The sequence below is a fragment of the Mercenaria mercenaria genome, chromosome 18, assembly GCF_021730395.1.
Source record: "Mercenaria mercenaria strain notata chromosome 18, MADL_Memer_1, whole genome shotgun sequence".
In the NCBI taxonomy this organism is placed as follows: Eukaryota; Metazoa; Mollusca; class Bivalvia; order Venerida; family Veneridae; genus Mercenaria; species Mercenaria mercenaria.
In genome coordinates this window covers 45,275,972-45,348,060 of record NC_069378.1, presented here as the reverse complement: position 1 = coordinate 45,348,060, position 72,089 = coordinate 45,275,972, and the positions used below count along the sequence as shown (strand labels likewise).

General features: G+C 33.5%; 2 protein-coding genes across 2 annotated transcripts; one reads left to right on the top strand and one right to left on the bottom strand.

Moving 5' to 3' along the window:
* Nucleotides 1-31,528: 31,528 nt before the first annotated feature.
* LOC123538505 (protocadherin Fat 2-like) lies at nt 31,529-44,166 on the bottom strand. The gene is made up of 5 exons (XM_053529379.1): nt 43,937-44,166; nt 38,118-38,382; nt 36,623-36,753; nt 36,021-36,089; nt 31,529-33,265 (listed from the first exon to the last, which is right to left on the bottom strand). Exons 1-5 carry the CDS (start codon nt 43,992-43,994, stop codon nt 33,021-33,023), a joined length of 768 nt encoding a protein of 255 aa, XP_053385354.1. The 5' UTR covers nt 43,995-44,166; the 3' UTR covers nt 31,529-33,020.
* Nucleotides 44,167-68,206: 24,040 nt separating this feature from the next.
* Nucleotides 68,207-69,607, top strand: LOC128550564 (uncharacterized). Its single transcript, XM_053529812.1, has one exon. The coding sequence runs from the start codon at nt 68,207-68,209 to the stop codon at nt 69,605-69,607; it is 1,401 nt and encodes a 466-aa protein (XP_053385787.1).
* The last annotated feature ends 2,482 nt before the right edge of the window (nt 69,608-72,089 follow it).

The window sequence follows — 72,089 nt, the reverse complement described above, 5'->3', positions numbered from 1 at the left end:
AATTTATCATGCCATTACTATAACAACTGTCTGAAAAAGCCTGACTGAGAAATGCAGTCTTTCTCAGATCAGTGACCTGAGAACACTTTACGCTATGTAAAACTATGGTAAAGTCCAAGGAGATCAGATTGTAAAAGCCCCGCCTACTTTATTGTTATGTACATTCAAATCGATTACCTTATATTTTCATGCCTACTTTTGAGAAGAAAAACATGTCAGTACTGGTTTTAATGATAGAATTTTAATAGAAATCAATGATACTTAAGAATACGCTTAAGAAAAAAATCCTGTGAATGTCGCTTTGCAGTATGACTTTTAGCGACTACCTTTTATGATTATTCGCCAGCTAGTATGCCTCCCCCGATTATAATTGGTTGTCAATCTCATATGCAAGGTATTTGCATGGACTATGTGCATTGTGCATTGCCCATTCATAAGCGTGAAACAAACAGAAAGTATATCGTCTGATCGATCTGTCGATGTATAGAAACATTAATTATCTGTGAAAAATCTGTTTCATAAATAAACGAAAATTAAGTGTGTTTAAATTACTGGTAATTTAGGAGTCAAATATTTGTCATAGGTCACACTATACTATGAAAAGAAATGTTTTTATCAGCAATCGTTCCAGGAAGCTCATTGTATGCAAGCATACTGATCTACCATAGAACAATAAACACAACAGGCATTTAGATGCAAATACATTAAGTGACATTTAGATTATGTGTATTATAACTGTTTGCAAAAACGTTGTTGTATCATTTTTTGACACATTCCATGAGAACATAAGAAATGATGTCAGGACAATGGTGCGTTTGGCACAGGGGAATTATCAGTTTCTCTTAAAGAAGGGGTCATTTTTTTCCCAAAAGGAGATAAAGGTAAGCGTTTTATCAAAAATTGGAGACCAACATCTCTACTTAATGTATCATATAAAATTGCTTCTGCAAGTATTGCACATCGCCTGAAGTCAGAATTACATAAATTAATCAGTGAATACCAAACTTGGTCTCTACCAGGAAGGTATATATGTGATAACATTCGACTGATTTATGATGTTAATATGCATACCACAGAACAAAATCAAATAACGAGGAATGCTATTGTTAATTGATTTTGCAGCTTCCTATGATTCCCTATCACATTGAAGATTTTTAACTTTGGTGAAAACATTATACAATGGATAAGAGTGTTCTACTGTTATATACAATCTTGTATTACTATAAATGGTTACCTTTAAGACTGGTTCATCATCCAGCGTGTTTGTCGTCAAGTCGATCCCTTATCCCCTTACCTTTTATCCTCAGTGCAGTAATTCATGCAATTTTGATAAGACAAAACCACAATATTAGAGGCATAAAATTTAAGGTATCAGACCCGTAATAGAGTACCTCCTTTTGAAGAGTATTTAATTCCTACCATAAACCTACTTTGACTGAAAATGTTCATGGGGGGGGGGGGGGGGGGGGGGGGGGAGGAGGAGGTTGGGGCGTAGGTTCAAGTCCAAATGGGACCAAATATTGTTTTCGTAATTTTCCTTTTTTTAGTAAGGTTTTAATTTTTTCATGACTAAATGTATTGATTTGTGAGTTACGTGTGGTAAAAGTTCTCTATTTTGCATATATTCTTAAGATTATATGTTTTGAAAGAGATGTAGATAGGTTTAACTTCTGCCCCCATGTTATTTTTGAATGACGTGGGCAAAATTTAAAACAGTCCCACAGGACTCAATCTTAATTTTTCCATCTTGGAGCTCTGTCTCATTAAACTCGTTTACTTGAGGCACCCTAGAAAAATGATATTGACAGTTTTATTTTGTGTTTAATTATTGTTTACCAATAGTTTGGTGTTTCTTTTATCAAAATTAATGATAAAATAATTCTCAGCAAACGTTCTGGACAGTGACCATCGCTTTGAAATTTGTCTCTACTTGAGCTTGAAGAAATACCATAAACTATATTAAATTTATCAAAAATGGCACGGTAAAAATTGCAACACAGTGCGAAACACGGTCAGCTTTAAGAATATTCCAAGCACATTACTATTAGGGTTCCAATACCTTAATAACATACAGTTTCTACTGTCCCAATATGCAGATGATACAACACTTCTGTTAGATAGAACTGAAAAATCTCTTAGAAATATGAGCAAACACTGGATTTTTTTGCCAACATTTCTGGATTATAGGTAAATGTTGACTAAACAAAAGCTGGATTTGATCTATGAAACACTGTGACTTAAGGATTTGTCAACAATAAGGCCTTTATGGGAACAGAAATATATTCAAACTGTTGGGTATCAATTTCACGCTAAATCGAGTAATAACGCTCAAATTGAAGAAATGAAGAAACTTTTTATACAATGGTCAAAAAGAATAATAACTCCCATCGTCAAGGATATAGTTATTAAAACCTTAGCATTACCCAAAATTAATCACTTATAATGCGTCTACCAAGTCCTAATTTGGACGTAATCAAATCCGTACAGAAACTTCTTATTTTAATTTTCTATGGGATTCTTGTCCAGATAAAGAGAAATGTCATAACGCAGACAAATGCATACGGTGGTATTATACGTCGAATGTCAAGTGCCGCGACATTACAGATGAACGGTATAGAAATTATTCAGCAACATTCATGTTAGCTTTGAAAGTTACATGGATTAGAAGATTTGTCAACAACAATACAAAGTGCTTCAATTTTCTTGAAGCAGAATATCCATTCTTAACAACATTTACAAAATACGGAGGTGATTATATTAAGAAATAAACTGAATAGGGTCAGTAACAGTTTCTGGAAAGATGTTGTACATGGGTACATACTATTGAGCTCCCAGCGACCAAAGACATGGAGAGATTCTTGTGCCTTAAAATTGGTGGAAAAAGTTTATACTTCAACAGATCTTAAATAAAAATGGAGGGATCTTTGTTAATGAACTTTGGACAGGAACGGTGACTTACTGACTTTTAACAATTTCATGGAGAAACATAATATACACACTATTTTCCTGCATTACCAAAGCATTATTGAGTCAACTAGAGGGGTCTTAAATATTTTAAGATTTCCACACTATGCAATAAAGGAATAAACCCAACTTCAATCGTTTATAATGAAGGTCAATAATACCAGGAAAAAACTGTAGGTTTATATATGACTTTATGCTAAAAACAAGTAATATGCCTATCTCCAGCAGGAAATGGAGAAACAAACTTAATTTGAAAGTAGTTTTTTAAATTTTACATATACGTACATACAAATTTCCTTTTGATGTGAAAAAATACAAATTTCCTTTTGATGTGAAAAAAGACCCAAAACTACAATGGTTCCAGTTCAAAATAAACCATATATATAAACCTCCTGTTACAAAAAACGAGATTAAGAAAGATAGTATGTGCTCTTTTTGCCATATTGAGATAGAAACTATTGAACAATTATTTGCTGATTGTCAGGTATCAGAGGGCAATTAAAGATTGATTAAATCTGTTGGCCCAAATGACAATACAGACTGGTCAATGACAGACATCCTGTTGAGGAATAACAATTTAAGGGATGGCATATAATCAATTTAATATTAAAGTCAACAAATTTCCTTGAAAAATGGAGAATTTTGTTCCCAATTTGGAAATATTTTGAAATAGTTTTAGGCTTCAGTTAAGGACAGAGAGATATATTACCAAGACCAAATTTGAATCTAAATATTTTGAATTCATGTCAGTAGTAAGCAATGAAAATATTAGGTGTGTAGTGATCAATCTTAAAGTTTGTCTCCAAGCCCCATCCCATCAGCATCTGTTCAAACATCTGGAGTTTAACGTATAATTCCCTGTTTATCCTAAAGTTTGTTCTTTCTTTTTCCCCTGATTTTTTTGCCTGAATGAACCTCATATGAGCATTTTTCCTTCTGACTAATTTTGCCACCTTTTTTTGTTTGTTTATTTGTCTTTCTTTTGTTTGTTTTTGTTTTTTTTTTTTAACTCTGTGAAAGCATAGGAAACGTAAATTACAATGCAAGCTGTAAGAAGCCCGTATGAATTGTTTCCCTTATTAACTAATACCTATCACAAGAAACATACTTGCTGACAGTATCTGTCAATAAACTATCGAATTTGCTTCCCTTGAATATGAGTACCAAATACTAGTTTTATCCTTGCAACTCTCGTTGATTTTCGTTTCATTACTGCAAGATTGTTTTATGTTTCAATTCCTTTCCATTTAAAAATAGTTTCTTCTTATGAAGTTTAATACCTACTGTTTTGATTTCCTGGTTTTATCTATTTTTTATCGTTTTTCAAAATGGCAAGGAAATATTATTATAAAGAGTCATGTTCAGCGTAAAATAAAAATACAGTAATATTATAGCTTTTATTCAAGACTTAGTAAAAATGTGACCTAATAATTTGTAGGAATTTCAATGTTTGGAAAGAAATCATTATTTCCTTTAAAAATTTATAGGTCACCGATAAATCTCAGGTACTTTAAATGCAAAAATGTTTATTGATACATTACTAACTGAGGACAATTTAAATCTTACATACATTGACTTAAAGCGTTTTATTTTAGTCACAACATGACTCAACCTACTTCAGATCTTAAATTATGGTCATATCAGGTAGCCTGTTCTGATAATGCAATTTGAAATCCTTTGATTTTAGAGTATCTGAAGTTTGATGTTGAATGAGAAAGGCATTATTTGTATACCTATTTGGTTAAGGATATTGCGTTTAAATTCATATATGATAATGAAAACACAAAAATAAACAACTCAATGGACCACATGCTTACAATATCATTTTGTTTGCTACCTTGCTAGTTTTGCTCTTCGATTACACTCAGTCTGGTATAATGTAACAGAATAACGCAATTGTAGCTATCATTGTTCGAATGAACAATATTTCGTTACCGTTACGGTAAACTATTATTTGTCAGTCGAACCCTAGTTTATTAACACAGTTTACACATTTCAAAACACAGATATATTGAATCAATTGCACATTAAGGGGTCAATTAATAAAATAAATTGATCTTGTCTATAACAGCGTTGCATATAAGGGTGTACAAATGTCAAATCAAAAGTTCAAATGTCAAGACGTGCCTTTTAAGCCAAACCCTGTAGCAAATAGTTTAAGGCTTGACTAAGATTAGACTTAGTGTTGTTTTATTTTCTGGTCCGTTGGGATCATGAAGTACACTCATTTTACCGTGCTAGAATTCCACGTAAGCCGTTGCTTGGGGGCCTGAGGGTTATTGCACTTTTCATTGCTTCTTATAAACAGACTCAATCAAACCGAGTTTGTTATTTTGTTGCTTTGTTGCGTTCTATGCATTCAAAGTATCTTTTTACAGATTATATTTATCATTAAGTCAAAATGTCCTATTTTCAAAACACAACTTCTTCATCGACACGCACTAAAATGTCCTTGCAAAGCGGGATCTAAAAAGGTAACGAAATTTCTATGAAAAAATGGTATTTGATAATTAACAGTAGAAGGTTTTTAACTGAACTTCAAATTAGAGGCCATAACGGTTTTCAACGAGTGGTATGACGTTAATCATGTATTAGAAAAATACTTTATTAGTTTCAATTAGTAGAATGGAGTTAATTAGATTATTTTTTCTCTGCATGCGGCTGAAGTCAACGAATTTCATTTTCTCTTATCACAAAAAAATTTGTTACAACATTCAGAGAAATAAGTTTGTCTAATACCTGGCCAATTTGTTTTGTGTTGTTTCAGTTTTTATCGGCAGAAACGCATTACGTTCTTTGATAAAATAAACACACCAAATACATGTAATTTGTATGTGTTATTTAGGATCGTGGTCGAGAAGCATGGGAAAAAATCACACATTATGAAACAACACACTTTCTCTTGAATTATTTTGTATGCAGGCGTAGCATAGAAATCTAAAATTAAAAATTGTCTGATGTTTGTCACTTAATATTTGCATATTCATTCGAACGTATATAAAATGTGTCATAAACAAAAGGAAATACGAATCAGTTACCACAAGTTTAAATTCAACCAAAATATCTAAAGTCAGTCTGGGAACAAACATCCAAAAATTCTCCGAAACTGACGAAATGAATTCAATTTTCTCAAAATATACTTCACTGTCAAAGAAATGGGGCCCGATGATGTGTGACCAAGTATTCCAGAAATGACTTTTGTACTGCCTCTGTTATGAGACTGCACGGATATTTGGATAATTATTTCTAAAAAATGGACTTTTATGCAGCAAGCGGTGACAATTTAAAATATTCAGAAGAATCACTCTATTAACACATCACATACCCAAAACACCGATTACTTTTATTGATTTACCTTTTGTCACGTTTAAGGGCGGCCGACACAATGTAAAAATCTATAAGTTAAATTGTATAAACGATGTTACAGTATTAGTTTACTTGCGGTAAACGTTTGATTTCTATCATGTTTAAGGGTCGATTAAACAATGTAAAAAGCAATTGGCTATATTGTATATCAAGTGTATCTTGTCACGAAACATGGGTTAAGAAAAAGGAAAAGGATAATAATGGTGTGTCATCGAATTTAAACTTATGTTGTAAGAATGGTAAGCTCACCTGAGAAATAACGCCACATGATTAATGCGAAAATCATGTTTTATCTTAATATGATTAATATGCATAATGCATGTCACATTTGATAAGTCTTAGCGCAATTACAGTTACGCTTGAGTAGGAATCAATATAATTTACTATTCCAATGACCGACTTTGCCAAATGATTAACATGCCTTATCCTGCGAGTGATTGTTTACTTCTTTTCAGAGTTTGTTTTGTGCACAGCAAACAGCTTTAGTATCCAATGGTGTGTTTTCCGTAGACGTTCGAAGCAGGTGGCTCAGTGCTTTGAATTATTTGTATTTCCCTTGCTCTTTTTATGCTTGACTTTGCATGTGTACTTTGTGTTCATGTTAGTCATCCCACAGACATATTGGTTGGGAAAAGAATTCTTGAAGGGTAACTTAAAAAATTTACTATTTAAAATGTTTCCTGTTTTATTTTGTATTTTATTTAACGTTATTTTTCATTACTGCTTTTATAAGAGATATTTTAGTGAATTACATCTGTATCATGCTGTACGAAGGCCAGGTATATTAGATATGCGTAAAATATCTTTTACAATTTTAGAAGCTTGATTTGGTTTTCAGTACAATATTTCATCGTAAACACTTTATTAAAGAAATGCAAAACTAAAGAATACTAGATATTTAAATAAATATAATGTATGTTGTTTTTTTATTGCCATATAAATGTCAAAAGTATTGTGTCACAGCACTTGCTAAGTATTATTGTAAAGCAATGACAGCGCATATCTAGTCGTATTAAAGAAAAAAAAAAGAATAATGGATCGAGGCATTGAAAGGCAAAGAAAGCTACAAACAACAACTCATGCTACTCGCGATCTCAGACTGTAACGGTAACATGTAACTGATGGAGATTTTTACACGACAGCGTATACATTCTTCAAAATTATACAGTAAAACTGATTTGAAAGGTGTTAAATTAAAGAAAATATAATATAACATACAAAAGTTGACAAATGAGCACCACGTTCACTTTACCCCGTTGTGGCACAGTTGTGCCCAGTATGACGCCATTACCTGTTTGTCATAGAAAGCAAACGCAGCAGAAAGTGTGCATCATAAAGTGATAGAGGAGAATCCATTTTGAGGTTCCAATTGCTCAATTATTGGCCTTGGTTACATTTGTATTTGATAAAAAATGTATAGATCCAAAGCGTTATTATGATTACAGTTTAACCTGTGTTAAAGACCATCTCTGAACAGAGACCAACTTATCTAAAGACCACATGTTTTCTTTCCCATTTTAACATTTACAATGCATTTTTCTTGCATACCAGACGGGGATTTCCGGTATTTTTACCGGTGCTGGAAAAATCCATCTTACAACCCGGGGTGTAAGATGACTCTCGTGCTTTAAATGACGTATTACGAACTACATATATGTAGAAAATTTATGTAGTTATTTATATTTTATTTGGAAAAACGGAATAAAAATCCAACACCTTGACAGTTCCTCATTGTTCCTGATAGTATATTTCTCGATTCAAAACACGTTATTTTATCATAAATTCATAACGTTACGCTGGAACTGATAAAACAAAACCGGAACTAAACATTGTTATTTGTTTTTGAAACGTCATGACGTCTTTCCTGTTTACAGACGTTGATTTCCCGCGCTTTGTTTAAATACGCTGCTATAAGAAATAGTTCTAAAAAGAAAGCCGTTCGACTGATTTTATTTTTATTATTATATCTTTATATCAGTATGCAAGAAAAAGATTCTGTCACTGGTTATAGGTGCAGTTGGGAATATCCGGCTCTCGGGTAACTGTTTAGGCGGTAACTCGGTAAGAACCTCGTTACCGCCTAAACAGTTACCCTCGAGGCCGGAAATTCCCATCTGCACCTGTAACCAGTGAAAGAATCTTATAAACTTGTAAATAAGACCATCTCACAATTTAGACCACATCTGGCTCTCCAAAGGGTGGTTTTATTGACAGGTTTGACTGTTTATGCTTAAAGTGAAAAACAATATACGCAAAAGTGGCGACTTTCAAACACGAACATATTATATAGCACAATATCCGAAATGTGACAAGTATTTAGTCAAATCACCCTTTATTATTACAAGGTGCTAACGTACGATTAACTTACTAGTAGTGCAAATATTGCAAAAGCATGCAGGGTCTCGACCTTTTGGTCATGGTGTTTTATTATATAATGATTAGATTGAGAACCGAAATAATCGTCATTATTTAGATCAGTTCTCTTTGTTCATTTGTCTTACATAAATGATATAATGTGTAGAAAGAGACACCTGCGTTAACAAGATATTGTAGCAAAGATTACTTGTCTAAGAACTAATTTACATTTTTCAATACTTGTCTTCCAACTTAGATTGCGCAATCGGATCCATAGTATCACGCGCACAGAAAAGTGTCCTTTTCCTGACTTTGGGAAAGTAGCTCAATTAAGATAAGCATGTTAAGCTATAGATTCGCATACATTGTTCGAAAAGAAAACGAACAAATGCGGCCTGTGTGGAAGAGTATTTTCCGGCGCTGACTTATGAATTTTTGCCCCTCATTGTTAAAATGTTGCAGGATCAGTGACTCCAGATTATATTTCATTTCGAATATAAAGGACAAATTACCGGATCGAAAAATAGAAAATGAATTTTACGAGGTATTCCCTGTGTCATTAACTGTAGCACACGTTCATTGTATGATGATACTTATTTTTGTAAAAAAGGGGAGATGAACACAGAGCGGAAATTTAAAATGAACTTGACGAGTTGTCGTTTATGTCCTATTTCAAACAGTGGGTTTACATCGCAAAAGAAAACTTACACATTTTTGAATTCAGATCTCAGAGCATTTTAAAAGATTTTATCTGCTCACTGAGCTTGCAAATTTGGTATTTGTAGTATTATATTATGCATCAAGCTGAAGTCCAGGTGACACCAGAAAACAGACCCATATTCTTCTAGTTATACAATGTATTTTGCTCTGACTAGTAGATAAGGGAGACGAACCCCTTGTGCATTGTGTAAAGTGTAAACAGTTATCACCTTAGTTTTACCTAAAAGCAATTGTTATAAAAAAACGAGTGATCTTTATTAGACATTTTTGCTTGCATTTACATCAGATTAGCCACACAGGTCCTGCTTATGATGTTCATTATATACATCAAAGTAAACAAAAGCTGTTCTGCAATTCAATATTTTTTTCGTGGGAGCATGCCCCCTGAACACCCCTATTTATCCCGATCAACATATAATGTTGACTGGCTTTGTCTGTTAGGACTCATTTATCTTTGAGTAGACTAGCCACTAGATTTAAGATTTGTCCGATAACGAAACATCAAACAAAAAGGCGGAGGTATATAATAAAAGGGTCATTCCAATAGTAGCTAGATCTGGGATTTTCCAAGGACGATTCACACACGGCGATTTCTCTTGAGATTCGATCTTGCAAAATCCAATCGAGCCGAATACAGCATCCCAGATTGAGCTAGTATTATAATAACCCTATTAAATATAACTAAGGGTAATCTGTTGTCTTATGTTTGGTGTCATCAGACTAAAAGAAGTTCAGATATCAAGAAAACCTAAGTCTGATGTTAAACCACAACACCAAAACTTAAAGAAATAAAATAACAGGGACGAAAACTAAACAGACGAAAACCACATTCAGCCAACAGTACTCCGCATGCAAATCGAGATACGTGTAAAAACGTACACATCATTCGAGCATATGTTTGGTACGTTAACGCAAATGACACAGTCATAAACGACATGCAAAAGGGATATATCAGGGCACCGACTTTTAAACGGACAGTGTAAATAAAACATGAGGGTCATAATGACCCTGGATCGCTCACCTGAGTAATATGAGCTACATGTGTTAAATGACAAACTGGTGCTAACATATTAAGAAAGTAGGTCAGTAGGTCACATTCATGGTCACTGAAAGTCAGTTTTAAGATCAGTGTGCAAAACTGTACATGTCAACATAATTTCAAGGCTGTATCTTAAAAAATAAGAAAGTAGGTCGGGGCGGGGCCTGTTTTCATCCCAAGGGCACTATTCGAAAAATCTTGGTTGAAATCAACTAGGCAATGATACATACCAAATATCAAAGCTCTAGGCCTTGAACTATCAGACAAGAAGATTTTTTTCCTATATCACTCTATGTAAAACTTTGGACGACCTGGATGGGGCCTCTTTTCAACTAAGGGGCATAATTTGAATAATCATTTTAGAGGACAACTAGGCAATGCAACATACTAAATATCAAATGCCAAGGCTTTCCAGTTTCATACAAGAAGCTTTTTAAAGTTTCTCCTATATAAGTATATGTAAAACTTTCGAACCCAGCGAAGGGCCTCTTTTCACCCCAGGGTGATAATTTGAACAATCTTGTTAGAGGACCATAAGGCAATGCTACATAAAAAAACATCAAAGGCCTAGGTCTTGTGGTTTCAGACAAAAATATTTTTTAATTTTTTCCCTATACAAGTCTATATAAACTATGTGACCCGAGCCTGGGCGGGGCAATATTTGATCCTAGGGTGATAAATTGAACAAACTTGGTAAAGGACCAACAGATGATTCTACATACCAAATGTCAAAGCCCTGCGGTTTTGGACAAGAAGATTTTCATTTTTTTTGCCTACATTAGTTTATATTTACCAAGTGCCCCTGGGGAGGGGCCATATTTGACCCTAGGAGGATACTTTGAACAAACTTGGACTAGAGGTCAGTTTGGTGATGTTACACACCAAATATTAAAGCCCTAGGCCCTTTGGTTTTGGACAAGAAGATTTTCAAAGTTTTGTTTCCATATAATAGTCTATATAAACCATCTGACCCCCGGGATGGGACAATATTTGACCCTAGGGGGTTAATTTGAACAAAATATTTAGAGGACTACCAGATGATGTTACATACAAAATATCAAAGCCCTAAGCCCTGTGGTTTTGGACAAGAAGATTTTCTTTTTTTTCCTATATAAGTCTATGTAAACCATATGACACCCAGGGCGGGGCCATATTTGACTCTAAGGGGATAATTTGAATCAACTTGGTAAGAGGACCATTAGATGACACTACATACCAAATATTAAAACCCTAGCTACTGTGGTTTTGGAAAAGAACTTTTTCTTTTCGGTTGCCATGGCAACCAGAGTTCTGCATAGATTTCAATTCTTTAGGCAATTCTGATAGGGGGTGTGGGGGGGGGGGGGGGGGGGGTGCACCTAAGGATCATTTCTTTAACAAGTCCCGGCCCCTGGCGGTAATGTGTTTTACCGAAACAACATGGCTTAGGCAATTTTGGTAGAGGGTCCCCTAGAGATCATTTCTACAAAATATTTTTTGAAATTCGGCTGACAGTTTCTGACAAGAAGATTTTCAAAGTTTTCCATTTCGGTTGCCATGGCAACCAGCTTTCTGCATGGATTTCAATTCTTTGGGCAATTCTGATAGCGGGGTGATAGTGGGGGGGGGGGGGGGGGACGACACTAAGGATCATTTCTTTAACAAGTCCCGGCCCCTGGCGGTAATGTGTTTTACCGAAACAACATGGCTTAGGCAATTTTGGTAGAGGGTCCCCTAGAGATCATTTCTACAAAATATTTTTTGAAATTCGGCTGACAGTTTCTGACAAGAAGATTTTCAAAGTTTTCCATTTCGGTTGCCATGGCAACCAGATTTCTGCATGGAATTAAATTCTTTGGGAAATTTTAAAATTTTGAAAGGGGGCCACCCAATTATCATTCTTGTGAAGTTTGGAGTAAATCTGCCCAGTGGTTTTGAAGAAAAGGATTTTTTTTACAAATTGTTGACACACAACGCACGACGGACGGCGGACATTGAGCAGTCACAGGTGAGCTAATAAAAATAACAAGATCACTTTTTAAGATTACTGGAAACGTAAACCTTTGTACACAATTATTTTGCAGAAGCTGAATAGTAAAGAGAAACACCATAAACGGCATGTCGAAGCAGGAGAAGGTAAACTCATAACACAAATTCATCCGTTTTTTCTTTTTGGATTCAAGGGTTTATTCTCATGGAGTTTCGCACCATCAAAGAGGGAAATGTAGTGACCAACTTTAAAAAAGGATGAACACTATATACATATAAACTCCATTTTTCAGTTCGGCCTCTTCTATTTGGAACATCAATATGACGGGTACATCTAGATCAAGAAATTAACAATATCAAAATTAAAATCATCCTTTTCTCATATATATATATATATGTTTACATATAGTCCCATTATTAATGAGATTTATATCCAGAACGGAAGCAGTGGTTCCTGCTTTGTTGGCCTTATTTAGCTGAAACTCTCGTGAGACATTAGCCGCAGCCACAAGAGCTAAATTATATGAAATATCCATGTTTATTATATACACACAGCAAAAGTTCTAACTCCACACTTTTGAAATATAGATATTTTTCTTGCTATAACCGGTTATATACACATATGTCATCTGCTAAGGACCTACGTATTGTTCTACAGATAATCGATATTATTATGTTAAACAAATGCCCTCTCCTTCATTGATTTCCACCGTGCACGTTCATTACGTGCTTTTCATGTTTAAATAACTACCAGTCGCTCTAAACAGTCCAATATATGTGTATATGAAATCTGTGTAATCAGTTTACAGTGAAAAACATAAAAGTATTCGCCGGATGACGTTAGATGAGAAAGGGTGCGCCGTCGGAATGGTCCAGGGTGGCATATCAAAACGAGAGGTACACGCTTAAACAACATGTTTCATATGAAATAATATTCGAAAACTAATTGAAACGAAAATAACATTAATATTCGTGTGTTACCGTGGTGTTCAATGTCTCCTGACTTGAACCCCATTGAACACCTATGGGATGAACTTGGGAGAGTTTGAGACCTGTTCCTCGCAATCTCCATGAACTGCAAAATGCTGTTGTAAGAACATGGAATGCCATTCCACAGGGGCGTATTCGACCGTTCATTCTATTCATGCGTTCCAGGTCTGCACCCGTTATTAATGCTGTCAGAGGGCCCATGGGATACTAAGATCTCGGATTGTGTGACTTTTCATTTTGGGGTTGTACTGTTCAAATTGTTCAACTTTCAATAAATTTGCCATTTTACGCAATTGTTTCATGAATTACTTTTATTAAACATTTGATCTATATAGTATCCAAATTTTGTTGAAATATGTCCAAAGGTTAGCGAGATATATCCAAAATTGTACGTGTGGAGTTAGATCTTTTGCTGAGTTTATTTCAGATAGTTTGATGTAGTGGTAAAGGCAGCGTTGATAATTTTTCAGCAAATCTTGAGATAAACTTGACTTCAACCCATGACATTGAAATCAGTCTTCAACAAGTGGCGTGTAATTAGTTTCCAATTACCTGTAAGACAATATTTTTAAATCTGACATGCATATGAAGTGCATTTGTAACATTTATCATTTTGGTCTATAATAATATCTAACTAACTTACAAAACTTATTAATCAGTTCTTTACTAAAATCATCAAATATTCTAATACAGAGTTTTCTTGTACTGATATTTTATTTATCTCAAATGTAAATCTGTATAAAACAGTTTCAAATTGTTATTTGGTCATTATGCCATCAGGTATCAAGAAAATATTTCTCTCATCAGTATTTCAAGGTTAATCTAGCCATGTTTATACACCTGATAAGTCTTTGTGTGTGTACATGTGCAACCGATTGTTACATAATAGGCTGACACAGGGCTTCAGAATTAGTTTCTTTTTGTGTTTTTGTGGTCGGCAAGTTCTACGTCTATCATGAACAGAGCAGAAGAGAATGTTGACCTTGAAAATTAGAGTATAAATGAAATGTTTTATTGATAATATGGAGAAGTCTATATAGATTCTATTAAGAACTATATTTTTACCAATTATATCATAATGTATTAGAATATAATAGACTAAAAGAGGATAAGGCTTTCAAATACATAATAATTGGAAACTAACAAGCAAAATGCGATGAATTGATATCCCCCACCGAATGGGTTTGTGTTGAGGACTGGCAAAGAAATATATCCGGCAAAAAGTTAAGGATGTTACTAAGAATCAAATAATTTCTTTACATTTGAGCTTAAAGGAACAGAAGGGGCCTCCGTGGCCGAGCGGTTAAGGTCGCTGACTTCAGATCACTTGCCCCTCATCGATGTGGGTTCGAGCCTCACTCAGGGCTTTGAATTCTTCATGTGAGAAAGCCATCCAGCTGGCTAACGGAAGGTCGGTGGTTCTACCCAGGTGCCCGGTCGTGATGAAATAATGCACGGAGGGGCACCTGGGGTCTTCCTCCACCATCATAGCTGCAAAGTCGCCATATGACCTATAATTGTGCCGACGTTAAACCCAACAAAATAAATAAATAAATATAGGAACAGAAGTCCTTAACAGAGCAAAATCAAGTAAGAAATCTGAAACGTGGATGGTGACTGGGGTGAGAGTAAATAATGATGGGCGTACTAAAACTTCGCTAATGAATAATAAATATAGATGAAATATAAAAAATGAGGGAAAAAAATGTAAGGGGTGATGGGTGCATGATCGTGGTGTGGTGCGGTGACTGGGTAGAAGAGCGAGGTGGGGGAGGGTATTTTGATAAATATTCATGGAATGTTTAAGATTTAAGAAAAGGAAAAATGAAAAAAAATGTAGAGTGGGAATGGGGAGGGGGAGGGGGGTGACATGGGCGGTGGAAGTGACCGGGTGTGACTACAAAATTTCATATGTTGATAATAAATGTTCATGGGAAAAATAAAAGAAGTTTAATGAAATTCTACCAATTGGTTAGTTTGTTATGTACTGTACAGATATGCAGAGTTTTAAATAATTAAAGGGCAATAACTCTGAAGTTACTAAACTGATCCTGACGAAATTGAAATCACATAATGATGATCTTAAGTTAATTTAAGTTTCATAGTACTAGATCAAATATGTCACACGTTCTGAAGCAGAAATTGCCATATCTATAGTACCCTATATAGTTAACACTAGAAACTTCTAAAGGCCATAACACAGGTGTTACTTTGGAAATCTGACTGGAACTAGACGGGCCGTATTTCCCTCTTGTGGAGAACATATATATGAAGTTTAAGAATAAAATATTCCAAATCACTTCCTAGGTATGGCTCCGGTCGGTCGGACGGACGCAAAGACGGACGCATGGTTGGACGAACGGATGGAAAGACTGACGAACGACGCCAAAAATATATCCCTCCGCCTTCGGTGGGGGACAATAAAACGCGGCATGTTTTATCTCAATTTGGTCTGTAAGTTTTATCTTGAAATTAAAAATATCACAATACGTCTTCTTTTGAGTAGAGAGTTTATTGATACATATGCCACATTGCAGGTCCAAGCAGAAGATCAATTAAATTATTCACGTTTTTCATCGTCTGCTAACTATTTTTGTCTCCAGTTCCCGGTAGTTATTTTACCGCGTTTTCTGCTTGCAATTCACGATTTTCTCGTGTTTTCAGTGTACTATATAAGTGATTGTTAACTGATATTCTTCACTCGAGGTATTGTCCGTAAGTATTGACCTGGCACTCATTAATCTTCGCTAATATTTTCGGGCGTTTTCGTTAATTTACGCAATATTAGTATCCTGAAAGTATCTACATTACTAAAATAACATGTGAAGTTAATCAATGACATGGTGGCGTAGAGGTAAGGTGTCTGACTTCGACGCACGTTACCACGGGTTCGAAATCTCTTTAATTGGGTTTTTTTTCTATTTAATGTATTGTAATGTTATCGTTTATATGATTTAGGCTAATGTATCATATTTCATGAATTTTAATTCTTTTCTCTTGTACTTTTCTTTTTACTGGAACGCTGGTGATAGGTAATTTGTCTTTTTATCTAAGATGCTTTTAAAACAATTTGATTCCACTTTTTACAACGGGTAAATATGTTTACTCTTAATAAATGAACCATAAATCTCACGATACGTTTGATCAAATGAGTAGTAAGTCTGCATATAAAATCTGGGGGAAAAAAAGATATGGTCAGACGTAGGACTCGAACCCACTATCCTGATATTGGCAGGTAAACGCTTTGTCCGCACAGCTACCTGCACATGTGACACTATATCAGTTAGGAATTATACATGTTATATTTAGTTATATCGCTATTTATATTCGGATACCGAAAATTAATTTACGGAAATATACGGAATATTCATGAGTGCCAGGTCAATACTTACGGACAATAGAATATTTGACAGCATAACAAGTATTTTGATTATTTGTTTATTCCATCCCACCCACCCTTACAGACATTAAAATTTTTCTTAATAGTTATTGCTGCTGGCTTGTAGCAGTATTCGAATATTAAAGGCAGGTTTGACTTTTTGATTGTGATTTAAAGAAGATTAATCATTTAGTACTAGAGAGATTCCTCAGGCCAGACATTACGTCTCCTTTATGTTCTGATAGAAAATAAGGTTCACACTACGTACCTTATATTTCAAGGGTCTTTAGACCTGAACAGTTCCTTGATAATTACTATTGAGTATTCATGTTTTACTAGAACTTTAAAGGCAGATATACATTTAACATTATATGAGAACATTTGAATTCTTCATGCCAGACTCGGTATCTACATTTAGAAAAGTGACATTCACAAGTACGCATTTAATTCTATATCAATATATTTTATGCTGTTTTTCCCCATGCAATGTTATCCTTTCGTTATCAAATGTAAATTGCCGTTATCCTCTTTTGAGCTAGTTTTCATTTTATATTGATTTTACCTTGAAAGGATGTTATGTTTTACACATTGCACATTTTTTCTTATTTTGTGATTGTTCAACGAAGCTGAGAGAGACCAGAATGGCCATCTTAAATGCTGTTTAACTATTCCAGATTAGATGAGTTCAAGTTATTACATTTGGTTCATTCGGGACCTAATAGAAAACACATTTTTATAGTTTAGATTTTCATGTACATCTGATTATACGTTTGCCTTAAATGTTGATAGTATGTTTTCAGGCTGAGTGGTGTACAAAGATAAAGATAATCACATTTACCCCACTTCTACTGGTCGATCATCACCACATCGCACAACATCGTACTAACTGATATTTGCAATACAAATATATTCGTATTTTTTGTACATTGGAATGCTGTCAAATACTAAGACCTGTATCCTATATTTTGTTTGTTGTTTTTGTAGTTAGGAACATGAAATTAGTGAATAATTGATTTACTCACGACAAAGAGTGAGTAAAGTGGTATTATTGCTGATTCAAGAAGTATTTTTCCAGCACAAAACACGCTTAAAAAAGATTTAGTTTTCGTTTTCAATTATATCCCCTGTTGCAACTTCATCTAAACATCGACAAGTGACTTTAACTAGTGTATGTTTACATAAAATGAACAGTAATATTTGTAATGTGTTTACGAGTTGGATACACATTGGGTGGTGACGAGGTTTTTATTCTGACAGATTATTTTTCTTGCATACCGTATTTTACAAATAAAATAATAAATATAACAAGTAGAAATACATTCCTAGGAACACACTTTCTTATAGTAGAGTACGTACACAAAGCGCGGGAAATTAACGTCTGTAAGCAAAAAGGACGTCATGACGTTTCAGTGATGCACAATAAAAAAAAATCTATTTTAGTCGGTTGTAAGAGCTCATGAATTAGAGTATATGTTTATATGGTACAGTCTTGCCGAATTAAAAAAGATCTTATCTTATCTTATCTTATCTTAGTTATATCGTTTGTAGCGTAAAGGTATGCTCATGCCCCAAAATAACCGCTTTTTTTAATCGAGACATATACTATAAGGAACGGAGAGAAACTATCAAGGTACCTGATTTTTTCGCATTTTACATATAGGTAGGGGGCCAATAGGGTCTACCATGCACAAACCCCCCACCCCGCTAGACTTTTTTTCATAGGTACCAAATTATTCGGCAGGACCAACTCTTTCGAAATAAAAAAAAAAATCCCATGAAAAAACTCTTTTCAACTATATAAGATTTCACTGTGTCCATGGCAACCGCTTATTTTTGGAAAATACGACCATATAGACGTTAGTCAGTCATATCTTGGTCAGTTTTGGTGATAAAACAATAAACAATGGTGTCAAAATGGAGCTAAGACATTTTTATTTTAATTAACTAATTTGCATATTCATGAATATTAATGAGAATGTTACAAAATGACAAAATTTTATTAGAAAATAATATTTTTTTAAAGTTTTATATCAATTTAAATGAACCAAACAGTTTTGATCTGATTTGAAAGTCTCTTAGTGTTTTCTTCAATAGTATTTATAGTTAACTTTTTTACTCCAAATTAGGTATGTTTAGTTAATTTGCATAATATTAACCATAAACCCAAGCAACATCTCAGGAAACAAGATACCATTAAAATTTAATAAAATTTTTTAATTAAATGTTATCAATGAAATAACTATAATGGGAGCTATATTCTTTGGAAATGAAATTTTAACACCTTTTTGGAGAAGGAATCAGTATTTAAAATACTTTACACATGCTACGTTACCATTTCAATAACTGTGTTATGTTACATCAATTATTTAGAAAATATAGATCAGACAGCTTTGATCTAGTGTTAATGTATCTCAGTGTTTTCTAGAATAGTATTTTATTACAGTTACTGTGAAGGGAAATAATTTTTCTACATTAGGTAATTTAGCAAATTTGCTTGAATTAATCTATGATGAAACAGACATCTCAGAAAACAAATTATAAATAAAACTGAACAACATGATGAACTAAACTGTGATCAATAAGCTTGTGTTATTTGAGCTTAAGCACATGAAAATATAATGTAAACACTTATTTGAAGGAGGAATCTGTTTGTAACATACTTACATGTAACACATGTTACGTTACCATTCAAGTAATCTTGTTTAATTGTATCGTAGAGGAATATTTAGTCATCAAGTTGTTAAACACTTCTACAAAATAGTACAACTCCATACTTTCCAAGCAATGAGATTTTTTCCATAACGGCCCTTTAAAGTACGTTACCAATGTACTTTGCTGTATTTAGAAATATATATGAAGAAATCTGAACCATTGATTTAATATTATGATATCATGGATTTGTTAAAACTTAAAAGTATTAATTCTAACATTTTTTCTTCACTTTTGACAACAAAGAAATTATCTGAAACATTCATTACACATTCAACGTTCATTTTTTCATTTTGAATCTATCAGTTTAATCATACTAATATCTATTTCTTAAATATGTTCTTCTTTTATTTGATTGTTTCAATATTGTTGTCAATAATTACATTTTACGTAGATAATATATTTTTATGTATATATTCTGTATATATTAATTATGTATACATCCCTGCAAACATTCATACACTGATAGTAGGGTTACAATCTGGGGCTTCCTTTCATGGAAATATTTAATGGAATATTTATCTCGTTTTGTGTTATTCTGAAGTGCATCAATGCAGCTATTTACGTGAGAAATAAAGCATTTTGTTTTTTAGTTTCAGAAACACATGAATTGTATTGAGATATTCATTGGCTTATTGATGAAATACTCACTGTTGTAAAGCTGCACTGATCAAAAACTAAAAAACAAAATGAAATTTCAGGTACTTCAAATAATCTTTAGATTTAAACTGATAAAATTGGAAAAAGCAGTCAAGAATGTGAATGATATTAAGTCTATGAAAACCAAATTGTTAGGAAAACGATCACATAATGCTATTTAAAACTGACAGAAAGATACTATGTGCTGTATGAACGACACTAATGAGTTGCTGAAAACATTTTGAAATAGACTTTAAGAAGATCCTTTTGAAGCAAAGATCGCAACCGAGCAAATAAATAGCAACCTCTTTTGGATCATGGCTGTTTATGAGAGGTTAATGAAATGTGAAAACACTTTACGGCCACTAGCACTGGCTTAAGAGGAATTCTAAATTGTTTTTTAAGCTCATCCTTTTGAAGCATATATAACAATACAATCGAGCAAAATAATAGCTGACTTGATTTGATTATGTCTGTTCGTAAGATGTAGTGAAATGTGAAACTGCCCTCATACCCATAGCACTAGCTTAAACAGTTTTCTGTTATAGTGAAATTTTATGGATTACTTAAAATTTGAACTTAAAATGAGATGAAATGTCTGAAAAATATGGAATGCATAAATTATGAGGCATTAGTGTTACAAGAATCAAATTGTGCATGTCTTAATTAATATGTTACTTACGATGTTTTCACTTTAATGTTACCTAATATAGCATATTTGCTCTCTTGTTGGTTATCTGTTATGAATAATATGTTGCTTTATAGCATATCATTCATAAATTAGAAAGCAAATTACAAAAGCAGATCATAGGCTCTCAAAATCACTTTATTTTTATGAATGGAATTTGATTACACTTTGATTCTGAAGCAATTTGTATAATGCTCTCGAGTTTCTTGCTACAGTTTGAACGTTTGACAAAGAGAGGTAATGCCTTTGTCATAACCTTTGGTATGTAACTTAATTGATAATCAAACGTTTTTGTTATGATTGATGCATTGTTACTCTTAGTAGTGTTTTTCTTAATGTTACGGTAAATTAAGGAATATTCCAACACATAATATAATTTAGTCCTTGTCTGTACAATTTAGAATACCAACAAATATTTTGTACATTCTGTCATTCTTGTAAGTGTTTCAAAATGACTACAATAGTCTTCTTTATTTCATATGTTTAAATTTAAGTTTTATATATTTCTTATATCTTGATTTGGTATCACTAAAACAATTTTGTCCAGCTGGGTTTAGTTTTAAATCTAAAGATTTACTTTGAATACCAGCATAATTTCATTTGTTTATTAGTTTTGGTTTAGCACAACTTTGCAAAAGAAATTCAGTCATGTAATGTTGAGCAGTTAACCTAACAAGTGTCCATGGATTCTGTACTGGAACTACTCAGTTCTCTGCAGGCAAGTGCTAAGTTCTCCGTATTGTACAGGTGGGTGTAAGTCTACTTCTACTAAGCTGACCTTAGATTTAACATAAAAATGCTGCTTTTTTAATGTCAATATCTTAGCTCCATTTTGACACCATTTTTATTGTTTTATCACCAAAACTGGCCAAGATATGACTGATTATCCTCTATATTGTCGTACTTTCCGAAAATGAACGGTTGCCATAGAAACGGTGAAATCTTATATAGCTGAAAAGAGTTTTTTTATGGGAACATTTTTTATTTTGAAAAAGTTGGTCCTGCCGAACAATTTGGTACCTATGAACAAAAGTCGGGGGTGGGGGTGCATAGTAGACCTCATTGGCCCCCGTACTAATAATGATAGCTCTCCTTGTTAGAGGTAATAAAGAATCTATCTAGCTAGTTGTCATTAACAGCGTGAGAGACATGGGTTTTGCCGGCATTGGTAAAATCATCGGAAAAGCAAGTTCGGTGTGCAAGAAAACGTTTCCTTTCTGTAGAGTTACATGACGGCCTATGGTTAAGGTTAAAAAGTCGTGTCATGTGATATTCTGATAATTTATAAAACGAGACACAATATATTGTTTCCAATATTTTTTTCCCCACACAGTCAAGAAAAAGAAAAAATATAACTTTTAGCATACTGAACAGTAATTCTGATAATTATTTGCGTTGATTCTGATTATTTGATAATATAGGAGTTTCCAAGAGTATGCTGCATTTGACTAAAGTTGTTTATTGTGTGAATATACGATATGTTAATTTGTATTTCTAAACTGTAGCTTTTGGTTTACAAACAACTCACTCATGGAAAATGCTAGTTTCCATTTGTTCGGGGGCAACTGAAAATATGTTATGTTAAAAACGCAGGAAGAGCAAAGCAAATATATGTCTCAAAGTTGAAAAAGCTTCAACCGTCGATAGGTCGTATCTCATTACTGAAATCATTTCCGGACAGATAACTGTTAGTACAACAAACTTAAACACACATAACACACACTGAACTAAAGGGAGTAGACGAAGAAATCTGGATACTGTTTTATCAATTTGTAGGGCAAACATTTCCGTACGATACTGCCGCCCAGATTCCGAGAAAACCGCCCAAGTTGATAGCAGATTCCGCCTATTATAATCCAGGTAAATACTACATGCAAGAATGCGAAGCGAAATATGCAAAGTTTCATAGGCAGAAGCCAGGAAAAAATCCAACAAAATGTCGTCTTGAGAGTTCATTAATAGACTTAAAGTCTTCCTAAGCAAACCATTTGGTTAATGGAATAATTTACGAGATACCAGTGGGGTCTGCAAAAGCTATTTAGTTAACAATGCTATTTTAAGTTGTATGCTAATATTGTATTACACTTAGAATAGCAGTTTCGTATTTTGTAAAATGCCTAGTACAAATACGTGTGATAAGTGCGTACAACTTAATGCGTATCCAGAATTACTCGTCTAGAGTAAAAGTACAGAAAAGACACAAATGTTTTTTCAATTTCAACTGACTCGTTCTTGAGAAAATATTCGACGACCGGTCGTTAAGATACCCATAAAATTCTTAAAGTATGAATGTATAGAATGAGCAATAATTCTAAACAGCACTTATCTAAAATAAAAAGGTTTAAGCATTCTGTTGCTGGAAATAGATTCTAGAAATTAAAATATTATAATATATTTTAATTCCTGAATAATAAAGCATCAAAAACAAAATAGTATTTACTATTATCATAGAATGTTCTTGTTGTAACTGACCACATATTGCTAGAGTGCTTACCGGTTCAATTTAGTTAAAAATCTGTTATGACTCCTTTATTTCATAAACATTTCACCTATAAAATCGTCACAAGCATGATCGCGAGAACTGCAGTGACGCTGAAACCAGGAGCTGATGCTAGGCTGCGAAAGTCGGAAGAAACAGTCACTAAACAGTTGTCGACTCTGTTTGAGCAGGTGTTTCATTGTAAACTGAATGAACGACAAGCATGTAGCTTGCAATTGTTCCCATGGCGAGAGTTTTACCAGTGGACACCTGTGTAACACTTATAGTTGCATAAATTGTAAAGTCGATGTTGGTGTTTCCAGCTGCAAATGAAATACAATATACTTTATATATATTTTGTTATACATTGTTTGTTTTGTTAATTTTAATTTGGTACAAACAAAGTGTTGCAAAGGAATTGTCTCCCTTTATAAGATCAAAATAAAAAGTGTCATATAAATCCCGTGAATGTAGCATTCAAAGATGAAAAGTGTGAATGTTAAGTGACAATGTTTGACACCGAATGTATCATGTTTTCATTAAATCATGTATGAGCAAAATTCAATAAAATTATTTTGCACTCTTCAGTTCTCTGTCATTGACGAACAGACATGACCTTTTAACATACCTTATATCGAGCAAACAGCATACTTCAGTCGCCACCTGGAAGAAAATAAAATATTTGAAACCGCCTGAAAATGTTTCGTACAGAAGACAAAAAATATATAAATTCATTTGAATTAAAAATGTATATTAATGAATAAAAGTCTACTGTTATTATAGTAAAATGCAAAGGGAAGTTAATCCTAAATAAAAAAAAAAGATCTATATAATATAAGTCCACACAAAATTCTTTACCAGGTAGATATAGGCCAAAATTGATCTAAACATGAATGTAATAGCATGTCGTACCACAGAAAAGTGTTCTCCATTTTTTTCATACGGCCAGTAATAAAAAAGAAACAATATAAGTTATTTATAGTAAAACAAAGAAAAGTAATTCTAGAAACAAGGGTGCCTCATGGTGGTGAACATTTGTGCTGAGTTACATCAAAATCCCTCCATGAATGACAAAGTCATTGCTGTATTTGACCTTTGGCCTCTAAGCGTGGGCTTGACATTAAACCTAGAGACCTGGTTCTTGGACATTACACTTTGTCTCATTGTGGTGAACATTTTTGCCAGGTACTATTAAAATCCTTTTGATAATTGTTGAGTTACTGACTGTACAAGAAAGTCCTTTTGGCCTTTGACTTTCAAATGTGACCTTGACCTTTCAGCTAAGCGCTCGGGTTTTAAGCATGACATGTTATCTCACCCAGGGGAATATTTGTACCGACTGATATTTAAATCCTGTTTTGCATGACAAAGTTATAGTCCGGACAGGATAAAAATCCTATTGACCTTTAATCTTCAAGTGTGACCTTGACATTTTAGGCTAGGGTTTTTTGGTTTTGCGCATGGCACGTCATCTCATCATGGGAAACATTTATGCCAAGTATTATTGTAATCCCTTGATGAATGACAGAGTTATGAAACTGACAGGAAAAATGCATGTTGACCTATGACCTCAAACTGCGACCTTGACCTTTGAGCTAGGGGTCAGGTTTTTTGCGCATGACACTTCGTCTTATGGGAAACATTTGTGCCAAGTAATATTAAAAAAACCTTAATGAATGACAGAGTTATGGACCGGACACGAAACAGACCCTGTTCATGCCATGTAAACATTTGACTGCCAAGTGTAACCTTGAGCTTTAAGCTACGGGTCTGAAAGTTGTGCTTAGAACATCGTCTTATTAAGAGGTATATTTGTTCCAAGTAATATTCAAATCCCTTCATGGATGGCAGATATATGGACCAGACAGGAAAATAGCCCCGTTGACCTTAAATCTCCAAGTTTGACCTTGATCGTTTAAGCTATGGTTCTGGGTGTTGCGCATGACACGTCATCTTATCATGGGAAACATTTGTGCCAAGTAATATTACAATCCCTTAATGAATGACAGAGTTATGGACCGGACACGAAACAGCTCTTTTCATGCCATGTAAACACTTGACAGCCAAGTGTGTCCTTGAGCTTTTTTGTTTTATTTTATTTTTTTTGTTTGATTTAACGTCGCACCGACACATGATAGGTCATATGGCGACTTTCCAGCTTTGATGGTGGAGGAAGACCCCAGGTGCCCCTCCGTGCATTATTTTTCACGAGCGGGCACCTGGGTAGAACCACCGACCTTCCGTAAGCCAGCTGGTTTGCTTCCTCACATGAAGAATTCAACGCCCCGAGTGAGGCTCGAACCCACATCGATGAGGGGCAACCTTGAGCTTTAAGCTAGGCATCTGAAAGTTTTGCAGGACACATTGTCTTTTTTTATATGAGGTACATTTGTGCCAAGTAATATTAGAACCCCTTCATGGATGGCAGAGATATGGACCGGACGGGAAAAAGCACTGTTAACTTTTGATCTCCAAATTTGACCTTGACCTTTTAAGCTAGGGTTTTAGGTGTTGCGCATGACACGTCATCTAATCATGGCGAACATTGAAGCCAAGAAATATTGTAATCCCTTATTGAATGACAGAGTGATGGACCGGACACAAAACAGACCCTGTTCAAGCAATGTAAACATAGGACTGCAAAGTGTGACATTGACCTTTGAGCTAGGGGTCTGAATGTTGCGCATGACACGCATTGGGAACATTTGTGCCAAGTAATATTAAAATTCCTTCATGTATGACATAGTTATGAACAAACACGAAATTGCGGACGGACGGAATGACGGACGGACAAGAGCATTCCTATAGTCCTCGAAACTTGTTTTCAACCAGTAGGAGACTAATACAATACTGTCCTTAAGTAAACTCAGGGTGTTATAATACTTTATGCAAGTATAAATGTTGTAAACATACTTATTTGAAATTGTGTAGGGGGTGTGTTTAATCAATGATACCAAAAACAGATAAATACAGTATTCATTCAATAAAAATAAATAGTTTGAATTGATATATTAAAATAAAACTTTAAAAGTTTTGTTTTTTCAAAGTTTCACCATGCCTAATGGTCTCTGTTATTTATCTGTGATATCTTTTTAAATTTAAGATGTTTGCAGACTAGCGGTTCAAAAAAAAATAATTTGCAGCTGTATTTGACGATATAGTTGAACACGTTTCTCAACCCTTTACCGCCTCAAATTACTGGTACTCAGTCATGGTAAGTCAGTGATTATTAAAGGCGCTCGCGGTATTTTTTTTTCGGATGGGTCGATAAATGATCAAGGTCGACCCTGTGCCAATTTGGTTGTTCCTAATCCCCATACCGTATCCGTAACGTACATCCGTATTCGGGAACTATCGGTTTTGTTCTGAACTGGCGGAAACCTACATCTATGACATTAAAATACTTCAGAAACGCGTATTAATCCGCTTATTAAGAAATCTGCCGTTTGATAATTTAACATATTTCTGGGTCTCATGTTAAAATCATGATGTCTAAACACTGAAAAGAGTTTCCGCAGCATTTGTTGAGAAGCCTTCAACCTGCACCCTTCAAACTTATTGGGGTGATTGGCCAAATAAAGTTGATAACCTCTTGCGTTAAGATCAATATGTTAAAAGTTAATGATGCAGCAGTCGGAATGATTCCGCTCTGTTTCTTCCTTTAAAAATACAGAAAAAGAACAGTTTCTTCAGAGTTTATTCAAGATGTTCCTCAGGTGAGCGAACTAAGGCCATCTGATCCTCTTGTCAACTATATTTGCCTTAAGCTGTAGACAAAAACAGAATACTGTCAAAGATTTTGGCTGAATATATGCCATTGTTTGAAATAAAAACTGATTACGTATTTCGTACCAACATGCATTCTATAAATGCACGCCAAACACCACCTCGTTGTAATTTAATTTAAGCCAAGTCTAATATGGTGAGCTACAAATGGTATTTTTGGTAAGATAAGGTAGATATAAGAAAAAACATATGCAGAGTTTGATTTAGTTCTATTATGTGAAACTCGATAAAATAGCAGAAATACCAACTTAACATTGACATAATATGAAAAAATAACCATCGGTCTGCTGAACAAATATTGTTCTTTTTTACAAAATCAATTTATTTTGATTTCTCTGTGCATGTCAACACTAGAAGTATTGTTTTCTGTTATAAAAATGCTTAGATTACAAATTTATACTAGTGTATTGTACTTTACTGAAACACATGGTAGGAGTATGGAAATTTTGAAAAAAATTCAAATAGCATCATATCTGAGGACAAATAAAACTGAAACAGTGCTGGTGACTTAGTATTTTTATTTCATTTTTCAATACATCATAACATAATTTTGTAATACATAACATTTCATCAAAATCTATTATTGCAAAAAAAAAAAAAAAAAAATAAAAAAAAATGAAGAAACGAGCGTCTTTAACACATACTAATACTATTATTATTAAAATACCAGATTTATATAGTTCTCTTTCCGTAGTAAACACAAAGCTGTTCTTATTCAGTTCGATTTTCAAAAGATATCACAACATTAAAGTGTTTGAAGTATATTGTTGTGCTTTTTATTTATTGCACCAACACATAAAGTCATAAATGGTATTGTTGAACCAATTTTATTTTGGAGATATATACGAGTTCCTTCAAAAATATAAGTCTACACATTTAAAGACTGTCCTAAAGCTGTAGAGATTCCAGCTACTAGGAAATTTCAAACTGCATCGAATTTGATGGTTTGTTTAAAGGGCCTTACAATATCATTAACAAGATTCAACGTCCTTTTAATTGCAGATAAATGCAAGAAGACTTCTATTTGCTTTAAGAACATATTTGTACGAATCTCCAGTGTTGTCTTCATTGTTAATCTAAAATTTAAAATCGCAAAGTATGAATTTATGAACATTACAATTTTTCTATAAAAAGTAAAATCCTTAAATAAAAAATTATGGATGTCACCATTTTAGACTTAATAACTTTACAATTTCCTAAATTTCTTAAAACGTGAAATTTCATACAACTAAAACTCGTGAATCATGAAGACTCAGTATGAACCTTACAACTTAACGCTTCACAGCTTCCATAGTATCATTTTTCGTGAAATCTTGATTTGTTTGTTTGTTTTGGGGTTAACGCCGTTTTTAACAGTATTTCAGTTACGTAACGGCAGGCAGTTAACCTAACCAGTGTTCCTGGATTCTGTACCAGTACAAACATGTTCTCCGCAAGTAACTGCCAACTTCCCCACATGAACCAGAGGTGGAGGACTAATGATTTTAGACACAATGTCGTTTATCAAATAGTTACGGAGAACATACGCCCCCGCCCAAGGATCGAACTCACGACCCCGCGATCCTTAGACCAACGCTCTACCTATTGAGCTAAGCGGGCGGGCATGTGAAATCTTGAAGCATCAAAGCTTGAATTTCATGGACTTTACACTTGATATAATTTCATTAAATGTAAAAACATGAACTTCACGACTGTGCTATCCACCATGTTTTTTATATAATGTGAATTCATGATGTATGAAATAATGACCTTTACGAATTCTAGATCAATATATTTCATTAAACATTAAAAAGTCTCTATTTATGACAATATTATACAATCCAAAATTTATGATAAGGGGGTGATTTTAATTTTAGTATTGTTAATTTCCCATATTTGGATGGGGATGTACATACAGGCTGCATCTTATGGGGGTATATATTTCTCAGTTATATCGGTTTGCAAGAGCGTGTAGTCATGTCGAGGATTTCAACGAACGTAATCAATAGATTACAAGCAAACGTCTTCTGCAAGGCTACCGTTATTACAAATTACGTAAATATTTTCCTAAATTTTTCTATCGTAATTCCGATTTGGTTTTAAACTTCAGTAGTAATTTAAAGACACTTCTGCGAGAAGGTATTTTAAACCCGTTTTTATGGGGATGTGGTTTACAAACTTCGTAAGATCTTGGGTCATGGTAATTTTACAACTGTATTTGGTAAAATTATAAAAGGTTTTATTAAAAGAGGTTACGACCCAACTCTTTTGAGACATACCGCATGTTTAGTGTATAACCCGTTTACAGTTAGACACTACGCTTCACTCTTTGATTGTGTCTGACGGAAGAGGGGGGTGCGGGGGGGGGGGGGGGGGGGGGGGGGATGACTCTAAGATAATCAGTTTTTAAATCCCACAAGGACTGAACTGTTGATTTCTGTCTTCTGGCCTGTTTCGTCGGGCCCTTATGGGTGTTTCTCTTGATGCTCTGTCTTCTGCAAATGCACTGAGTTCATACGTTTTTGGTTTACAAGGTTTGCATTTTATATAATTATACAGGAACGTTTCTGTGTTTTACATGCAATGCCCTTTTGTTACTATTGCGTGTGTTAGAAATTCACCTGGTGGGAATTACTTTTATTTTCACTTTCCCGTGTCTTTGGAACATGGTTGGGGGCGGGGGGGGGGGGGGGGCAAGAGTGAAGTTGGGTGGCACCATAAACCGGGTTAAGATCCCCAGTGGTGTATTTGCTTATGACCGCTCCAAGGCGGTGCCCCACTGTTATCCTTTATTTGTTCGTTTTGTCCTCGTGTGTTTGCTTTGCATGCGAGTTATGCGCGCATCTGCTTGCTGTGGGTTTCGTTTTGGGGAGGCTGCGTTTTTGGAAGATGGCATTCTCTGTTTGATATTTGTCCTTGTTTTCTATGATTGTTATTATATAAGATCATAGTTAGTGGAGTGTGCAATCGTTCAGTCATGATTTTATGCTCACAGGTTTATCTGTTTATGGAAGAAATCACCATTTCGTAATGTTCTTTTTTTTTTCGAAATCATAGTTTTACGTTTGTTGACTGTAATCCTGAAATGTTATATCGTGAAATTCATAACGTCATACTTCATATTCAAGTTAAACAGATCATGCAATTGCGAATATTGTACCGTTTGCATACCTGTTCGTCACCTGACATTAAAGCACAGGGTTCGGGGAAGTGCATTTATGCAAGGCATATTACCTCGTAAGTTAACGTACAGATTGTAGTGGAGCACTCCTAATTAAATGTGAGAAACGATTTACATGCAGAGATTGATCAAAGATAACGTTGTAACAAAAACTATGCACGGCATAATTTTGAAATTGTGAAAATGCGTTGTTAAAATGTGCAATCAATCAATCAACGTTTATGTCTACAATTTAATCTAAGGTGATGAAATGTATTATAAAATGAAGCTACTTCAAATATTCAAGTTGATTAAATGCATATTTTCAACGATACATAGAGTCATATTAAGGTAGTTCTGCACGTTCGAATCGAAATTTTTTCTACAATATAGAATTTGATTAAACTCTGATATTTAAAATCTTTAGAATGTACTTAGAAAATTTAGCAAATAAAAATGATAGAGTCGTGTGCATAATTTTTTGCTAGACCGATTGGAAAAAATTGGACCTCACGCTAGTTTTCATAATGGGACCCTATAGGAAAATCATCATTTCCATAACATTTTCGAGAATAGAATTTTTTCTACAAAGTAGATTTTAGTGAAACTTCTCACAGTTGTAAATTTACATGTGGCCTATAATGTGGTGAAATAAAATGTATAGGTCCTTGTGCTTATTTTCGAGATACTTGACCATAATTAATGTGAACCGTACATTTCACGCTAATTTTAAGACATTATTTTGAATAATTTATTATAAGGTATCAGATGTTTTGATATAATATTTAACTTAAGAAAGATAGTAACAGTACCATTGTAATAAATCTATTCACAGCTTGCCATTAATTCATAAAATGATTTTCATTTCCGTTACGCCATCACTTCCGGTTTATCAAACGTGCAGAACTACCTTATATCCTATTCTATATATTTTACCAGAACTGGACATAAACTAAATATGTGTGTGTATGATATACTAGTATATTGTAAGTAACTATTGTCGAAGGTAAAAGAACACACAATTTTAAAGAAACAGATTTACCTGTTTCGCAAGTGCAAACGTCTTTACATTGATCGATTTAGTTTTCTCTCAATATCATTACGGTAAAGCGTTTTGGAAGAAGCTTCAACTTGACAAATGACCAATCATTTTACAAGAGTTTCATCAACTCAATTATCGAAGGAATACAAGTAAGTAGAAAGGCAACAGCTAATGGTAGATCAAACTATGATCTCATCAACAAAGCTATGGAACGAAATACAAATTGGTCCAGGAAAAGGCCAAGGCAGCTAACACAAAATGGCAATATGTTTTGTATTGCTTTATTTTATAGACAGGCAAAAACAATTGTTACATGCTAAACACAAGGAAATAACGATTTGTGGAAAAACCTAAGTTTTTACACTGATCTCTTGTACGTATATCAATCATTAGCTTATCATTATGACATCAGTTTCAACCACTTTTCATTTCTTGTACATGAAAACTTTATTTACCACAGAACAGTTTTACCAACAATTGAGGTGATCTATTACTTACATTTGAAATTGAATAAAGGTATTTTCGGCAATACAATCTATTGAGAATAATACAAGAAATGACACAAGCATCGACACGGTACTGTCTCATTATTGTCATCATTTCTTAAACACTAAAATGCTTCACACAAACACACATCACACGTGGTACTAGAGGGAGTAGACATATACGACTGGACACCTATTCATTTTTGATTCAAGTTGATAACATTTTTTGTAATAGCAAGACAGGCATACAGGCTAATTTTTTGTAGATAAACTCCAATTTAAATATGAAATTACATTAATTATTGTGGTATTTATGTTAATAAACTCTCATTTAAGTCATATGTACGTTACTCAATATTTTATATAATTCTGCAGCTATTTAAATTTATATCTTGCTTAGGTATTAGTGTGCAAAGTAATTGCATCCAGGGTAAAACAGTCATCTCACCTAGAGTACTGATAAATAGTAAAAAATCATATTAGATCAATGATAACTAATTCTATTTTCATTTCAAAATTACAACAAAGGTACTTTATATTTTTAATAAATATGTATCGTTACAATTTCAATGAGTACCATTACTACTTATAAGCTATAGACCTATTATAGATCAAGAATTTGAAAATTAGGACCTTATTACTTTGTGCTCGTAAGCTGCATCAATACACTGAAATCGGCGATAGTTTTTACTTTTAAAAACGGAACTATATGTTTATGACGCCAACATCATTCTGGTGGGAAAGACTGGAAACGCTTTATGCTAAAGGCAGCTGTTATATGGGATTCGGTGAAATCTGAATGTGTGTAAGTCCTACTTAATTTAGTTAATAAAATGTACTAAATATACTCTAAAACTGAAAGAAATACATTACCGTAGAAACAGAATGTATATTTTAATTAATATTAGAAGTCTAATGCATATATTACTAATAAATTTATATACTATGCAGATTTTTACGGACAAGCGTAAAACGAAAATAAACTTAAAAGTGTTGAGTGAATATATTTTCCTTCATACAGATTTGTTTTATTATTTGTTGTATGTATATGATAATTTGCCATATTGTATTGATACATTGTATTTTGAAATAAATAAATCAATCAAATTCCTTCTTATTTTAACATAAATTTCCTTTAGGGAGTCTTGTTTAACGTTCAGATTTAAAAAAATGTTTATCTAACTTGGACTACAAGAAAAACGTACTCTTGGTGATATTAAGTATAAAATTAGGAAAGTACTTTGAATTAGAACTTTTGGATGAGCTTGTATCTTAATATAATGACACAACCAGAGTCATAAGAGTCATCATGATACTTATAACAAGAGCTGTTGCGCTGTTGCTGCAATTACCCACTGTTACAGTAAGAGTTGTAGATCCAAACAGAGGTGTCCCATCATTGTCGGTGGCACGAATAACAAGAGCGTAGCTTGCTGTGGTTGACATGTCAAGAGTAACTCCTGTATTGACTTGAAGTTCGGCTCCAGAAAATGTGAAGTGGCTGTTCGAGTCTCCAGCTGAAATGATAAAGATTATGGTCATTGCTGCGCCGTCCGCAAGGTGGAATGGTAAAATAAATGGTCATGATTGCTCTGTCTGCAGCTGAAATGATATAAGTTAAGGTGATAGTTGTTCCTGTCTATAGCTGAAATGATAAAAATAAGGTGATAGTTGTTCCTGTCTAAAGTTGAAATGATAAAAGAGCCGAAATGATAAAAACTATGGTCATGTTTGATCATTAATTTTGTCTTGCTAAAATGACAACAAATGTTTCGAAATCGACTCTCAACATAATTGATAACTGATTCTAATCGGAAAAAGGCGTTTCAATTCACAATCGAAAAATGATAGGAAGCATATTCTTACAGTTGATATATACATTTTTCCTGATGTCATTAATACGCTTTACAATACATAATTACATCACCATTATTCATACTAAACGAATGAGTTGAAAAATGCTTTAACATATTTTGCATTTAGAATAATACAATGGTATTTCCAAGAACAGTGGAAAGTCGCCATATGACATATCATGTGTCGGTGCGACGTTAAATCCAACCAAAAAAAAAAAAAAAAAAAAAGAATAGTGGAATAAATAGTGATTTTTTGGCCTGTATATTCAAAAGTCTGTCCTTTGTTTTAAACTATATAGCTTCTAAATTATTGAATAATTTATCTGTATTGTAATGAAAATCAGTATATTGTTAATCAGGCTAGGTCAGATGACTTTGTAAATTATTAACATACATTAACATTTTAGACCAAAATACATTTGTATATTCAATATTATATTTTAAGATATTATAAAAATATTCCCCACAGTGGCATTTTCTTCCAAAATAGAAACAATGTAGGCAGGTGTGTCTATTCATCATTTGATAGACGATTATCATAATCATAATATTCACCACCATGCGGGGTTTCTTGCAAAACAAATAAACTTGTCTCAACAGCAAAAATACCGGACGTCGCAACATCTGACACGAACCCTAGATCATAGGGACTCAACATTAAAATCAGCACTAAAAATACTTGCGCAATTAGTATAATTTCTAAATTTGATTGACTTGACTTTGGAAGAAATAAATTTTCAATTGGTGACGTTCTTTCTAATTTGCCTGATCATAAGCATAATGCCATGTGTTAATCTCGTACGTGATATATTGAAACACGACGCTTTTTTAATTTTACTTGCATTTTCCAACGTGAGTTTTTTTTTTACAGAAAATCGACACGTCAGCCAAGTATTCTTACATCCGAGAGCATGAACGACCGTAACTATATTTAGGTAAATACCACATAACCGGTTTAATTTGGGCTAAATTAATGACAACAGTTTAAATAGCAACGGTATATATTTCCTGTGGTAAATAATTTGTCGGGTAAACGAAGCTTATATAGATGTGGTTATGTACATGTATTAACCTGGAAATGGTTGATTAACTGACGCAACGGTGGAAGTATGGATATAAGTCGCAAACAGAAAGCAGCACCGAACGTATTCGTAGGATGAGTCCGGCCGTTTTATATTGTCGGCGTCTCGACACTGTTAGTGACGATTACTCGATCGTATCATCACCAATAAAAATATAGTCATAATTGCCCGATTCTTCAGCTGAAAGGTCATGCTATAAAATTACAATAATCATTATATCTAGACTAAGAGCAAGACTACAACAATGCATAAAACTATATATTGAACTTACATAACAACATATTTATTAGATTAACAATATGCGATGCCTTCAAGAAGTTCATTTTAATTAAAATTAACAACGTAGAGATATAATAACAGAGTGCTCTCACAACAGCAGAGATTTGCATAGCCGTATTGTGATCATTAATCTTATATTACAACATATAATCGAATTTAGTGATAACGGAGTCTCCGTGGCCGAGTGGTTAAGAGCGTTGACTTTGAATCACTCACATCCCCTCCCACACCCACACACACACTGTGGGTTCGAATGTAAAGCTCGGATGTAGAATTCTTACATATAACGAAAGAATTCCAGCTGGTTTACAGAAGGCTGACAGCGGTGATCTTTCTCTAGCATCAAGAGCTGAAAAACTGGAAAGCTGACCTATTGTTGTGTCGATAATACGTGAAACCAAACAAAGACAACATTAGGTTTAAGGTAGTTCTGCACTTTTCGATCGAATTTTTTTCTACAATGTAGAATTTGATTAAACTCTGATTTTTCAAAACTTCAGAATATACCTAGAAAATTCAGCAAATAAAAAAGATAGGGTCGTGTGCTTGATATTTTGCTAGACCGATTTGAAAAAAATAGACCTCACGCAAGTTTTCATAATGGAAGTCTATGGGAAAATCATAACTTTCATAACATTTTCGCGGACAAAAATATTTCTACAATGTAGAATTTAATGAAACTTCCCACAGTTTTAAATAAACATATTGCCTATAATTTGGTGAAATAAAATGTATAGGTCCGTGTGCTTGATTTTGAGTTATTTGACGATGATTAAAGTGAACCGCACATTTCACGCTAATTTTAAGACATTAATTTGCATTTTTAACGTGTCAGATATTTTAATATCATATTTTAACTTTAGAAAGACAGTAACAGTGACATTGTAATAAATTTACTCATAGGTTGCTATTAATTCATAAAATGATTTTCATTTCCGTATGCCGAATCCAGGCTTTATTCCACGTTTTCCGGATAAATGACGTTACGCCATCACTTCCGGTTTATCAAACGTGCAGAACTACCTTAAAGCTTGTTCAAATATTTATATATTTACAATTAATGCTGTAAGTTATGGTGTCTCCTGTATCCTGATCAGTGGCTGTTAGAGTACTCACAGACTGACCTGAAATGATAATATTTAAAATGAAACGATATCTATTCAAAAGACATCGTCTAACTGATTCTTACAGTTTATGCAAATTGCTACATTCTACTAATGGTACTTGATAGTATTTTCACACTTCCGCAAAGTTTAGACACTTATATATCTAAATTGTTATGTTTGGTTTTATGTCAATAATCTAAATCTTTGGCTTTTATGATGGAGAAAGAGACCCGATGCATATATGCATATAAAGGAATATGAAATATAAATTACATAGGCTGTAAGGAAACATTAGAGGAAATTCAACCATTTCACAACATTAATCACCTTTCCCAATTGCAAACTAAAAGCGTTTCTGCAACTGTATACATTTACACTTCAACATTTGATATTTATAATTCATGACTAAAAACGAATGTTCAGTAAAATATTAGAGCACCTTTTTTAGTATTTCTTATGTGTAAGTTACATCTGAAATATAATTTTGGCAAAGACTATACAATATGATATATCTATCGATTCATATGATTCATATTTCATTAAAAGCAAACCTGCTGTGGAACCGTCAGCAACGCAAGCTAACATTGATGCAGCACTAAATGTTGGGGCCTCGTTCACGTCCGTGACGGATATTGTTACAGTTGCAGTTCCAGTATTTGGTGTTCCGTTGCTATCAACTGCTCTGGAATAATAAATTAGATTATTTATTCGACTACATATTCATTTTTTGCTGGTTTTAACGTCGCGCCTACACAATTATAAGTCATATGACGACTTTCCAGCTTTGATGGTGGAGGAAGAAACTAGGTGCCCCTCCGTGAATCATTATATCACGAGCAGGTACCTGGGTAGAACCAACGACCTTCCGTAAGCCAGCTGGATGGCTGTCTCACATGAAGAATTCGACGTCCCGAGTGAGGCTCAAACCCACATCAGCTACATATATAGAGTATTAGGTAACTGTCTTTGTTAACTTAAGTTTATCCGCCAAGTTGGAGAACAGTTTATTCACCCCAAGGCTTGTTGAGAGGGATAAACTTTCTGGAGTCGAGGCGGATAAACTAAAATAAACAAAGACAGTAACCATATACTATCTACCTTGCAGTCAATTAAATCTGTATATAACATTTGTTTTAAAAAATGTTTCTCAATACAAAAATAATTAACACAGATTTTTACTCAATTGTAAATTCCTACGCCATTGCTTGATGCAGTTACACACGATTTCATAGAACTAAACTTTATTCCTTACCACATACTTTGCCTTTTGTGTATTTTAAATCAAAGGTGCTAACAGGGCATTCGTGTACAAAACAAGCAAAGTGGTTTTGACTCGGATAAAGTACAGCCAAAAAACCACGCTTGACATGAATTCAAATGCCCACAATCTCTACCTTAAATACTTCATATGAAGTTAATGAAATTCCTTCCACCATGAATAGTTTGTATCTAGTAATTGCAATTAACGACTGCTTAAATCTGGTTATATGTCTAAATTTCTTGTGTGAAAATGTGACAAGTCAAGGTCGATTCACCCAGACTTAAAACCCGTCACCTTACCATTTCGTATTGAGGTATATTAGGATAGAGCACACTATATATATATATATATTTTAACGTGGAAGTCCTCATAAAATGATAAAATGCTTGAGCTTCGATATCTGGATCAAGTTTACACTGCCTATAGTACATATACTTCAAAAAGTAGTCCGTCAGTCGTATTTACAGGGCAGACAGATATCGCCCTGATAAACGCATAGTGGTAAGGATAAATATAGATACACGACTTATTCTAATACAGTTATAACCTGAGACAAATTTTCAGTAAAGCCAATCTATTTTCAAAACAGATTTGAAACCGTTGGCTATGATTTCAAATCGCTAACTTGAAAGTTAATAGCATATTTCATCTATTTAGCAAAACGTTAATATTATTTCCCAACAAAGAGTATATTTGCATCTGGATTTTATTCAATCATTTACAAACCTACTTATAGGCGGTTGTGTTTTTTACTGAAAATTATGTAAAAGATACATGAAACTTACTGAACTTCAACTGTGTAGCTGGCTGTCGTTTCAAAATCAAGTGCACTATCTAGAGTGATGAGACCAGAAGCAGATGTTACCGAGAAAGGAGTACCAGCAGTCAACAGAGTGTAGGACGCAATTGTATCGGGACCAGTTGGAGTGGCTGTAAATGAAGTTGAAGTTGCACCCACAGCTTGATTCTCGGGAAATGAAATTGGTGCTGCTCCTGTTCCAGTTGCGGCGCCTGTAATACTTGGAACTGTCCATCCTGTAATCTGTGCATCTGTAACATTATACCAATCCATGTAAAGTTTGTCTCTAAAGCAAGTCTTAGTATTTATGTTATGCAATTTACAATGCAACAGTTTGCAAAAAATCTTATGACAAATTCCATCGGACAAAAGTGCATGAGTTTTTCTATGTCAAAGGATGGAATAAGCGTTTTTTCGTATATTATAAAATACTTTTACGAGTTATATTTCAAACCATTGTACTACCTTTGAAGTAACGAAAAACAAACGCCATTATAAACGAAAGTCACTTAAATGTACGTAGTAGGAAAATATGAAGTTTTAAAGATAAATTTAAGAATATATATGCGAAAAAAAAAAAGAAAAAAAAAAGAAACATTCATTCTAAATTATTCAGCAAAAAAGTTAAAAAAAAAGACATCTACGTTGCATTAAAAGAAATGTTTATATGTTTGTTTGATTAACTGGAAGAGTATAATAGATATATACTGTGCTTATCTTTCGCTAATCTGTTTAATCTTTATATATTAACTGTAAATGTACATGTAGAAAACCCTAAATATAAAATCTAACTGTAATAGATTAGATAACAATGCTCATTGCTTGTGCAATACTTGGCAATTCATAATCGGTATTTGTTTCATTGTAACTGTCCAGTAAGTACAATGTACATAACAAAATAGCTCAGTCCAGTAAATTGCAGATGCCAAATACAAACCGTCATGTTTTGTATAGGTTTTAATTCTCACGACGATTTTTTTTCAGGCAATTTTCCTTTTTGGTATTTCCTACCCGTTTTCAATTCTATTCCCATATTCTTCGTTTCTTTCTTTGATGGTTAGTATACACATATATGTTATGTAACATGTGTGCATTATTCTCTTTCCGTTTAATATATATTTAGTCTATGCATATAACTAATATCATCTTTGATATGCTGCTAAACATTTCTCATTTGCAATATCCGCTTCAGATAACTTCTGTCGTTGTATCATAGAGAAGGCATTTACTTTTTATGCAAAATAAAATGAAAATTAACTGCCGTTGCTGAGTTTCGAACCCAAACGGCAAATGACCTGATGAACATAAACGGCATGCTTTACCTCTGAGCTTATTTTTAATTGGTATGGGAAAACACCAATATTCAAATTATGAAAAAGTTATAAATATATTAAATTCCCTCTGCAATTACAGAATTTGCATATTGTAATATCACTGTGCGTAACTAGCTATTATGTTAACCCGCTCTTGCGTTTCACTTGAACATTTATTATAGATTATTGTTAATGTTGTTATTTTGCTGTTGTTATTATGTTAACCCGCTCTTGCGTTTCACTTGAACATTTATTATAGATTATTGTTAATGTTGTTATTTTGCTGTTGTTTTCATTTTCCAAACAATATGCTCTTACCAAATTTTACAATTATGTTAAACTGATTCAACCTTAACGTTATTATGACCTTTATATTTATGTCTGTCAATGTTTCTGACTGTATATTTACCATATATCGATTTCTAACTGTTTATTTGTCAAAAACCAGTTTTACATAGTCTATAACCAGTGATTACGATATGATGGTTAACATGAGATGGCATATTTATAATTCTATGTCTTGTCCGTAGAATAATATTCCACTTTAATTATAATGTTATTGTAACATATTACATGCAATGTTACATGGCATACTATTGTATTAAGGAGGTAGGTTACCTTGTTACCAGGGTAAATTCAAATTAGTTGAACCGCAGTGATTTTTTGTATTTCGTGTAATTTAATGTTTTAACTTATACAATCTCAGTTCCATTTATCTCTGTCCCTTCAAGTACAATTTTTATCCAGGTTTGAAGTACATGACCCTCTTAAGGTATTTTATATAGAAAGAAGAAGGAAAATACGGATATTTAACACTTTTCAGTGTATTTTGGTTTCTTTGTTATCCGTAGAAGTCTGCATAATTAATAGTTTTACTAGTATGCGCATTAGCTTTCTAATAAAAGCTTAAAATGTATATGTCGCGGGGCTCGTGTTTCCATGGTAACGGATTTTCTCTCATTTTTCAACAATTATGTATGAAAACGGGTTTTTCGACGGCTTCAGTGCCATTCTGTTATTGACCAACATGGAATATTTGGGTAATATGATTAGCAAAATACCAAGAACTTTACATAGTACTATGTTTTTCTTAAAGTTTAGAGTAACCATGGCAACAGATATGTTTAAAATAGCTTGTATGTTGCTTTTTGTCGTAATTTCTTATAAAAAAATATTATATAAAATTATCTTTCTTCTTAATGTAGCTTTAAAACATCTTATTTCTAACGTTAGTAATATTTTCGTATGAATTGCAGTTAATTTAACAAATTTCACAGCTTAAAATACTTACAGCAGTGCCCGTCGTTTGACATTTTTATTGAAAAACCGTTCTGCATGCTGCTATTATTCTCATGGATATTGTTGAAATGAAAATAAAAAGCCGAAGCTGTGTTCCTTAAATAGACCAGTGTCAACGCTTTTGAATTTTACAATTAGACATATAGGTCACGGGCCTCGTTTCCATGGTAACATCAATTTAATTCAAGACACCACAATTTTTTACTGAAATTTGAACAATTTTAGAGCTTAGTTTTAGTATTTAAGTAACAAATTATCAACGGAAACTGGGAAACAGGTATAACAAATCAAACTGCCCAATTTTTATTTGTAAATGACCGTAATAAGTTAACTTTCAGCCAACTATATTCCCAATCACATCAGTTACCATCATCCATTTTCTTACATTCCGCATAACATTTCAATATAATTACATAAAAGAAGCAAAATATTGATCATTTTTCAGAGCAAAAGATTAATAAAAAGTATTTCAGCAAATAATGGCTGTTTAAAAATAGTTCAAATAAAGAAAAAGCACAGAATAACGTACTTTCAAAATGAAAGTTATTAATTTTGCGCGGTAACTGACACGTAACGTCATGACGTCAATGACGTCATTTTAAGGCAACAATGTTTTGAAGCGTTTTTGCGGCAATTCATTCATTATATCTGCATTATTAAACCATTAAACATGAGATCGGAGGCAGGTTGAAGTTTTATTTCCAGATGAATGGATATACAAACACATTTAGTTTGTCGTAAACGTCGCCGTAAATCGTCACGTTAGCTTCCGGTTGGACATGCGCACTTACAAATATCAAGGTAACCTACCTCCTTAAGTTACCTAAAATATCGTATTCAAAACGTATATTACACGGATTCCAAACGTTGTTCTTGTGCTTCGTTTCGACATGATTAACGTTTGTGATTAAGATAAAATCGTCTTAATCGTTGTCGTTTTTGACATACGCATTGTGATAATTATTTGAACTAGTTGAATAATCATTTGACAATAGTTTCTTGTAAACATGGTATACTACGTAACACCAGCTGCTAATTAAGGTGTTATGCTGTTTCTGTAATTCAGTAAATCTTCACGAAACAATTTAATACATAAGTGTATATGTATAGTGATATAGTACCATACAACCTTCTCCGTTTAAATGTTTGTATCAATGTATTATTTGTCTCGCCATTATATTAATTGTAAATCCTCATGGGCCTTTTGGCCAAATGGAATATTTGAAATAAACGTATCAAACTTAAACTTATCAAACTTAAACTTCTCAACATATACTGAGATGAACAATGCAACATCTTGGATCGCATTCCAAACTCCTCCAAATGCTAAGAAGATTTATCCTATACCAAATGGTAATCTGTATAATCATTTAATATTAATTTTAAAAATAGGTCTGTTTAGCAAAATTTATGTTTTTACTAGTAACATTGCATCAGCATTTTCTTCTCGTAAAACATCACTCAATTAAGGTACATACGTAAATACATACCGCGAAGAGTAGCGGAAATATATTGATACCTAAAATTCAGGAAAGTTTTTAACTATGATAAACATCAGCAAGAATTCAGTTCCAAAGCTCAACTAAACTACATAGCTTCACGTAAAAATGCATTATTGTCTGAGAATAATCAACCGGTGACATTTAGTAAAACATGTTTAAAAATTTAATGATTGATTATAATACGCTTGTTTCTGTTAAAACACGCTTACGTTAAGATAACGATACATATCATTATAGAATTCCTCGGAATCTTTATTAGATTTGCCTCGACTTATCACATAAAAAGCCTACTAAAAAGCAAAGTTAAAATGACTAAAGTGTCCTCAGGCTGGTACATTATCATGTTTGCAAAATAAATTTATTTGACCGTTAATGTTAATATCAGTGATATGTCGGCCGCAGCGCAGCCAATGTTCATCAGTACTTGACTCCTTTCATTAGTTAGGCTGTAGTTAGGTTTTGTTCTACCATTTTGTTCAGTTCCATTCGTTCCTCCTTGGCATCATGCTTCCTTACAACACCACCGTAACATGATAGTGTTATTTCTTAATAAAACATGCTGCCTGGATTCATTAATGACTTTATTGGAAAATACATAAATTGTGTAAAACATTATGTACACAAAAATACACAGACACGTTTGGTCATGGTATAAATCTTACCAGAAAAGCTGAAAATTACTATTTTTAATGAAATAATCCATATTTATGATTATTTTGAAGATCAAACATGTGATAAAACGAAAACAACGTTATCAAGAAAGAGACATTTGTAGCTAACAAGAGAATATTTAACAAATTGTCTTTTAAATACTTATTGATTTCCGGGTGTGAGAGAAGCCATATCAAACGAGAAATGCACATAAATATATATGTTATGTTTTAAATAATGAGACAAGTCTGTTTCAAAACATTCCGGGCGTCGACATTAACATAACATATTTCAAATTAGAGTCCGAAACATAAACAGTTGTGGCCACAAAGTAAAACAGACTGCCCTTTTCAATCAATTGAGAGTAACTTGAAATAACTGTTAAAATAGTAAATCTATCATACTTACAGTAAGAACAAAAACAACATTATTTTACATGAGTTATGCCAGAAACTTGAAAACGCAGAGCAATTGTCCCAAAATTATTTTCACAAAAGTTTGTTAAGTTTATTCTAAGTTCTTTCCTCGATATGAACTTTTAAAACACATTTCCTCTATAGGAATTACTAGTACCATTTTAAAAGATGTCATTTTTTCTATACTTTGACGTCACTATTATATGTTTGTACTGCTTAGATTTTAAGAATATTCCAATAGCGGAAAAAGTTTAAAAAACTTCTTACACATATTTTCTAATTTTGTCCGAAGTAGGCTTCGTGAAACGGGATCAGTAGAGTTATTTGTTTGCGCTTGAGCTTAATCCCCTTTTACCGATTTACAAATACAATATAAGGAAAATCATCTTTAGGCAAGGGTGATCGTTGACGGCATTATTTTGTTTTTATTATATCAAAATGCATTGAAAAGATCATTCCGTTTATTATAGATATGCTTAGTTTGTCTTTTATCGAAAGAAAGAGGCTCAAACAAAATTAATTATGAAGTCCGTTTGGTTAAGAAATCACACGTCTTAATTTTGTATTAAATTATGTTTCAAAATGCATTCAATTACTTTTAGTATATAACATAAACTTGCTTACCCCCTTCCTGGAAGAGACCGGCAAATGCCAACAAAGCAACTGAAATAAAAATCTTCATTTTCAATTCCGCACAACAATCGAGTCCTGGAAAGAGTAGAAGGGTTTGTGGTCCTCATTCAGATGCCGTTCCGTTTTTATACCCTCTTGCCCAGCGGTTTCTATAGCTTGTTGTTAGAACACAAACACAAGTTCCATGGTTGCAACTAGGGAAACATGTCATAACAAATCAGGTCTGAATATGACCAGATCGTGACATAATGAGTAACTTTGGAGATAATCAGTCTAACCATACATAACACTCATAAATCGCAGTCAATCAGGAACATCAGCGTTGTTCATCAGCCAACGGTTGCAATATAGGCGTGTTTAAAGCATAGGTAGCTATGACACATTCACGTGAATGTTGTGTTTCTTCGGTTTGAGATCCAGTTCATGTGTAAACATGTAGTCATTCATTAAAGGTCACTATCAAAATGTTGAGTGCATTTAGAACAAAATGTTGAGTGCATTTTATGTCTCAGCTAATAATACGCTCCTTTCACTTACACAAATATCGAGAGAAAAAGGATATAGTAATCTCTCCAAGTAACACAGTTACATTCGAACTTTTGTTTTTAATTATCATTTAACAGTTTTCTTTGTTTTAAACAGACGGTAACCGCAGCCATTAACAGCAATGTTTGATAAACCATCACGCATCGCCAAGCATATTCACTGAGCAGATGCTTTTGAAAGAAGGTATTTTAAATCATTTCACGTCAAAGCGGAATACGGAAAAATAAATATGGTATGTTTTTTTGTCTTCATATATTTGTATTAACTATACTAGATTGTGTTTGAATACGCAATCGTTGTGATGCAAGTAAATTAATGCACATGAAAAATACTACAAGATATGATATGTCTTTCTATAAAGTGTTTATGAAAAACTTTTTCATAAATAGTAACAATTGATCAGATAAAATAAGTCATTAAAGTTTAGACTATGAATTTGAAATAAGTAAATATAACGTCAGCTACTGAATGTTTTTCAATTTTTGTCGATTGCAAAGCAATTCATCAATTTTAGAATTTGTATGTACTTAGATACTTTTCTTAAACTAATATCTAGCAGATGAATTTGTAGAAAGCATTAAGTAGGACATAGAAACTACATACGCCCGGTTAACTTATCCATAGAATAAAAAGTCAAATAAACAACGGAATAAGAGCTCCTATATGGAAAGAATTTGTACGATGGACAAAATAAGTACTTCCACTGACTTAGGAACAACTAAGTAGAAAATGCCAGGAACTACGTAGGTAATGGTGAATAAAAACCTATTCGTTCAATTTAGTGTCGGGTCTTCAGAGGGAACATGTTTGTGCCATCTAGAACTTAAAACTTCTACAAGCAGCTAAGATTCCAACATAGATAAAAAAATCTTAACAAAGAATTGCTAAGTCGAGAAATGGTAAAATTTGTGCAAAGCAGAAGAAGCGTTATATGCAACTTCCTGAAAAACGACATGTGCAGTGCATGTCAACTTAGTTCCATTCCCACTAGTGGTAATTAGTTTTGTTCTACGTATCGTAAATAATTACAGGCTGAAACTATTAAAGCGGAATGCCTCCAAATCGTTCGACAACAACAACAAAAATATGTTTAGATATCTTAAAATAGATGCTTTATTTCTTAAGAAGGCTTAAAAACTTAATAACTGACAAACTTTATATTACGAAAACACATGAGAAATTGCTTTATTTACTTCATTTTACGACGAAAATCGGAAAGCGTTTGTAACAGTTTTACTCCAGGTAAACTGTCTCGATTTAAAAATATCTATATTTCGATTTCTTTATTCTTTTCACTACTTCAGCAATAACGATATTTGTTACGATGAAGGAAAATGTCTTTATTGCCACGGCGGACGGGGTTCGATCCCCGACGCGGTCATCTTTTTATCTTGATAAGGAATTTTCAAAATATTTTAAAAACAAAAAAATCATATTATAATGTTCATAATATGATCAAACTTCAATTTGAAAGAGATATTATTTTTAGCCAAATCTGGAGGGCAGTGCCTTTAAATTCAATTTCTAAGTCTTCAGAATGCTTAAATATATAAAACAGACAGGTTATTTGAAAAAAAGTTTTAAAGTTGAAAAAACTTGAATTTGTGCTGAAGCAGAATCTATATTTCTAAACTGATCAAATATTCTCATTTAAAATAAAATGGTTGAAGGAAAATAGTTATAACCATACATTTACACATTGTCATTACAATGTAGATGAATTTAGTCTGATTTTAGATAAATACGGTAAAGTATTGTATTTTAAAATTCTACAACATATCATTTAGTTTTCCTCTTCATAGTTTAATGTAAGAATGCTTCTTATATTATGTAGGAAGAGGTCTGGGTTCAAGTCCCAGTGGAGAGTATTTTACATGAAAAAAGTTGTAGACTGGATAAAAGCACACCTGCAGAGCAAAAAAAGTTGCAACAAATGTCATCTTACATGTACACTAGAATGCAAAAATTATAGTCTTACCCAGAGATAACTAAAGGCTGTCACTTTCATAGATTTATTGAAACAAAACAAATTAAAGATTTCAATATACCCATTTGAGTGCAACCATTGTGATATGAAGATGGACTCAAGAATTTACTCTTACCGATTATTTTCACAATAGTTTGTAAATACTTTCATTTAAACATCTTCTGTTTAGAAACTACAGGTCGGAATCACACCAAACTTGGTTTGTTTGTAGAATTCTTATACTGTTACTGAATCGGGATATCAAATTTCTACTATTTTCATTTAATTGAAATAAACGAAGTCTTTATACAGTGATATTGTAGTGCATCGTAAATTTATTGTTTAATTATCAGGAAAATATAGCAGTTCTTATGGTCGTGCTTAGACATCGTTCATAATAACAGAACCTGTTCTGGTATATTTTTTTATTTCATTTCATGAGCCTGTTCATCGACGGTAGTGGAAATTAAAGCTACTGTCCACGTCCTCCAGCGCGGGTTGATCAGAACAGGACATATATTCAATTTTAAAGTAATCTAACATTGGCGCCAGATGTATTAACATTTTACACAGTCATATTCAGCTTTTCATCAATCAATTTTTTTTTCATTTCGTTGTTAATAATAAAGAAACAAAAACAATAAAACCTATGTTAACACATGTCCATACTTTGTCTACAGTGTAGCGCAAGTGACGCTAATATCTTTGTAAACATCCCATTAGAATTATAAAGATACTGCGAATTACGTTTCTCAATTTGCATTACTTTTAAAACTTTGTTTCCTCTAACTGCTACAAGATGAGCAAGTACGTTACTACAATTTCGATTTAACATAAGCTCTGAAATAAATCTTTCGACGATAAACGAAAACTTATAATACGCCCTATTTGCAAAGTCTTGTAATAATGGATATTTTTAATCTTCCAAACGCTTTCGAACGTTTACCAGCGCATTTGAACGTTTACCAGCGCTTTTGAACGTTTATCAGCACATTTGAACGTTTACAAGCGCATTTGAACGTTTATCAGCGCATTTGGGCGTTATTTTATGTACGAAAAGAGCGCAATGAAAATCTGGTAAATAATGACTAATCCAGAAACAAAACTTTCAAAATGCATACATTAATGCCGACTTTGAAGTAACTGTTCCAGTTGCCTTAACAAGTCATTTTTAAATAATCGCATCCCTTCTGTACAATAGGAATCTTATTAAATTCTATATCTTAACTAAATTTGTTCTTACTTCCTAGCAGGATTTATCTTAATTTTCTTACAACATCATTATGACAAGCTTTTACAAATAGTTTCTATTACTAATAGTTCTTCACAATCTAAGGAAATTCAAGTAAATTGCTCGTTTCTCAAATTCGTATGTAAAACTTTTCTTTCCGTTTATATATAACAAGGAAACCTGTTATCCAATAGCATTTAGATGGCTTGGTACACAGACAGACACTGTAGTAACATATCTATTAAAACTATGAACAAATCTTAAGGAAGCATAGAGTGCAAGAAAACAACAAATCGGTTTGATTGAGTCTGTTCATGAGAGGTAATGAATTGTGCAATACCCTCATGCCCTCAAGCACCGGTATAAGAAAATATCACAACAATAAGTCATGAAAATGACTTTTAGAGAGCAAAACTTGAACATGTACTTCTCAGGAGACCTCTCAGAAACCAAATATATAGGCAATTAAGCCTCTAATTACTTGTGCACATCCATATCTAAAGGGAGTCTACGCAAACCGCAACACATATCTTCTGTTTAAACTTTGTGTCTATATGTTTGTTTTATTATAATATTCTTTTGATTATCAAATGGGAAAGATTGACGCTCATTCTACTGTTTAGCCAAACTGTCACTTTCATGACACTGGCGATGTTAACATACTGAAACGTAGAAAAGTATAAATAAATGCGTTATTAGATAAACTAGTGACTTTTTTTATTTTTGATATTCCACGACACTGGCATTGCTTAACGGTAAAATGTATTATTAGATGACTGTTTAAGTCTTGCAGTCCAATTGACTTAACGCGTTTTGATTGATAGTTACAACAGGATTCATTTTAATCTGCTTCAGAATATTTAATTATTAATAACATATATAGACATTTGAATTATTATGCCTTCTATGATAATCTTTTTGTACATCAATTCGAAATGTAATTAAAAGAGTATTTTAAATTTCATTTGACAGTTTGGCAACCCTAGTTAAAGTTATTGCATTAAAACCAAAATATTAAAGATTCTTTGTTATATCAGATGAGTCGCTTTTGCATTAGTCAGGTAACTGCATATTCGAAATGAATGTTTGTAATTATTGTAAACTGAAAATACCTTACTCAAAATGAGAACAAATATAGGTTAACCATTTCCGTTGAGTAGATATAATCTTTTACAACTGTATCAGGTTCGATTACACTGGTATGCACTACTTCGGAACGCAATTGTATAGCTCGCTTCATTCGAGTGAACCATATCGTTATCATTACGGTAAAACTACTGTTTGTCAGGCTAACATTCATCCGTGTGCACAATTTACACAATTCAAACAGGGTTTATGGGTAAGACTGATTGATCATTTGATAATTATAAATATTAACACTGTAAATGGGAGATACCAGAATGATCATTTTTATTGAATTTGAAATGTAAAGGCTAAATGAAGTTGATGTATGCAATTTATTTTTACTAAATAAATCAAATACAAGAACAAAATATTTATCTGTTGATTTCAAACGGGTATTATTTGGTTATTACCATTTCAAAAATGGATGGAATAAAATGATAGATTTTGTTTTTTTTCCATATAAGACTGATGGCTCTTTCACCCGTGAAAATGCTGCATCTTGTGTTAGCAAATCACCATAGTAGTATACAACATGGCACTAGATAATCTTTTTTTTTCGTTTTTTTTTCTAGAATTTTTTTTTATTAGTCGAACCGGCGACTCTATTTGATACACTTTATGATTTTGCCACTGGTATAAAGAAGTTATTAAAATGTGACAATGAAAAAATGATATTGCAAATAAAAGAAATAGAAGACAGTTATGCTTACATAAAGGAATTAGCAGCTGAAAACTGCATTAGATTTTTATTATTTCAAAAGATAGTATTTTAAGAAAATAGGAAAAATATATCAAGAACTTATCCCTATAGATAAATTAACGACCGCCAGAGATTTTCTGAGTCTTTACATGTGTCTACTTTGCGCTGCATATAGTTAGAATATACAACTGCAGACGAAAAACCAAATTTCTACATGAGCACATGTAAGTTAAGGGAAGTAACACAATCGGAGGGCATAATTTGTGACTGTCTCTTCTCTGTAGCCTAGGAATATGGTCAGTAATTTGGTCAAAAATGTGCTTCCGTGGCGTAGTTGAAAGAAGTCCATATTAAATAGATACTAATTTTCCCAATTCTAGCGCAGATTCGTGTAGAACGAGTTCTTTGATTACACTTTTTCACTGCTAGAATACATTCTCACAATTTTCATGTTTGAACACTCAACATGGCATACAGACACTAAAAAGAAAAATGGCGCGAGAAAAAAATGGTAGTCGCATAATGACGGATACAGATAGTCCTCATTTGTTTTTTTTTTTTTGCTCTGTAGAGCTATTTTCCTTATTTTCTTTGTAATTTTTGCTAGAATCACATGGCAGATCTATCCTTGACATTTAGGTAGCATTTTCATAATTTTTCATCGAAACTTAGATCAAACACCACCACTGCAATTTGGGGTTTCATTTTGGGCTGATTTTGCAGTTTGTGTGTTTGAGTGAAATTATTTTTCTTGCACCAAAATAGGTGGGCCGGTGGTCTAGTGGTTACACACTTGACTATCAATCCAGAGGTCTGGGGTTCACATCCCTGTCCATGCACTGGAAATTTCTGAGATGCTCTTGAGTGTCTCCCACCTAACTAGAGGCCTGTACTGGTTCTTCCCAGGAAATACGGCTTCGCATGTATCGGTGCTATACACCGGGGACGTTAAAGAACCAGACTGTCTATTCGCAAAGAGCTAGGCTAAGTTAGCCTGACACGTCTATATATAAAAATGTTATCTCTATCTGTTTTGAGGGCTTTGTCTCACTCTGTCCCTTTGGTCAGATCTCTCTGTGTCTGTACTAGTAAAGGATGAATTTCGCGCCTGACTGGCATTTAACTAGGAACTATTCAACCCCCTATTTTCTTTTCATTTTTGTCGTTAATTTATGATAGAATTTTCATGAAAAATAGGTATAGGCGAAAGTGATGTTCTATAAAGATACGTAAAGACGACCTGAATTTGTCGTCATATGTTTTCCATATGAGACAAAACAGTCCATAAAATTCGTGATTCTTTTTTACTTTATTTTCAAACTACGGGCCTTTCATTAGAGGATATATAATATAATATGTTGAAATGTTTCCGTTCTTATTCCTGAAGATGCTGGCGCGTGGGTTTCAGAACGAGGCTTAGCGTGGGTTGTGTCAAAGAACTATAAAATGGAAAATTTATTTTTATAGCTTTTTTGGTTTTTTTAAACAAACAAAACAGATTAAGATAGTAAGACGGTAACAGCTTTGGAGTAACTTTCATAAAGGATGCGATGTTGTTTTTTGTTTAGCCTTTAAAAGGCATGTAATGCACCGCAATAGCAGTTATAGCTTTAATAGCCTTTGTTTCTAATTCAATCTTCAAAATATTAGCCGACTTGATGCTCTGCATCAACATTGTACTTGTATATTCTGACATCACCAGTCTTGGCTCTTATTAACTGGTCTGGTAAAATCTGGTCAGAGCTTGTGACCGATATCTTATGACAAACCGTTAGCTGACCGATCACAAATATGGCACACTGCAATAAATTTCTCCTGTTAAGTTTCTTAAGCAGCAAGTACTTCATTGCTAATAGTACAAAAATATTTGTTTTGAAGTAAAAGAATGGTATTTAATACTGCTAAACATATATTGAATAATGTTGAACAGAATAATAAACTGATATTCAGATAAAGTAGGACATCGGCGGAATGAATATTTTATCAATGGATTCAGCTGTAGAAACGGTATTTAGCGTTAAGTATGTAATATAAGGTGCTTGACGTAATTAAGGCATATTTGGAAGGAAACGATGTTCTTTCTTTTTCTGATTTTTTTTTTCAGATAGTTTCAAAAAGAAATCTCATTTTCTAAAGTTGATAACAAGAGCAAAAAGCAATTTTAAACAAGGAGTATGTCTTGCAAAACTTGCACATTTGCTACTGTTAGTGTTTTGATTTAAATGAAGATTTTTTTTGGAGGGAATGAAAGGAATATGTGTGTGTCTTTTGCAAAGATTGCATCAATTCATCAGATTTTAACGGCAGTTCTTAACTTTCACATAGGTTTAAAGCCCTACTATTCCATCGAATATTATCCAAGAATGACCGTCATATAGCCTTTAATTGAAATTAGCAACGGACGATATTAATGATTTAAAAATCTTATATTCTCTAGATGTTCGACCATTGCAAAAAATTATAATCAAGTATACCATAAAATGGAAAAATGTATGTGCAATATGCTTAACATCCATTTCGTGATATGTTTGGAATATTGTGTTAACATTTTATGATGTGTTTTGGACAAAGACTATATACAACACTAAATATTGATATTATGATATTATGTCAATTTTCCATTGAACTGATTCAGATCTATCATTTTTGGTTACGTTGGTGTGTACGGGTGTATGCGTACGCGTATGCTTTTCAGGACAAGGCCAGATTTCTAACTTACTTGGTACTGATTATCACTATAACAAAATGTCGCAAGAAAATTTCAGGTCCAAAGTTCAAAGGTGAAGGCAACACTATGATAGAAAACACTTTTTTATGCCTGTTCCGTTTATGCATCATCTTCTATGCATGAATGGATATTCAAATGGCTTAGCACAAACATCCACTATGCGACGTTTCGCGTGCGTGAGATTTTGCAAAAGAAGAGGAGCGCATTTAGCGGTCAAATAATTTAAAAATTTCCTTTTGTTTACAAACTTCCTGTATATGTAAATGTATATTCAAGTAGAAAAGGCATTTGTTCATAAACCATAGAATGTATTTAAACTGAACTTTATATGAGATGTCCTAACGGTTTCCATGTGTAGTATGGCTACAGTAATGTATAAGGAGAATGTTCTGTTTGTTTCATTTTGTAAAATATACTTTTTAAGGAAGTCAGAAGACAAGGTACAGGATACAGGTGCATAGCCACGATAAATACAGACATGATTTCGTCAAAATTTGTTAATGCCATCGACATGGAATTACGGAAGAAAGAAAAAGGATTGGATAGAATTTGACAGATTGACAATTATATCAAATTTTCAAGATTTTTAGAAAGACATTCATTGTTCTCATGCCTGAAATATATTTACATTTATTTAATTTCCATATTTTGTTGTTTGCTTACGAGGTATATTATGTCTGTTTCCTTGATAATTAGTAATAATTGTTCTCAGCATGTCATGGGTTTATCTGTGCAGGTGTTTTGCTTACTATTCATAAATAAAGGACTGGTTCGAATTTAGAATAATCAGTATAATTACTTCGTTATCATTTGTGTTCGAATGACAGGTCAGATATGAATCTCTTTCCAGTATACTTAGTTGACGAATGCTTAAACGTACGTACCGGAAATTTTAAAAATCCCTGTCAATATTGGACAACTGGGCTTAATAGTCAAAACTATGCTATGATTTAATCTGCCATATTTACTGTCCACGTGCGTTTCCTCTTATTAAGCTATATAAATCATACTCTTTTGAACTTGAAGGCGGAACAGTTCACAGGTCATCTTGCCCCTTTGCTACACTTATGTAGCTATGTACACTATGTATTTTTTCTTTTGAGTTTTTATAAATAGGTTATATAACATTTTGTTACTCCCCAGTTGAAAATTCTTAAACGGATCAGCATTTAAATTTTGTCTCGTTAAACTGCAAATATTTAAAATCACTTTCTTTTCTTTGTTTCACCAAAATTGCATTCTAATTGTTTAAGCCTAATTCAAGAGAATCTGAAATATTACATTATGTACAGTACCACAAGAATCCGAATTATTCATCAACATATACAAACCCGATGATTTATATGTATTCGATTACCGCAGGTTAACGTTTAATCTTTATCATGTTTAACGGTGGATGAAATAATGTGAAAAAGAAACAAACACATAGTTATATTATGTATCATGTGTAGATTGGATCAATCTCGAAACATTGGTTCACGCCATTAAGTATATAAAAAAAAAGGAAAATAATGATGCACCACCTGATTTAAACTTCCATTGTGAGAATGGTAAGCTCACTTAAAATACTACTATATGATTGATTTGAACTTCATGTTTTGTTTCAAAATAGATTAATAAGCATAATGCATGCATTTGATCAGCTCATTTACAAAAGGTACTGACTCAAAATATCAATATAATATACTGTTCCAACGACCGACTTTAAGCCAAATGATAAACATGCCTTATCATGCGGTTGATTATTATCTTCCTTTCGAAAGTGAGGTGCGTGCACAACTTGCCGCTTAAAAATACCCAGTGATGGTTTTGGCCACAAACCGTTTACTGCTTTGAATTGTTTGTTTGTTTTTCCCTTGTTGTCCATATGCATATCCACAAACACACCGATAGGGTAAAGAAATGAAGTAGCTGGGATTTTTTGGAAGATGGCTTTTTATATTGAAAACATGTCTTATTTATAACTAATATAAGTGTTATATTTTCATCACTAGTTTGCATTGATTATATTTTTTTGTTAATTATATCTGAACGGAGGCGATTTACCTTAAGAATCCGGAAAACAATTTGAATAATTTGAAAATACCTTTATTTGGTCCTAGGTAAAAACATACATTTAATTTTAAAAAGAAACACATTATTACACAAATTCAAAACTAAAAAATGCTATATATACTCAAACGCAAAAGAAAGTGTGCACTTTTTAAATTTGAATATTCTCAGTCTTTTCGGAGGTATCCGTCGACAATTTGCAATATACTTTGCTAAAGCATGTACTATTGGTTGTTCTTCAATTTTACAATAAAAACTGGGTACAGTCAAGATAACTAGCGATAGTGCTACCCATAGATAATGTACATATCTACAAAAACGTGTTTTGTCAGTTTTCTTATACCTTTGGTGAAGCGGAAAACACATTAGATTTCAAATCTATGTTGTAATAAAATGCCACGACTTAGTGAAACTCAGCAAAATGAAGCTTAACAATGCTTCAACGGCGGGGTAACAACGTTATTTACGTCAACATAACGTTTGGGTGCCAAAGCAGTGACATATTCATTAATGCACCAGCAATTTCAGTAAACTTGTCGAGTTGCTGTACGCCATAGATCTAGCAAACATCGGGTGACAACCGCTATTCAAGAATGGAAAAAATATCCTCTTGGCGTCATTCTACTGTTACGTTAGGCCTAAGCGTTACCATATCAATGCTTGAATAAATAGCAGAGGTGGTAACACGTGATATTAAAACAAAATAATGCTTGAGGAACAGGCAGCTCTTTTATCATCTGACAAGAAAGAGATTAACAACTTCCGTTTTTACCCCCGTTGGCTTTGGAGAGCGAAGAATCCCCGAAAATGTATAAATTTTGAAAATAATCGAAACACATTAAATTGGTTATAAACTGAACTAAATTTTGGTAACAAATTTTGCATACGTTCAGACAAAATAATCAGCTTCAGAAAACATACTCTACTTCAGTTGACGAAAGCCTTAGTGCACACTTCTTTTGCATTTGAGTATATTTTGTAAAATTGTCTTTTGTTGACAAATTTAGTTTCCTATTTTATTGACAAATTAAATACAAAGGTGTTGCGTTGCAGGACTTCCTAAATATTCAGTGAAAGCAAGTGACAGCGCTTATCTGGTGATAACAAAGAATAAACACTAGGAATGACCCATAGAGCCACTGAAGGAGAGCTAAGCACAACAGCTGAATCCACTTACGGACGGAGACTGTAACGGTAACGTGTAGCTAACGGGGATTTTTACATGACACGTGCACTTTACCTAACCCCTTTGCTGTACGCCCGCGCCTAGTGTGTCGACATTCGCGTTTGTCCTACAAAATGTAGTAAGCGAACTCGGTTATAAATTGTTAGAGGAGTATTTATTGTTTAAGTATCTAGTTGTTCAATAATTGACCTTAGTTACAGCTGTGTTTGATAAAAATGTATAGATCCAAGCGTTAGTATGATTATATGCGTGAAGCGGAACAAAATGTAAAATTTACGAGTTTCTAACACGAACATATTAAATAGCAATACCCATAATGTGACACGTATCTAGTCAAATCTGTAACAAGACAAGACATTAAATTTTCCAAAAAACAAAAAACAAAACAAAACAATCAAACAAAAAACACAAAACAAAACAACTAGGTGTTGCTGATGTGACTACGTCCATTGTTTTCAAAATCATTCATCAAGTATCTTTCGTTATTCTTTCAAGGATAACGTACTATTTAATCGACCTTTATTTTTACAAGAAAGTTGCTATCATATGATAATTGATATCAGATTTGACGAGTTTTATACTATTAGTGCAAACATTTTTAAAGCACGGGATAACATCCTTTCAATTAGGCTTTTGTTCCTAAAAATTAAAGGTTGTAATTGAATTTTCATATCTGAAGAAACTAGAGACAACTTAAGTTGAAATAAAACATCGAAGAGCTTTAAAACATCCGTATTGTTATACTATTGGGATTCTCATCGTTCATAGAAGTCAGTCATCAGAAAGAATGGTTTGACAAAACTTTCCATGGAGATCACCTTTGAGGCAATTAGTACAATTATGTCAACGATAAACATTTATAAAGATAAAATTTCAAAAAATTAAAAATCTAAAACAAGAGACAGTTAACATATTGAACATTTATTACACATTTCTAAAAAAAATGAATAAAGGTTTTGATTATTGTTGCAAATGGAAATACAGTGCTGCCGAATGTGGCGAGCATTTCGATTATGGTCCTTTTTTTTCTTAATAATAGATTGAAAACCGTTTGTGGAATACGATTTTGTGTTCATTTAGATTATTATTTTACAGCTTTTCAAGTTTCTTACAGAAATGATATGCCATGTAGAAAGAAGAACCTGTGATTAAGTTCCATAAGGCTCTTAATTTTGCGTTAAAATTGTAACAGAGTCTACACATAATTGAATAGTAAGAAAAAAGCTTTTTTTTTGAATATTACACATGAAATTATGAAGTCAAAGTCAGAAAGGGAGATAAGCTAAAAGTGCATTTTATAGTAGTTTCTATTATGTTAAACATATATTCAAACCTATGAGAAAACATTAACATGAGAAAACAGGTACCAAATATTGGATGTAACAAGAAAGTAATATATATTATGTTCATAGCAAAAATGTGTCAGTCACATTTTAATCAAAGGTAATAAGACCCTTCAAGATATTGAAGCAAAAGCTGTTTGTCTCAAAACTGGTTCACCACTGTCAATACGTGCCCTTATATTAGATTGCGCAATAGCATGCTCAGTATCACACGCAAAGAAACATGTCTTTTCCATGACCTTGAGACAGTAGCTCAGTTAAGACCAGTTTGGCAGTTACATATTTTTGTTAAATAATGTTTAAAATATTATTTACCTGTATGTTTTATTTAAACACGGTCAGTTTCGAGAACGATGTAAGTTTTGTAAATGTGCAGCATACATGAATTAACTTGTTGCTTAAAATTAAGGCGCTAAAGTTTACACGCACATTTCCGACAATTCCGCTCTATTTCATCGTTTTGTTGCCCCTAAGAGTGTTATGGTTTTTACCTCTGCCAAAATGCGATTGAATGCAATTACCACAGTTACAAATACGTTATGTTAAATTTATTTTGTAATCTCTTTAGAAAATACGGCTTATGTGACCGAGTTGTTAACCTGGCTGACATCGAATAATTACACCGCGCCCCTTGAACGCCTGAACGGATCGTCATTTGAGCTTAACTGATGAAGGAAGGTAGCTATACCAGGGTTGCCACTTGTACCTGAAATAATGTCTTATGCTAATAATCTTAAATATCACATGACAGGCTTACACTGTTTAAATTCCCATATATTTTACTGCATGCGATAGATTGCAACAATGCAGAATCGTGGTGAAAAGTTATAAACTGAACCCATGTTATCGAGAATAAAGTCAGGTGTGTGTTTCGTCGAATACATTGTATGAAAATTTACTTTTCGAGTGGGAGGAACGGACAAATAGTCACAGTCCAGTTATTTGAAGTCACAAGTGGTGTTGCTTATTCGTAGGAGAGCCTACCTCATTTGACTTATCAGTAAGATCAATATTATCCTCAAATATTTAGAAATGTTATCGCTGTAAATGACAGTAATTATTACTTTGTTCTCAAGGACATAATAGACATTAACCATCAGTCTCAACATAGAAGTATATGTTCAGCACACATCTATTTCATTATATTTTTTCTCCTTGAACGCATTTATCGAGACGGCTAAGACCCTTCACTGTGTTCAAATACTTGCTTTTGTCAAGTGATATGCAAGCTGTAAAATTGTATATCAATTTAGGGTTTTCTGAATTGATCAGTTTCTTTGTTCCGTAAACGCAATAATAGGATGCACATCCATTAAAAAAGGTATAAATTGGCCAATTTTTCAAAGTTTTTTTAACAAAGTTTTACAGGTTCATCATTAATATTCACTCATTTACTTCTTTACAACTTAATGGGATTTGTCATGACCTTAGTTTTAATGCCATACATTAAAAAGCCATGAAATAAGTATATTAAAACCCAGGTAAAATATACCTTGTTAAAATAACTTTGATGGCCATGAAAAGCTGCTTAAAATAAACCATTAAATAAGTTAACAGGCTCCTTAAATTTCCATGAAAACTTAAAAATTTTAATTGGCATGAAATTAATGTGCCATTAAAAAGTACCCCTTAATTCGACATTTATCAGTAAGAACTAATGGGGCCATAAATTTTTTAATACTCTGCTAATGACTTTTAATTATTAAAAAATGATTAATGGTCTCATTATATATGTCAGATTAAATTTTAATGGGTTCGTAATATTTAATGTTATATCAAATTAAGGGCCATGAAAATTTGCCATCAGAATTAGACATCTAAAGATAATCAACTTCATTTTCATATTTGCCGTATTGATTTAAACTACGTGTAACTACACATGTAATAGTATCTATACATATGTACTGTTTTGTAAAATGCTAGACGAATATTTGTTTCTTCATTTTTCTCTCATTATTTTGTAATGTAAACACATGTAACAGCCTCGTACAAATATTTGTCATAATGTATCCTTATTTTGTTATATGTTCATATGGAATGAGAAAATAAACGGATAGTGTATTGTATTGTGTTGTACTGAGAATGGTTTACATGTACCGGTTTAATAGATCAAGTGACCATGTGGGTAGTTTTAACTATTCAACCTTATAATATTGACGAACATTCTGACCAAGTTTTTATTGGTACAGACATTAGGCATCAGGTGTATTCAAAAAGCAACTGTTGATGACAATGTCAGCGCACAATTGGCAATCACAGTTTAGCTCTACTTCAGTACTTTGTGCTCAGGTGCATGCACTTAAACAGCTATGAGCAAATGTTTGAGGGATTGCATCACAAGTAGCTTCGCCCCTCCCAAATCAAGCTTCTCTTTGATTCATTGGAACGAAGAAGCGATTGATCTGCATATGCCCCAAATGAGTTTAAATCAGACTGTAAATCTCCATAATCATGTGTACTGTTCACTTCTTTATAAACATTAGTTTCTACTCAAGGATTGGAAAATTTGAAAATCTAAACTGGTCTGAACACATTTTATAATGTAAATTCCTTACCCCATCCATTTTCTTATACAAATGCTGATTATTTGGACAAGAAAAACAAAACACAAAAAGTGGCATGCATCAATACGTATTTACCCTTACCAAAATAATGTAGATTGTTGTTATCAAATAAATTAATATGTTTTTATCGGACCTTCACTGAAATAAATCCAGTTTTTGTAGGAACTCAATTTGGCAAACATTTGAAAAAATGGCGTAACTGCATCAAGGGGAATAACTTTAATGCAACTAAATATAACATCATGATATATTATAGACGATGTGTGTGTAGTATGTATTCATTGTGATTAAAGTCCATTTTAGAATAATATGGGACTGTAATTATGAGCATTCAATTGGAGTGCAAGCCAAAAACCAAAAGAAGAAAATATACGAATCACATTTTACAGAATGTAGGATTTAATGGGCATCACATTGCTGTTTATGGCTATTAAGTTTACTCTTAAAGAGAATTCCTATAGTTTTTTTCCTTTCATAGATTTTTTTTTAAATTCACATATATGATAGGAAAATTTGTGCTGAAAACAATGAACAAATAAAAACAATAGGTCACCAGGCTTGTTTTTGTGAAAAATTGTTTTAAACACACCCACTGTTGGTGAAACTGCCAGCGATTTTTCAACATTTTCATAATTATCTGCTTTTTTATAAATACCAACCAAAATATACATTAAGACAGCACAATACGGTTTTGTCCTTTTTACAATTTTTTTATATCCTTATTTGATATTATAGTCATATTTGTAATACGCTATCCTTACAATAATGGGTACAAATGAAACAAAAAATGTTTCATATTTAGTTTTGTGAACTTTTTTCAATGAAAAATACCCATAGTGAAGAATATTTTTTTTAAATTTTGAAAAAATTCTTTCATAGAATTTTTTCCTGTTTTTCTTGTGTATAGATAATTGTATTGTGAGCATAAAAATGGCTAAAAATGTATGGGTCACCAGGCTAAATTTTATGTTAAGACCACTAGAATACAACACCTGTTCGCACGGAAATGGCGCGAACCTGGCCAAATTGATTACATGTATGTCTGCTAAAAGTTAAAAAAAGGTTTTAAAAATTCTTAATTCTTCCTATAATTAAATACTAAATAATCTGAAAGGTGATATTGTCTTATCAGTACTAAGTCAATTATCTTACATTATATAACAACACTGTCTTTGTACTAAAATGCGATGTGAAAACACAACCACAAAAATAACAAGATACCTGTCAGGCATAATACTTGTCAATACAACATAAACCAGTATCAACATTTGATTACTGATAAAACTTATCAAAAATGTTATTTCATTCAAGATTCATCATATCTAAGATTGTCTGTAAAATGTTTCAACAAATATTGACTTCAGTTCAGTTTTCCATAGAAAGTGTCGGCTGCGCAGAAAGATGCGCATAAAAAACTATAGGAATTCCCTTTAAATTAAATCGTACAGAACCTGAACATTTAATGTGTATTAAATCAAATTTAAGGGCCATGAATAATCCTGTTAAATTCAAAATATACAGATGGCCTGATTTATGGTCAAAAATGGGTGTTTTAATGGTATTTTAACATGTAACCCATTAATATTGAGAAACCTGTTAAATAAAGTGATGCAAGAATTAATGGGGTTAATTAACAAGTTTTCCTATTTTAATGGATATTTTACAGGGTTTTAAATCATGTTTAATGGAATGTGCATCCAGTAGTGATAGATCTCCTGTTACTTTTTTATATAGTGTCAGTTGAAAAATATTTAACTTCACATTTTTTTAATTATAATTCTAATAATCATAATAACACAAAGGTTTCCTATGTAGCATGAGTATTCGAAGAAAGTTCTGGAATGGATAGCACAACTTCCTTCCAGTCAAGACGACAGGTCTGTTATTGACCTCCTAAGCATTTTGACTAAGTCGGTATTGCTGGTAAAAGTACCAGTTAAACTGCTGGAATTTTTTTTTTTTTTTTTATAAATGTACATGTTTTGTACAATTTTCAACAGTTCCAGAGGAAATATATCAGACACACAATAGTCATTAGCATAGCGACGCTTTTTATTTTTTAATGTGTGATGTCTAGTTAGACAGCAGAAGTTCAAGTTCTGAATAGAAAACTATGTATTCACCAACATTGTGATTAAAGAAATACTTATTCAAGTTACCACCGGTATCTTGTTAATATAGCTAATTTATCGTAGAAGCTAGACACTGTACAGCATCAAAAACAACATAAAGAATAATTAGTTTAAAGGGGGGGGGGGGGGGGGCCAGTTAGGTGTCTGCGCAAAATATTTTTTGATTTTATTTATACTTTGTGGTAATATACCTACATGTATTAAGTTTCATTAACAAGTGTTACTGTTACCAGTTTTGACTTACTTTTATAGATATTCACATTTAAAGTGGGTGGGGTAATCTGACATGTGACCAGCCAGGAACACAATTTCTGTTATTTTTTTTTTGAATGGTTCAAACTTTTTACCTGAAACTTTCATGATAAAATAACTAAGCAATGGACATTCACACAAGATGTTGCATTTTAAATTGTACTGAATACTTTTTTCATCACAGAGCCACAAAGTGGTCTAATCAAATTTACTGATTTTCAATGGACGAACTTTACCAAAAAGCTAAAACATTTTTCATTAGTTGAGATATTAAGGAGTTATTTACAGCAGATATTGTAAACTAAACAAACATTAAAATGACAGTATATCAGTACACTCTGATTAATATTGGAAGAGTGGTACACTCACAAACTGGGAAAAAGTGGGTTGGGTAAATAAATATTCGAAGCAACACTACAAAAATTGTGCAGTTGTTAAGCAATGGCCTCAGATTGTCTATTACTATCTTCATTTTATTAAATACAGCATTGATTGATAAATTTTAACAAAAGAATTCCCACTTTATACATGTGTGTCATGGAAAAAGCATGGACCTTGAACATGACATGTAGACAAACCAAATTAACCCTGAAAGCTCAAAGTATTTAACTAAAGGTTTTGCCTGAGGCAGTATATTTTGAGGAAAGCTATTGTTCAAATTAACATTAAATTTTCTGCATTGATTTTTCCATGGCACACATGTATAAAGTCTTATTAAAGAGAAAAAAGTTTTGTTAAAATTTATCAACCAAGTCTGTATTTAATAAAACTAGAATTTGTCTGTAGGACACAGGGTGTGAATAATTTTACTATTTCAGGGGCTATAACTCTGGAAATAGGGGGCAGACCCAGAAAAAAAATAGTAGGTGCGCAAGTTTATATCATGATAAACACTCGTCAATTTACATCAAATACTTATTGAGCAAGGCGTGTCACAAGGTGAAAATGTGCATTTTTGACTATTTCAGGGGCCATAACTCTAGAAATAGGGCGCGAACCCAGGTTACAAATAGGAGATGCGCAAGTTCATATCATGATTAAGAGTAAGGCAAGGTTTCATGAATCTATATCTGATTCAAGTACTTTTTGAGCTAGTCGTGTCACAAGGTGAAAATGTGAATTTTTTACTATTTCAGGGGCCATAACTCTAGAAATAGGGGGCAGAGCCAGACGAAAAATAGGAGGTGTGCAAGTTCATATCATTATAAAGACTCATGCAAGATTTCATCAATTTATATCAAATACTTTTTGAGCTAGGCGTGTTACAGGGTGAAAATGTGCATTTTTTTACTATTTCAGGGGCAGTAACTCTAAAATTAAGGGGCGGAGCCAGACGAAAAATAGAAGGTGCGCAAGTTCATATCATGATAAAGACTCTGGCAAGGGTTCATCAATCTATATCAAATACTTTTTGAGCTAGGCGCGTCACGAACTTCGGACGGACGCACGGACGGATGAACGGACGGACGCACGGACAAGAGCAAATCTATATGCCCTCACCACTCATTGTGGGTACAATTAAGATAGTAGTAGACAATCTGAGGCCATTTCGTAACAACTGCACAATTTTTATAGCGTTGCTTCGAATATTTATTTACCCCACCCACTTTTACCCAGTTTGAGAGTGTACCACGCTTCCAATATTAATCAGAGTATACTGATATTCTGTCATTTTTATGTTTATTTAGTTTACAATATCTGCTGAAAATAACACCTTAATATCTCAACTAATAAAAAATGTTTTAGCTTTTTGGTGAAGTTCGTCCATTGAAAATCAGTAAATTTGATTAGACCACTTTGTGGCTCTGTGATGAAAAAAAGTATTCAGTACAATTTAAAATGCAATATCTTGTGTGAATGTCCATTGCATAGTTATTTTATCATGAAAGTTGCAGGTAAAAAGTTTGAACCATTTTTAAAAAAAATAACAGAAATTGTGTTCCTGGCTGGTCACATGTCAGATTACCCCACCCTATTTAAATGTGAATATCTATAAAAGTAAGTCAAAACTGGTAACAGTAACACTTGTTAATGAAACTTAATACATGTAGGTATATTACCACAAAGTATAAATAAAATCAAAAAATATTTTGCGCAGACACCTAACTGGGACCCCCTCTTTAAATAGATCTTTAGTTATAATTTAGCCAAACTAGCATAGTCTTTACGTGTATATTAACAACCGTTGTAGTATATCATACGTGTTCTAATTTCTATTAAATTTTATCCAACTGCAAATTGAGGAGCGTTGAAGACCCAGACACCAAACCAAGGTCAAAGCAAATTTAGTGGAGGTAAATATGTCATTTTAATTTTCTGTTCGGCGACGCGTATTTTGCAAAAGTAAAACCTTATACCCAGAGGCCAAGTTCACACTAAGGTTTCAATCTAAATATAATATATTTGAAATGCCTTTACCCAAAGGACATGCCTTTCTCTTTCTGTGTCATTTCATCATGGGCATTCGTGTCCTACGCTACATGTTGAAATGAACACCTCTCAGGTAATAATGGGAAAAGTCAAGTTTTCTGCAACCCAAGCAGATTTGTTTTGCTGATAAATATGTAATACAATTGTTTATACAATATAATGTTTTTCAGACTTAACTTCATATGAGATGCCATTATTATTTTAGCACATGTAGTTTGAAAACAAGGACACATAAGGAAAACGTTGTATAATTATGCTTTTGTTTAACATTAGTAAAAATGCATTTAGAGAAAGTCAAAATAAAAGGTACAAATATTTTTATACAGTTGACTTGCTTCCTTGAATACTTTGATATAGGACTTTGTTTGCCAAACTTTGACATCGGTATTGGATTACGGAAGATTGAAAATGATTGGATGAATCTTGTCGTATTGGCACCATTTTGCTAAATGCTGTTTGGCATGCGAGTTCTTTTGGTATGTTCGGAGTTAATTTCATGGCACAATAGAAGACATTTTTCTATATCATTCTTACTGCTCTGTTTAAACCGTTTATCTTTAGTAAATTTTTACAGTCTGTATAATTATCTAAAATAGCATAATTACAGTTAATGTCATAACAGGTCAATTTTCTAACAACTAACAACGCACCCAGATCTCTCAAAGATAATAACGTTTTTGTTCATGGTTTGAATAGTTTCGTATTTACCGAAACATCCGATTTTTTATACCGAATGTTTGTGCAAATGTTTTTGTGAATGTTAGTCACGTCGTATCTAAATTCACATGACCTCTAAAATGGCACTACAAAAGACAAGGACAATTTATATAGAGACTTAACCAGTATGAATTACTAATATATTATTATAATTTTATCACAATCAATTATATCAAGTCATTATTTCATGCATTGAGATAATGAATAACATTGTTTCATCCTTTCAATTAAAAGATAAACTGACACATGCCTTGTTTTCCGGATGTGTTTTGAATGCTCTCACATGTATTTGTATAAAAAAACTTCATGTGGATAAAGTCTACGTATCTCGTATCCTCTAACCTCTAACCTCTGTATCTATTTTGCAAGAAACAGGAGCTTTTCAGAGGACTAACCAATAAATATTTTTCGCGTTTAACTCTATATCGGAAGAATATGCCTCGGGTTTAGTAATATGTAATCCACGGAACACGTTCAGACAGAGAGTTGTCTCAATTAGGAAAGAATAGTTTTAACGCCAGAAGTTATTTCTAAGGTCACGTAGTTTGATTGGCCAGCTTGTAATGACAACAGCTTTCGATATCAGTAGCTCAGTCAAGTGTGACTTACCGAATCATAATGTTCCTTCTCAAGAGAAGGAACAATAACTAAGGAGGTTTACCTCAAGTAAGGTGGTCTGGAGGCCAGTGCCTTTAAGATCAAGCGCATTATATAAATTTGTACGTCTCCTTGATGAATATAAGTGCAATCTTTTATAAATGTTCGCTGTCTGATATGCCTAAAGGTTGAAAGCGCCTTTTAAAAAGTAAGCATTTCCAAACAAACAAGCAGTAAATGCATGCTGTATAAGCGAGCTGTACATCTACAATCGAAATGCACCGAGGATGGTTGATTGATTCTTTTATTTCATCCATTCTTGAAGAACATAATATATGTACAAACAGATGGACATATATCAGCAAATTTACATGTAAACAACTAAATATTATCCTTTACTTTCAAATGCATGGTTAATATGTGAAAACAAACCCCATTGCGGTGTCAGTATGCATTAAACAGCGTCAAGATGTAATAAATCATTTCATCTTACACTGCACGTACTCATGTCGTGTTAAACTGGTTCACTTTGAGCTGCATTGTTTCATGTTTTGTTGGATGATTTTATATAACGGTGCATCGCAACAAGTTTTTCAATGCATCGTTCCATGTTATAATGGATAGAATGAAGTTTTGTATTAAGTGGTTTCAAAATACAATGCGTTGAATGAAAATATATTGGACGGGATGGAGTTTTAAGCTAGACGGCATTGAAATGCACTGTACAGACTTACTTGTTTATGAATGGATTGTACATTTACTAATTTTGGCGGTAACCGCCGCCCATACATTACTAATATTACTCTGACACTATTGTGTTTAAACTATTTTAAAATGTGAATACAAGAATACATGATAATTCACAACGCACATTGTTCGACACGTTAAAATGACAGTCTACATTTTAACTAATATTGTTAAGTTATCTTTCAATTGTACTAATTGTACTAACATATTGTTTTAAATAAATGTGAAATTATGTAACTTTCGAACCTTTAATCAAAACATCTTTAAAACATGACTTCTTATGTACATAACCAAATGTTTCATCATTTTGTACAGTCCTATGAACTTTTTTTTCTAAACCATCGCATGTAAAATCGACAACTTGATACGCATGTCACAATTATGGCTTCAACACATTTGTTGTAGACCCTAGGCAAACAGAAGTCTAATGTGGTTTCATGACTGTTGGAGAAGAAAACATCATCGCCTTTGTAGTGTGAGCAGGATTGTTATTGTTGTATTCAATGACGTTATTATTGACTGATCATGACCCGTATACGAAATTGACTTCTATAGTTAAGTTTCGGTATATGGAATGAAATGTCTTGTATACACAAGGCTGTGCTTAAAAATAACAAACATCATTTTATCCTGCACTCACAGTTTTAAATGAACAAAAGAATTATAGCCCGAGTTTTAAATGTTGACGATTTCGTTGGTGTATTTATTAAGAGGGTGTCGTTGTTCTTGTTATTTTCTTCGCCTCCTCCTTAGGAGAACAGCTTAGGAATACGCAACAATGAGTGAGTGAGTGAGTTAGATTTTACGGCGATCCGACACAAAAAGGCCATATGTCGCCGAAAACAAGCGCTTTGAAAACGTAAATTGTAAAGCATCTCTAAAAAACAATTATATAAAAATGTATAAACATATAAAATGTAAAGTAAATTGTAAAGCACGTCTAAAATCATTTATGCAGAAACGTATATAAACATTGTTCTGATATTGCTAAAGGTCTGCCTGTAAGAAACCTTCACTGAGATACTTTAAAATGCAAGTCACCTTGGTTCATAAGCCAGTTTTTGTCTTATTAGTGACAAACAACAATATTGCAAAATGTGTAAAGAAAAATATATGATTTCAGATTTTGTGATAAATGCCTATCTGCTTTAAAAAGGACGCAACAATGAATATTGACTAAACAGTGCACTACTATAAACACCGTTACCACTATATACAGTCATATACTGATCAACCTGTATTTTGGAAAGACAAACAGTCAATTTTGAGCAATCGGCCTCCTCTTACGAAAGAACATTGTTCTGAAATTGCTAAAGGTCTGCCTGTAAGAAACCTTCTTTGAGATACTTTAAAATGCAAGTCACCTTGGTTCATAAGCCAGTTTTTGTCTTATTATTGTTAGACGGCATTTGTAAAACGTTTCACTATGATGTTGCGTATCAAACAACATTAAACACATAAATACCTAATTTTTAAAAATAAACAAAGTATAGTCTAAAAATATGAAACACTGTATATGGATGTTTCTTCCAGATGTTTGTACTGTGTAATAAGTTTGGTTGTAACACATTTGATTTGATTACAGTAACTGTGGTGTGATGTTCGACACAAATTGCTTTCTTTTCTGCTCTTTGATCTCTCTGCTGCTTCTTTTTTTCCAGTAATACCGTCTTATTGATGCGGCACTGACACACTACCACATCTCGGAACATGTCCGCAAGCTAGTCACCAATTATCTCAGCAACATACAGATGAGGTTCTCCTGTGACAACTTTACAACTTCATGGATCCAGTTGGAAAAGGGTATAGTCACAGGCTGCACAATCTCTGTTGTCTTATTTGTGATGGGCATGAATATGATCATAAAGGCAGCAGAAAGGGAGTGTAGGGGTCCCAAAACAAGCTCTGGAATTCGTCTACCTTCAACAGGGGATTTATGGATGACATGACAGTCACCACTGAGACACACGTCCAAGCAAGGTGGATTCTGAGAGCTCTGGATGAGACTGCCACATGGGCCCATATGACATTCAAACCAAAGAAGTCCAGATGCTTAGTGATATGGAAGGGGAAAGTCACTGATAGATTTAAACTCGAAATACAGGGGGAAGAAATCCCATCCCTGGCCAACAACCCTATCAAGTGCCTTGGCAAGTGGTTTGATTCTACACTCACCGACAAGGGTAGTCAAGAGAGACTGAGGGAGCAGGTACACGATGGTCTCCAGAAGATAAGCAAGACTGAGCTTCCTGGGGAATTCAAAGCCTGGATGTTCCAGCATGGTCTGCTTCCAAGACTTGTATGGCCACTCATGGTGTATGAAGTACCAATCAGCCTAATCGAGACGCTAGAGCAAACTGTTAGCAAGTATCTCAAGAGATTGCTCGGCTTACCACCATCTTTTACCAACATTGGGTTGTATGGCAAGTCGACAAAACTCCAGTTGCCATTAACTGCGCTAACAGAGGAGTACAAGGTGACAAAAGCAAGACTCCTGCTCACCCTGAGGGATTCCGCAGATGAGAAGATCAGTAAAGCTAGCATAGACGTCAGAACAGGAAGAAATTGGTCCGTACAGCAAGCAGTTGACCAAGCTGAAGCTAATCTAAGGCACAGGGACATAGTTGGTACAACGAACATCGGGAGAGAAGGGTTTGGACAAAGACATCAGCAACACTGGGAACAGGCAAACAGGCTGGAAAAAAGGTCCATGGTTCAGAAAGAGATTCGGAGAAGTGAGGATCAAGCTAGGTCTGCAAGATCCGTGCAGATGCCAGTGCAGTGTGCATGGACAAAATGGACCGTTCCAGAAAGAACACTTACCTGGCAGGAGTTGTGGAAGTATGAACCACTTCAACTCAGCTTCCTTCTTCGGTCAGTGTATGACCTACTTCCAACACCAGCAAATCTCCACAGGTGGAAGCTTGCAGATGACCAAAACTGCCCACTGTGCAATGGAAGGGGCAGCCTCCAGCACACTCTCTCATCCTGTAAAACTGCGTTGACACAGGGACGTTACCGCTGGCACCATGCCCAAGTCTTGCGCGAACTGGCAGATACCTTGGAAAGGGAGAGAAAGAAACCACGAACTCCCAAGAAAGGAACCCAGTTCATCCCATTTGTTAAGGAAGGAGGGACGAAGACCACAACCACTAGCACATCTGGCCTGCTAGATGAAGCCAGAAGTTGGGAAAATGCGTGTGGATCTGGGAAGGAAGCTGGTGTTTCCGGATATCATACAAACAAACCTACATCCAGACATTGTGCTGTGGTCACAGTCTCCAAAGAAGGTGATACTGGTGGAACTGACTGTGCCCTGGGAGGAGAGAACAGAAGAAGCATATGAACACAAGTCAGCCAAGTACCAAGACCTGGCAGATGCCTGCAATGAAGCGGGATGGAAAACACATCTATTCCCGGTAGAAGTCGGCAGCAGAGGATTCCCAGCCCAGTTACTATGGAGAATGCTTGGCGCATTGGGCATCAAAGGGAAAGTAAGGAAAGCCACAGCCCATGCAGTAGGAAAAGCTGCCGAGAGAGCGTCCAGTTGGCTCTGGTTACGCCGAAATGATAAGGAATGGCAGCCATCGCAGACAAGCAGTGCCTGATCAACACTGCTGGCCCCACCGTCAGGAGAGTGTATCGAGAGTAACGGGGCGAAACACTTGTTGTCTGCGACTAGCAGTTCTAGCAACTGTTTCTACACTATTTTCTCGTTTGTGTTGTTAAATCTGAATCAGACATTAAGAATAAAGATTTGAAGTTTTGCAAATCGAAAGAAAAAAAATAGTCATTTACGATATACACTGAAAGCCATCGCAAATAAGAGATTATCTAGCTGACATTTTATTGGCAGTGCCGTATAATAGCCTAAGCAAAAGTAAACTGCACGTTATTGCATACTAAATTATGAACACCTTAAAGGATTCCTAAATGTAAATATTTTCAAATTCTATATCGGGTGCGTGATGTCTTTTATGTCGCCAGATTTGTGTGTGTCGTCTATAATGACGCTATTTTAATTCATGTTAGAAACATCTTTATATCATTTAAGTAATAATTATTAGCTTAAATGCGCAAGTAATAACAGGATTATTAGATTGTCTTCCAAAAATATGCACTCTTCCTTTCGGAAGAACATTGCGCTCCTTTAGTCGCGCAATATTTTGTGCAGAACTTGCGTGTATTTCTCGATGCAAATGTAATAACCTATGAACAATTTTATTGTCATAGACGCGAGTAAATGCGTTTAGAAACTGCATCGCTGGCTCATTTTCTAAACTTTGAAATAAACTGAAATGAAGTTGAAGGCTTTTGTATATAAAATAACATTTCGTCAAACAAATATTCATGTGAGAAGCCCTAACAGCTTGCCCATGTAACATTTTGTCAAACTTAGATTTCTACGTCATATTATTTTTATTGAAACTACATAATATTGAGCCGCGCCATGAGAAAACCAACGTAGTGCATTTTCGACCAGCATGGATCCAGACCAGCCTTCAAAGCCTATTGTATTTAGAGAAACTGTTAGCGAACAGCATGGATCCTGACCAGACTGCGCGGATGCGAAATCGGTATAAGATTACTGAAAATTCAAAATAATTGGATGACTTCTTTACTGTAAGAAATTGAGAAGCATCGCCGGTTTCCTTAAAACTCTGTTTAAGAATGTTTTGTTTCGGTTAGCTGTGGGGTTAATTACTTGAACAATATCCATATTATCAGATACATACTATTATAAAGATATGATGTTGCCAAATCTGTATAAAATTACGAAACATTTAAAATAATTGGATGGCTTTTCTTCTGTTTGAAACGGAGTAGCATCGCCGGTATCCTTAAAACTCTATTGTTTAAGAATTTTTTTAAGGTTAGCTTTGGAGTTAATTACTTGATCAAGATCTTTATCATTAGATAGGTTTCTTTTGTTCTTTCATGTGTTTGATCGTATGCCATTAGTAATCAAATTCGACACGTAAATCCTAAAGGCTACAATTACAATATTTGCAAGATATCCTTTTTTAAAAACAACGTAATACTCCTATCTCGGAGATAGTATCATTCATTTTGTTGTATAGGGTTTAAATGGTTTAGCTATCACTGAAACATTCTTGTGACCGATAAACGAATGCTTTATAATATTTTTCCCATCTAATTTAGTGATAATTGATCTCTGCAGGCGGATAAAGTCAACGGATATAATTTTGTCTAACCTTAAGCATTGCAAAACAAAAACAAGAAAAAAGAAAATCTTTGACGGATGTAACCAGTATGCATTTTTACCTGATCATTATTTTCGTTATCGTATTAAGTCATTATTTTTACAAAAAGCAAATGCGGGTCAAACAATTTTTATTGAGAGTCCTTGTTTTCCATGACGTATTTGCATGTTTTTGTATGTGTGTCTATAAATTTCATTTCTATTTGTTCTCTGTTTGAGGATGAAGTCAACGTATCTCATTTCATATGGCCTCTTTATTACCACCTTATCATGTAATATAGGGAAATACATTGAAATACCTGGAAAATGACTACTTAACATGCTCAATTATAATGATACACTCATGCACTTTAAAGACGCCCTACCCGTGATCCTACATTTATAAAATAAAGTATTAAGGTGCTATATTTATAGGCTGAACGAAACGCGACTACCGCACATAAAGCTCATATGTACATAGAGATTTGGATGTCGTCGGCGAGTATTTGTATAAATAATTACAGTTAAAAATAAAAGAATTGCCCATTGTTTGATTTTTATAGGTTCAGTTGACTTTTATATTGCAAGAATTCAATCTATGTGACGTTGACGGAATCCACGGCCG

Coding starts and splice junctions, on each gene's coding strand:
- LOC123538505 (XM_053529379.1), bottom strand. CDS start 43,994: ATGAAGATTTTTATTTCAGTTGCTTTGTTGGCATTTGCCGGTCTCTTC. Junction 36,090..36,622: donor TGCTGACGGTTCCACAGCAG/GTTTGCTTTTAA, acceptor TTATCATTTCAG/GTCAGTCTGTGAGTACTCTA. Junction 33,266..36,020: donor CATAACTTACAGCATTAATT/GTAAATATATAA, acceptor TTATCATTTCAG/CTGGAGACTCGAACAGCCAC.
- LOC128550564 (XM_053529812.1), top strand. CDS start 68,207: ATGACAGTCACCACTGAGACACACGTCCAAGCAAGGTGGATTCTGAGA.